This window comes from Octopus sinensis, linkage group LG2, assembly GCF_006345805.1.
Source record: "Octopus sinensis linkage group LG2, ASM634580v1, whole genome shotgun sequence".
In the NCBI taxonomy this organism is placed as follows: Eukaryota; Metazoa; Mollusca; class Cephalopoda; order Octopoda; family Octopodidae; genus Octopus; species Octopus sinensis.
In genome coordinates this window covers 141,350,228-141,422,316 of record NC_042998.1, presented here as the reverse complement: position 1 = coordinate 141,422,316, position 72,089 = coordinate 141,350,228, and the positions used below count along the sequence as shown (strand labels likewise).

Below are 72,089 nucleotides of genomic sequence, written 5' to 3'. Positions count from 1 at the left end.
ATTATTGGCACAAATTTTTAATGGTTTTTGACTGACATCTCTGTCAAATATGAAGCAGGAATGAGGGACTTGAAAAGCTCTGAAGTGTCATATTTACTAATTCATATCTTGCTCTCACAGCCACAATAGTGGTACCTATAATGTCATTTGAACACTTACCCTTTCAGTCAGTATTCTAGTATCATAAACTGTGAACCTCTGCTTTAACATATGGGGACACACACATACATATCAACCAACCCATTCTAGCATGGAAAACTGATGTTAAATGGTAATGGTATATACATATACATACACACATTTGCATGAGTTCCTGTAAAATTATGACAATGCATGTGTTTTAGGCACAGGCATAGTTTCATGGTTACAAAGTTTGCATTGGAACCACATGATTCTGGGTTTATTCCCACTGATGTCTTCTACAATAGCCATGGGTCAATCAATACCATGTGAGTGAAGTTGAAAAGTTGATACACAGAAACTGGAAGAGGCCCATGATACATGTGTGTATATGTATGTCTTGGTATGTATGTGCTGTTTATAAATCAAGGTTGCCATTCATTCAAACAGTGTTGTTTGTTTGCAATTTTCTAATGAGAGAAGTCATTAACCCTTTTGTTACCATATTGATGTACACTGCCTTTGTTTCAATTATTTTCAAAAACACTGAAGAATTTAATAAAACAACTGTTGTTATTATTAAGCTGGTATTTGGAACATAAATTCACATGAAATTCAGATGGAGGGTTTTAAATTAGATCACTTTAACCCTTTTGTTACCATATTTCTGTTGATACACACTGTCTTTGTTTCAATTAATTTTGAAAATATTGAAAAATTTAGTAAAATAACTGTTGTTATTACTAAGGTGGTATTTGGAACATAAATTCACATGAAATTTGGAGGGAGGGTTTTAATTTAAATCACTCTGAAACAGAAAGTTTGTATCATAGAACCAGAAACTGTCTTGTACAGGTTGGTATCAAGAGGTTTAAAAAAATCAGTCCCAAAACTGCTAATCTGAAATATAAAAAATAGATGCAAACCAAAACATTATACAGTAGTGTTTTTGTTTCAGTTCAGATAGAATTACATTATATACAAGATTGGTTGCCTCTCATGTCATTGCCTATGAAAATATTTTATTACATACTTCTATACTATAGTTCTGCTTATGTATGAGGTGATTAAGGTCATCAAACAAGATGAAGTAGACATTACTTATATAAATATTTCTTAATTTTAATTGGCTGTTGTTGTTTTTAGAGTGAGGAGCCTTAATTATTTTAGTCATAATTTTTTATATTCATGTACAATGATATTTAACATGTTTGTGTACACTTGAATGTGGAAAGACTTTTCACTATGAAAATAGTCTCGGGAGAATTTTCTCCTCATAGATAATGTGTAAAAACATATCGGGCTATGAATGATGTCATGAGATTGTGGGACGCATGCATTTCTGTGTTTTTGCACATCATCAGCTACAACTACCAAATTCATCCTTCGCAGTCCTATCAAAACAGTAGTTCTGATACATAAGAACAGCCAACAGTAAATTTTCTAGCATGTATAAAGCTTGGTCAAGCTGGAATTAATTGAACAGAGTTGTACAAAGGAATGTTGAATAAAATATATGCTTGTCCAATGATTAAGGTAATATGTATTTTTTTTTTATGACCTGTGTACTACCAACAGCAAGTAACTGGTATTAACCCAACAATATTAATCCTTTTTACTATAGGCACAAGGCCTGAAATTTGAGGGAGGGAAATAGTCAATTACATCAACCCCAGTGTTTCACTGGTACTTAAAATTTATCAACCCTGAAAGAATGAAAGGCAAAATCGACCTTGGCAGAATTTGAACTCAAAACATAGCGAGGGGTGAAATACTGCAAAGCATTACGCCTGGTGTGCTGACTGTTCTGCCAGTTTGCCGCCTTCATAATAATAATAATAATAATAATAATAAAAAAAAGGAGTGAGAAAAGAAATTTAAACCAGGTTTGTAAATAAATGGTGTGTATGCGTATTATTTGTTCATTCTACATCAATATTTTCTATGCTTGCTTTAGTTAAATATATTTGTGTGTGTGTGACAGTTTTTTTTTACATTTTTATTAACCAAGAAGCTTCAGTGACTCAAGTGCCTAAAGTCTGATGCTAATGCACTGAGCAAACTGTTTAGTAAGTTCAATACATATATTAGTCTGGAACTTTAGTCCCTTGAGTTAAATATAGTTCATTGGTTAATTATTTATGGATGTATGGATGGCTCAGTGGTTAGGGCTCACAATCATGAGGTTGTGTGTTGTGTGCTTGAGCAAAACATTTCATTTCACATTGCTCCAGCTCACTTAGCTGTAGAAATGAGTTGTGACATCACTGGTGCCAAACTGTATCAGCCTTTGCCTTTCTCTTGGATAACATTGGTGGTGTGGAGAGGGGAGGTTGGTATGCATGGGTGACTGCTGGTCTTCCATAAACAACCTTACCTAGACTTGTGCTTTGGAGGGGAACTTTCTAGGTGTCATCCCATGGTCATTCATGACTGAAGGGGGTCTTTATATATATATACACACACACACACACACACATATACATGTCACTTATTCAAAAGTTTAAAAGAAAATATCATTTAATGTTCTCCTCTTCCATACTGGCATGGGTTGGCAGGCTAGATGCCCTTCATAACTCCAACCACTTCACAGCATATATGAGTGCCTTTTTCCCCATACCAACATGCAGCTTGTAACATTACAAACTTCAAGAAAGGCAGCTTTAAGTATGGAAATGAGGGAAGGGGCTAGCCAGAGCAGAACAGGTTTCTCACTGTATAGAAACCATACAGTTACACATATTTTAGAAAAGAGGATGGAGGTGATCAGAGTAGAACAGGGAAAAGATAAAAATAATGGTGATAAAATGTTTGTATGGACCATTGTACATAATTTTTTTTTAAACTCTGCACATGCATAACCATTTGTACATCTCATTTCATGTCTTGTTGCAAAAGGTCAAATGGAATGAGAATTGCTTTCAGAATCTCAAGGGATAAAATCATGCGAAAGGATGCACTTCATATTTGTCTATATTATCTTTTTATCAGCCATTATGACAGAGGAGTGATCACTGTGTACTAAAGTTTACTTATACTAGTTTTCATGTTAGCCCATTATAGATTTTTGCCTATGGAAAGATTTGCAGAGAGCTTTCTTTGCAAGTTGATAACACACACTTTCAGATATCCAACACTTGTTTTAAAACAATAAGGAGTTGCATCTCCTCATATTTTGTATTTACAGCTATATACAATTATACTTAACCAATATCTTGCATCCATTGTGGCTCCATGGATACTTACCATTCCTTTATGACATTTCCATGAATGGAGAAGTGGTAAGTGTACCTGGGATCTTAGTACTTGCTTCTGGAACAGCCCAAGCACAGCAGAGTTGGTTAACTTGCAGTCTCTGCAATACTGTTTGATAATGACAGAAAAATTTAATTAAGTGAACTGAAAGGAGGTAGTTAGCCTTTAGAATATCAGATAGAATGCCTTCTAGCACTTGTTGTGACTCTCTGTGCTTTGAGTTCACACCCTATTGAGGTCAACTTTCTTTCATCATTACAAGGTCAATGAAAAATGTACCAAGCCTAGGCAGTGGATTAGCAGAGTTGGAAAATATAGCCTTTGTATGTGGTAAATGTGCTGGTACAATAAGTACTAAAAATGCACGGACAACAGATTCCCTCATATACTTCAGGAGATCAATAGAAGTAGTAGATAGCTTCTGTTACCTGGGAGACCAAGTTAGCAGTAGAGGAGGAAGTTCTGAAAGTTTAGTTGCTACAGTAAGAACAGGCCGGGCAAAGTTTAGAGAGCTTTTACCTTTCTTGGTAACTAAGGGCCTCTCCTTCAGAGTGAAAGGCAGAATGTATGATGCTTGTGTATGTACAGCTATGTTACATTATAGTGAAATATGGGCTTTGACTACAGAAGACTTGCAAAGGCTTGAAAGAAATGAAGCTAGCATGCTCTGCTGGATGGGTAATGTCAGTGTGCACACATGACAGAGTGTGAATGATTTAAGAGGAAAACTGGGTGTAAGCAGTATCAGATGTTGTGCACAAGAGAGAAGACTGCACTGGTTTGGTCATGTTATGTGTATGGATGGCAGCTGCATAAAGAAGTGCTGTGCTCTTATTGTGGAGTGTACCTATGGACAAGGTACACTTAGGAACAAAATGGTGAGAAAGGATCTTCAGTTGTTGGGCCTTACTGAGAAAATGACAAGAGACCAGGAGATGTGGCAACTTGCTGCACTTGATAAGACACATACATCATGCTAAGTAAAATCACTGTCTTCTACACATACAGGCTTATCCTTTCAGGTGTCGGTGCCACATAAAAAGCACCCATGCTGGTGCTGCATAAACCAGTGACACATAAAAATCACCCAGCACACTTTGTTAAGTGGTTGGCATTAGGAATGATATCCAGTCATAGAAACCATACAACAGACAATTGGAATTTGAACAGCTCTCAGCTGGCCAAAACCATCCAACCCATGCCATCATGGAGAGCAGATGCTAAACGAGGGATGTTAAGCAGCAGCAGCGGGGTGGGGTAATTGGGCAAGATGCCTTGTGATGTGTTCTGCCCCTTTGTGTTCTGGCAGCAATACCATCAATGGCCAAGCTTAATTAGTCTAAGTCAGCAGCCTTTCCCTCGGATAAACATCTGATGTGGTGAGCTAGAGAGGAAAACCTTGAATGCATCTGCAACAGCCATTCTTCTTCAAAACTCTTACCCTGGCCTGCACCAGTGTGTACAGTTGAAAGGCCTAAAAATTCCTTTATTCCACTGGTCTTAGCACATATTACTTCTGAGCATGATGTTAGTTTATGTGTTTATGAAGGCACTAATGTCACCATTTCTGACACAGGGGGAGAGACAGACAGACAGATAGATGTGCATGCACACACACATATATATATGTAGGTTTGGTAGTTCAAACAGGATAAGTACAACTCATAACATGAGTATATGTGTGTGTGTATATAATCAATGCATGAGATCCAGAGATTCTCAGTATAGAAAACACTTATTAGTGCTCAAATGATTCAAACAAGGGACCGATTTTGTGGGGTAAAGAGCAGCTATAAGAGAAATCTAGATGAGCAGATATGGAGGCAATTATTAAATTAAAATATAACAGCTTGGGTTTGATACACAAATTATATTGGGTCATCCCATAAATAATGTGATATTTTTCAATTGCATGACCTAAATGTCAGAGGAAACGAGATAAACTACCTGCATCAATTTACTATAAAAGGAGGTAGTAATTTTACTTTGGTTTTATTCTTGGTGCAAGTTTTGAAGAGTGCAGTTTGATTTTAACACTTATTTTTCAAAGCTATAATGGAAGTTACAAAGGAGCATAGTCAGCATATTTTGCGTTACGAGTTCAGTAAAGACAACAGCACAACAGAAAGTGTTAGGAATATTAATGCAGTATATGGGGATTGGACAATAAGCATAAGCTAGTGTCAATGGTGGTTCCAGAAATTCCAAGCCAAAAACTACAGCCTAGAAGACGAGCCTCATCCTGGAAGATCTATAGAGCTCAACAAGGATGTCCTACAAACCCTGGTGGAACAAAATCCCATCATAACTGTTGAGGAATTGGCAGAGAAGCTTGGATTTGGTCATTCAACAATTCACCGATACCTACGTGACATCAGAGAAGTCAGCCAACTGGGTCAATGCGTACTCTTCTTTGCTATCATGTCTCACAAATGAACCATTTGGGACTGAAGACAGTGGGTAGGGAAAAAAGGAACACTGGCACCCCAGGCTGAAGAAGGTCTTCACACACATAAGATGTTGTTATCTCTTTGGTGGAATATGAAAGGTTTAATCCACTTTCAACTTTTAAACCCAAACCAAATGATAAAGGAAATCTACTACAAGCAACTTGAGCAGCATAAGTCAGTGCTTAGAAGAAAAACGACCATCTTTGGTTTCAAGTTGAAAGGTGTTCTTCCATCAGGATAATGCTTGGCCACATACAGCATTCCAAAGGCTAGAGCAGTTTGAATGGGAAACCATTCCCCACCCACCATATTCGCCAGACATTGTACCCCATCTGATTATCATTTATTCCAGTGTTCAAAATCATTTGAACGGAAAACATGTGAATTCTGTACACAAGGCCAGAACAGTACCAGAGGAGTATTTTTTCGTCACAGACAAGTGGATTTTGGAAGAGGTGCCTTGCAAGAATACCAGATAGATGGAAGAACATTGTAGAAAATGAAGGAGGGTATATTTTAGATTTAAAAAAAAACTTTGTTTGTCGTAATTTTGAAAAATAAAAGAAGTATAAAAAACAGAAAGAAAGCAAAACCAAAGATTTTCAGACAAATATATAAATATAAATATATAGATATTTATATATTAATAGATGAAACATACACATAGTACAAACAACAGAGAAAATTAATAGGGAGGAGGAAAAGTGTTACAAGTCCAATAACTGTCCATCATAATATTGTTGATGTAGTTCACCAAAATATGCAACCAATAGTGGAAGCAAATAGACATTGAATAAATCAAGCTTCCGTTTGTACTCTGTTTCATCTATTAATATATAAATATCTATATATTTATGCTTACATATCCGTCTGAAAATCTTCAATCTTTGCTTTCTTTCTTTTTGCATGTATACATACAGGGGTTGGACAAAACAATGGAAACACCTAGCATCATAGCATCATAATTTTGAAATATCTATAAAACTGTCAGAAGCTTGTTTATTTTTGTCTTTGTTTTTATTTATTTTTAGTGTTGCTTAATATGTTTTGCTAAAATTGCTATTTCTTTTTAGATATCATCAGAAAAAGGTAATTTAAATTCATAAAAATGACAGATCTATTGGACTTTCAAAGAGGTCAAATTGTTGGTGCTCATATGGCAGGCGCTAGCATAATGAAAACAGCCAAAATGTTTGGTGTATCAAGAAGTACTCTCTTGAGAGCCTTGGAAAGAGAGGGGAAAACCTCATCGAAACAAAACTCTGGACAAAAACCAAAACTTTCAGATAGGGACCATCAGACTCGTAAGTGAATTGTTAGAAAGGATCACAAAAGTATAGGTCCCAAAATTTCTGCAGAGCTTAATGACCACCTTGAGAACCCAGTTTCCACAAAATCTGTTCGCCAGGAGCTGCACAAAGCCGGATTTCACGGGAGGGCTGCAATAAAAAAACAAACATTGCAAAACATTTACAGTGGAGTAAAAACCTACAGAATTGGTCCCTAGAGCAGTGGAAGAATGTTATATTCTCAGACGAGTCATCATTTACCTTATTTCCAACCACTGGCTGAGTATACGTGTGGAGACAGCCAAAAGAAGCATTTGACCCAGACTGCCTTTTTCCAACTGTAAATCATGGAGGAGGGTCTGTGATGATCGGGGGGTGGGTTATATCTTGGAAATCTGCCAGCCCAATGGTTTCCCTTCATGGCAGAATTAACAGTCAAGACTATTCAAGCATTTTATCTGATCAAATTCATCCTATGGTTGCGGAACTGTTTCCAGAGGGAAATGCAATCTTTCAGGATGATAATGCACCAATTCACAGAGCTAAATTTGTTATTGAATGGCATGAGGAACATTCTGGTGAAGTTGAACATCTTATCTGGCCTCCACGATCCCCAGAACATTTACGGTGCATTTTAGAAAAACAAGTAAGGAGTCGATATTCTCCACCATCATCACTACAAGAACTGGAGACTGTTTTAGCTGAAGAACGGACAAAAATTTCTTTGGAAACAATTCAAACTTGTAGAATTCAAGCTGTAATTACTGCCAAAGGTGGACCTACCCCATATTAAAATTAATTTGTTTGAAATTTTAAGGTGTTTCCATTTTGTCTAACCCCTGTATATATATATATATATATATATATATATATATATATATATATATATATATTATATATTATATATCAAACCCAAACTGTTACATTTAATTTGTTATCTACATAATTGCCTCTCTCTCTCTCTCCATATATATATATATAGATAGATATATATATATATCGGTGCCCCAGACTGAAGCAAGTAAAAGTATTATTTTTAATCAGTAAAGGTTATAACCTTTTCTGTAACCCAAGGTGCCATGCAATGGACTTGAGCTTGAAACCATAAGATTGCAGTGCAAACTTCTTAGCCACACTGCCATATCTGGACAGTTGTACATATCTGCATGTTTTTACCAAAACATTTGTGTAGATGCACACATACACAATTACATCAAGATTCCTGTCTCTACAGAAGAGCTGACATTAAGTCTAAGACTAACTTTGAAACCATGCCAATGGTTTTATAAATTTTGAATGCCACAGAATATTTTAATATAATCAACCACTTCCCTATCTCATTTCTTTGTATCTTTAATTATTATTTTTTTAATTAACATTGTTTTTAAGTGCAGGCATGGTTTTCTGGTAAGAATTTTGCTTTCTGCCCACATAGTTTCTGGTTCAATCCCACTGCTTCACACATTAGACTTAGTATCTTCTACTATAACCCCAGGTTAACCAAAGTAGGTAGATTTGGTAGGAGGAAACTGGAAGATGCGCATCATATATCTGTGTGTGTGTGTGTATTACTGCCTCTTACCTTGATGTTACTTGATAATTGAGAGGAAATATGTCTGGTCATAAGGAAAATATTATTTTGCTTAGAAACAGGTGTGTGTTGGGGTCAGGAATGGCCTCCGGCCATAGAGCATTTGTATCAAGCATGGAGAAGCGGACATTAAAACAGTGATGATTTACACATATTTAGTTGTATTGGAACTCAGTGGTGGTAGTCAGTAGCAAACCATTTTGGAATTCTCACTGTTAAGAGTAAAGCTTCTAAAATGAACGGGGGAAAATTCAAAGGGTTATTTTTGTGAAATGGTTAGTATGTTTGTCATGTTCCCAGAAATTGTGGCTTTCGGTTGCATTGACAGCCTTTGTTTCTTTTCCAATCCAATAGTTTTTTTTTGTTTTTTTTTACCCAATATTTTCATGCTATTATTTAGAGTTTTATCTACTTTCAGTGCCACCATTAAAAATAATTTGTAAATAAATGAGGGTTTTTTTGTGTGTGGCAATGTATTATGAAGAGAGATGTACTTTTATTGTTGTGCTTCTTCTGAAGGTCAATTAATTCTTCTAGAGTTCTTATGAATAAAGAGCAATGCAAATATGGTTGGTGCCTTGTTGATTTTTAGATTCTGTAAGTCTTGTTAATACTTAGCATATATGTGCATGCTTGTGTGTGCACACACACACACACACACACACACACACACACACACACACACACACTCACTCATATACACATATAAATTATCATCTTTTAAATCTCTTGATGCCAACCCGCCTGAGACCACCCTTACTTGTATAATACAAACTTTCTGTTTTAAAGATATCTAAATTAAAAAGACTTTCTAACAAAATTTTATGTAAATTTCTGTTGCAAACATCAGTTTAAGAAAAGGAAAATTATTTCATGAAATTCCTTGTTATTTCCAAAGTTGATTTAAACAAAGGCAGTTTTAGTTCAGCTGAAATATAGTAACAAAAGGGTTAATATTAACTCTTTCATGCCTGCGTGGGTCAGATGAGGCTACAAGTTGGAGTAGGAGTTTTTTATGGCCAGATATCATTCCTGAATCCAAACCTCACCTGTTTCTATTAGCTCTATTATGATAAAAAAAAAAAACAGCATGCAATATGTTGCAAGAAGCATATACATTCTGCCACTGTAGACTATAAGTCAGTGCTCCGCAACCATTTTTCAGTTGTGGTACATTTATATTCTTTTCAAAATACGGCAGCAAACCTGAACTAAAAATATAACTAAAAGTATAGCGAATAACATTATATTCGGGTTATACTGCAACACACCTAGCATTGTCTTGTAACACACCAGTGTGCCATGGCATGCCAGTTGCAGAGCACTGTTCTAAGCAAACATTACAGTCCCTATGAGCAGTGAAACTTTTTCTTACAGAGTGTACACACATGTGAAGACAAAAGGAAATATGAACTCACACACACACACACATGATGGGCTTCTTCAGTCTATGTTTACACTTTCACTCACAAGGTCTTAATCAGCCTTTGGCTATAATAAAGGACACCTACTGACAGTGGCTAAGAAGCTTGCTTCCTAGCCAAGTGGTTTTGGGTTCAATCCTACTGCATGGATTTCTTTTACTCTAGCCCCAGGCTGACCTCTAAGCCTACAAATAGATTTGGGTGGCAAAAACTGATAGAAGCCTTTCATATATGTGTGAGTGTCTTCTTGTCTTGACATCACAAGATAGTTTTTATGACCATTACTTCCATTACAGGTGGTATGTCTGTCCCATTTTCAGTCTTCTATAGAAAATCTGTTTCAACAAATTCTATCTGACTCATACAAGCAAGGAAAAGTGAACATTAAAATGATGGTAATAATGTAATAAAGACAGCAAACTGGCAGAATTGTTAGTACGCATGGGCAAAATGCGTAGCGGCATTATGTTCAAATTCCATCTTTGCCTTTCATTCTTTCAGGGTCAATAAAATTAGTATCAGTTGATTACTGGGGTTAATATAATCAACTTACCCCTTCCCCCGAAATTGCTGGCCTTGTGCCAAAATTTGAAACCAATAATGTAATAAAGAGATTTCATTCCAAGATTTTATCTAAATTTTAAAATTTCTCTACAGGTGGACATAAACAGGTTGCTGTTGAAAGGGTCAAGCTACACTATGATAGAAAAATAGATTTTAAAAAAAGGGTAGGAGTATCACTACTTCTTGAACTCCTCTGATTGTACAGGGTGTTCCTAAAGTCTGGACACAGGCAAAATCTTTTTTTTTTTTTCAAGAAATATTTTCAACAATTTATTTAATTGGAATATTAACAAAAAACATCTTCAATATGATTTTCACCATTTATGATGCAAAAGTCGATGTGCTTTGCAAGATTGACATGAACCTGATGCAATAACTCCACCCTGCTGTCAATTTGAGTTCATTCACTCTTTATGCATTCCATCAAGTGTTGCATCTGTGATTTTTGTCGAGTAAAAAATATATAGGTAAAATATAATATATAAAATATATATACAAAATATATATAAAATATAGTTAATGAAATTTCCTGTGTCCAGACTTTAGGGAAAACCCTGTAGAACAGCTTGATCAAGGCTGACTTGTGACTGAACAACAGCATGTATGTAGCAGCTAATGGCAACCTGCAAAACACCTGCATAAGACCTGCATGTAATCTTTTAGGTTTATTATTCTTGGCAGAAGTTCAACTTTAGTTTTGAATGTTTTTTTTTAAGAAAATTGGAGAGGGATGTGGGGCAACAAGAAGACAGCTTTACAACGATCAAAGAAGAAATAAAAATGGACAGTGTGTTCTGGTGTAGGCATGGGTATGTAGGTAAGGAGTTTGCTTCACAACCATGTGGTTTCAGGTGCAGTCTTACTGCATTTTAGCCTGGGCAAACATCTATTATGACCCCAATTCAACAAATGCCTTGTACGTGAAAATGGGTGCCAGAAACTGTGCCAGGCCCATTGTATTTATAGGTGCAGGCATGGCTGTGTGATAAGAAGTTTGTTTCTAACCACATGGTCCTGGGTTCAGTCCCACTGTGTGACACCTTGGGCAAGTGTCTCCTACTATAGCCTCGGGCTGACCTAAGCCTTGTGAGTGGATTTTGTAGACGGAAACTGAAAGAAGCCTGTCATATGTATATATATATATATGTGTGTGCATATATATCTGTTAAAAATAAGTACTGGGGTCGATTCATTCAACTAAAAATTCAAGGTGGTGACCCAGCATGGCTGCATTCTACTGACTGAAACAAGTAAAAGATACAAGCCTAAATACATGTGTTTGTGTGCACTTGTGTGTGTGTAATTTTCCTCTCGATTCTCCAACCATTGATTCAAATTAAATTAGCACACTTGTAAATTTTGTTCATGTTAATACATATTTTTTATTTAATTCATGAAATGTGTTTTTCCTGACTAGCATAGACTGGATGGGAGACTTAAGGCAAGATTTTGTGGCTGGATGCTCCTCCCATCACCAACACTTACCTGTTGCTCATGTCAGGTCTTTGAAAGCACAGAACAACCAATTGTAATGCCAGCAAGGAACGTAAACAACATATTACTGATGCACTCAGATGGTGACAGGCAAAGCCATGGAATGTCAACATCCACACATGTGCATGCATGCACCTATCAATGCAACATTTATGAGCAGTTAGGGCAAGCAATACCAATCAGTTGCCACCCCCTTGTTTATCATGTCCCCAAAAGAAGGATGGGAATAAAAATAAAGATAAGTTCATACGGCAAAACCTAGTTTCGATTGCGTTGTTGCTGCAGTTGTTTTTGTTTAGCCCTAGACCATATCTATCTCTGATTTACAAAGTTCCAGCCTTGGCCATCCCATCCCTGCAGGCTTAATGTATTAAAAGGTACATGATCTGATGTGTCCTTTCTTTCTTAACCCTTTCATAAGTTTTGAATTAAAATCTTCCACCAAACCTCAGTCACAGTTTATGTTCCTAACACTAGCTTAATGATAACTAAGTTATTTTACTAAATTCTTTATTATATTTAAAGTAATTGAAAGAAACACAGAGCATCTTAAAATAAATACAGTAACGAAAGGGTTAAGGCAGTCATGTACAAAGATTTGAAGTAAATTTAGCTGCTATTTTTAAGAAGGTTTATAATTTCCCAAATTTAAATTTATTTTGCTAAGCCAAAGCCTCATTGCCACTCACCCTCATTCCCCACACATATACAGAAATTCTAATTTAAAATGAAAGTAGAATGGATAGATTTCAGTGGAATGTTGTTGGGTTTTTTTTTTTGTGTGTGGGGGGCGGCATTTAAAACTGTTCAAGCAATGAGATGTTACAATGTCCTGTTGTAGAATTTCTACATGTAATGACTAGACATAAAGCACAAGAGCAACAACAGCAATAGCAGCAACTTCTTCAGGAATGTCATAAACCATGTTAGCTCAAAATAACTCTGGGATTATGTAGTCAACTTAGTACAGAGGTTCTCAAAAAGCCAGGGTATGCATACTCTCAGGGGTATACATATGTAAAGTTGGGCCTCCCATAAGCTTTAATGCACTAGAACAGTTTTTTTTTCCTGAATATGCACTGCTGAAATTTAGGTGTGTCTATAACCATACATCTTTTATACCAATGTTCTCAACTGGAGGTCCATATAAGATTTTATGGAGATACGCTAGTATTTTAAGAATCTATGAAATCAATTTTGCTTCAGATGTAATTATTGCAAGAAACAGATAGGTTTCTATCTCCAACATTTTACATTTTAACATGTTCTTTCAGAGAGTGGCTGTTGCAAACCTATACAAATTAATGTGTGAAAAACAAAATAGGAATTTTGAAAGAAATGTCTATAAATTTAGTTTTCAGCATTTAAACTGGCCATATCTGGCCTAGATGTTCTACCTGTTTTATGTTCAAATTGGCTATATCAGGCCTCTCACACCTAGCCCACATTGACATTCTAAAAATATGCAATCACATCGAAATCTTGAAGCTATGAGATAATGCATGATTAATTCAAAACAGTGTGAATAAATAAGCATTATTGCTGACAGAGAAATATGAATGCCAAATGGTTAACCCTTTAGCATTCAGGTTTGGAATAGAAGTACTACTCACTTTGAAATACAAGTATTACTAATTTTGAAATACAAGTACTACTCTCTTTTGCCAGTTGAGTGGACTGGATCAATGTGAAATTAAGTGTCTTGCTCAAGGACACAACACATTACCAGGAATTGAACTCATGACCTTACAATTGTGAGCTGAATACCCTAACCACTAAGCCATGCACCTTCACTGAAATATCAATAACTCTCCACTGAACAGGACACTGCTCTGTCACAGGGTTAACTTCCCAGCTATCGTTGGAACTCATTTCTGGCTGAGTGAACTGAAGCAGTGTGAAATGAAGTGTCATTTTGCTCAAGAACACAATGCTCTACCTGATCTGGGAATTGAGATTACGATCCACAGATCATGAGTGCAATGCCCTAATCACTAGGTTTCGCAGTTTCACTCTTTTTGCAGGTAGAGAAAAAGGAAAAATTTCTTAAAAGTTTGAATCAAAAAAATTCATATTAGAAACTGTAAAAAGATATGTAAATTCTTTACTTGATGGTGTTGATGGTGCTATAGTGTTACCATTAATAAAATTCTCAGAGAACTTCACTTTCTTTTCTTTTATTTATATGATTATTGTTGTTTTTTATACTAATAATAATACTATCAATAATAGCAGCAGCATTAAATTACTGTCATTGCAATAATTATTATTCACTCATTATTTCTATTATTATTATTATTATTTGTGATAATTTTAACTTACATAGAAATTGAGTTACATTTTATGAACATATTTGAAAGTTAAATGAAAATAAAAGAAATGGAAACCCAGATTTTTTTTCTTTCTTTCTTTCTTTTTTGATTTTTGTAAATTTTATTTCTGTGAAGAATCATTATTAATGCATAGAATCGGAGAAGCAATGGAAATCAACAATCATTTCCACCTGCTTGAACAACGACAACAGCAAAAAAAAAATATAGAAAAGAAAAAACATTGCTCTGTTTGTGGTTCTCATTTCTTTTCTCTTTAAAAGCTAAAAGAATGCAAGTTGGTTGGTTGGTGAGAGCAGGGGTTTAAAATTTTATTTTCTATTCTGAAGAGAAATGTTTGTGAACTTAGACTATTCTTGAAAATGCTCTTGCATTCTTTCACAATTTTTCAAGCTTCTTATCATTGTCATACGGGGTGCTGTGAGTTGTTGTTGTTATTATCATTATTATTACGTTGTGAACAGTGGAAAGTTTCAAAAAAGTTGTTTGTTCCATGGAGTTAGTATAAAGTAAAAAGTACTGAGCTGGTGTGTGCAATGTTATGGCCATTGGCAAATGGTCTTTTATTAGAACTGTATTTTGTCAGCATGTCAAGTTCAAAATACCTAATATTCTTATGTTTAATGCTAGAAGAGCATTGAATTTTAAAATGCAGCAAAATAAAAATAACTATTTGTTAAAACACAATTCATATTACAAATGTTCATAATTATCAAATAGATTTGGTAAACACACACTGACAGAAGCCCATCGTGTATGTGTGCCTCTGTCTTTACTCTGCACCACTTCTTGACAACCGGTATTGGTGTATTTATATCTCTGTAACTTAGCAGTTCAGTAAAAGAGACCACTAGAATAAGTACTGGGTTTGATTCATTTGACTAAATAAAATTCTTCAAGGCAGTGCCCCAGCATGGCCACAGTGTAATGACTGAAACAAGTAAAACAAAAAAATATCTGACCATAGTTTTGTCCTGGGGAAAAAGCATCAAATTACATTTTTGTGAGGCTGCGGCCTGAGAGTTTTGGGATTTGGAGGAATGTGGTATCATTACCACTCCTGAGGTTGTAGTACTTATCAAAACTTAATAGATGGTCCCATGACCTAAGTATGCAGGGTTGGGGTTGGGACTGGCCTCTGTCACACAGGTCCACTGATGTGTAGTCATACCCTGGTGTCATATGAAACAGTTAAATAGGCCCTATGCTTCAGTGGGAACTGGATGCTAGCAGAGTAAACTATAAACCACATGGAAGAAGGCAACAAGAAACTACTGCCATATCTTTCCTTTAAAAAATCATGAATCTTAAGCCTTTGGGCATGGTGGTCCAGGGTCTCCATCACCCCTGAGAATGGCACACAAAAAGAAAATGATTGAATGTAAATGAGTGGATGTAAAATTATATCTAAGATTATTTTGGAAAGGGGCATTTGACAATTATGCAGCTGCCTTCAATTTTATTATTGCCCATTTTCTGCCCTAATCCTCATGTCTTTATTACCACAAGATCTCATATTATGCTTGATCTTATTTCAGTTTTTAAAACCACAAGATTAAACAGGCTGTTGGTTTAACATAAGCATAGCCAGTGTGAGCCCACCACTTTTTCATCATCATCAACTTTCAGACATTATTGTCTCATGCACTAGGACCCATAGAGCCTATTACCCAATGCCCAAAATCACTACCTTCTCCCAAACACAATCCCAGTCCATTGTAGGGTTATTCATTTACAGATGAGTGGACTGGAGTATTGTGAAATGAAGTGTTTTGCTCAATAATGCAGTGCACTGTGTTATTGAGCAAAACCACAATCTTGGGATTTGTTAGTGCAACATCCTAGCCACTATGCTACATGTTTTCACCCAACACTTTAAGCTTAAGTAAAATTCATCAATAAACGATACTAACACTGTTTACAGAGAGGAACTGGAGAAGTATCTTTTCTTGGGCCACTTTAGTAATTGAAACCAAAACTTTTAACAAAATAGGCCATCACTCTAGTGATTCAAATCAGCTGTCAGTCTTATATCTTGTAACAACTTACCCATATTAGAATTACTTTTCTGTTGTTTCTTGCTAGTATTTAGGTTATGTGTTAATCTTCTGCACTTTGAGAAACTGTATGTTATATGAAAAACATTTATTGTCAGCAAATAAACTGGTTGGTATTAGAGAGAGCATCCAGCTGTTGAAACTACAAAAACTGAGGCATTGGAGTAAGATATTATTCTCCAACTCATTGGATCTTATTGAATTGTCCAACACCTGCAAATACAGAAAGCAGACCAAAAATGATGATGATACATACACACACCTGTATGTGCTTATGAGTAGGGGTGTGTATAAACATATATACATTTTATGCATGATAATCCTCTCTATTATAGGCACAAGGTCTGAAAGTTTTGGGGAGTAGACCAGTTAGTTACAACTCCAATACTCAACCGGTACTTATTTTATCTACCCCAAAAGGCAAAGTCTACCTTAGCAGAATTGAACCTAGAACATAAAGAGCTGGAAAAAATGCTGCTCAGCATCTTGTCCAGCATGCTAATGATTCTGCCAGCCTCCCCCACCCCAACATTATGTGCATAATAATAAATATAAAGGATTATAATGTGAGCATTCTTTGTGTAAAAGTCATTGAATCTAACTTCTGACTGAAGTTAAATATATCAAAAATATGTTTAAATTAACGTATTTAAATTTTAAAATAGCAGATGGTGAGGCAGGGTGATGCATTAGTAAATGATGACAAACGTTAAGTCTACCTGATGATATTTTATCCACTTGATCCAAGCATACAATGAGAGATAGAATGAAAGATACCAAAGTTATGACCACCTCTCACTTTTAAGTTGTGTCAAGTAGTCGTATCTTTGAACTGAAATTATTGTTTAAGTATAAAGTAAACTTAATGTATGATATTAATACACAACCTTTTAGCATTCAGATTATTCTGTCATGGTGTAATGCTTTTTCATTAATCATGCAATATCTCATAATGATGTGATTGTATATTTTATAATGATATTGAAAGGTAGATATGATAGGCTGGATCTCGCTGACTTGAACACAAAACAGATAACATATTTGGGCTGGACATGGCCATTATAACTGCTTTGGTCAGCCCGAGGCTATAGTAGAAGACACTTGCCCAAGGTACCATGCAGTGGGACTGAACCCGGAACCATGTGGCTGGTAAGCAAGCTACTTACCACACAGCCACAGTTTCAAACACTAGCTTAACCCATTTCATATCAACCGTCCCCAGTTATGGTACAAACTTCTTGTTTTTAAGTAATCTAAATTAAAACCTCCCATCAAAATTTCCTCTTCATTTATGTTCCAAACATCAGATTAATCAGGGTGAAATTATTTTACTAAATTTTTCATTACTTTCAAAATTAATTGAATCAAAAGTAGTGTATTTCAGCAGAAATACATTTTTAAAGAATGGGTTAATATTAATATACAAATTAATAGGAGTGAAGAATTAGGTATTTTACTAACCTTCTTCCTAAATTATTGATTATTTTCCAGGATTAAATGAAAGTTAGACCTGTGCACTTCATTAGAAATTTGGTCACAAAAGGGTTAATTAATAAAGTACAACAATGGTAGGTTGATTGTGTGTGTATATATGCACACAATTCATTACTGCTGAGTTTGTTAGCAATAAAAGTTCTTAATAAAAAACATGGTGTCTCAAGTATGGGAGATTGGAATTGTATTATCTTTCATCAGAAGATAACAGAATATAAGCTTAATTTGAGGCATTGTTTTACAGCCAGATGCCCTAGGGAAATACACTAAAAAAAGGGGTTAAAATAATTTTTCTTTTGCAAGGCAAAAGGGTGGGATGGGGCAGTTGTAAAACATAATTCAACAAAAAGGCATGCTGAGCAACCAGAATGTTTAGAATCACTGCTTTAGAATTACTAGAGAAGACATGCATTTAACTTTAAATCATTGAAATTGTTAGTGTTTACCTTACTAATAACATTTTATCCAGCTGATGTCCCTGAGAATTTTCTTCCCTCCCCACTGTTGTTCTGCTACATTACTTGAGTAACTGAGTTGTTATTTAACAATCTGCATTTATGTATTTTCTGAAGATCAGTCTTTGGTCATGGAGATTATGTCATTCACTTTATACAAAGGCACACAGCCTAATAGTTAGGGTATTTAATGTTTCAAACACTAGCTCAACTTTTTTCATACCAACTGCCCCCAGTTATCTTTGTCATGGGCATTATGTCATTCACTGTACACAAAGACACGTGGCCAGCTAAGGTGATTGTAGTCATGTGTTTGATTCCTGGACTAGGCACTGCATTGTGTTCTTGAGCAAAACACTCCATTTCACTTTACTCCAGTCTACTCGGCAGAAAATGAATGCTAGCTAACTATCCGTGCAACCCTCTCTCTTTCTAGTTATAACATCCTCGAGGGTGGTCATGGGTAGCAAGTCCAAGAAGGTGTTTATATCTGCTTATGATGACACAGACACCTAAAACAAGCAGCTAAGGCATGGTTTACAAGTTATGAAATCATACTTCACTCATGAGTAACAGCTTTGAAAGTTTATCCATTATCATCTTTGTATCTGTCAGTTTGGAGTCTTTGAGTCTCTATCAGTTGTGATTCTTCAACAATTCATGGAAATTTAAACTTAATAAAACTCAGTCTAAAGGAATTCTTTCCCAAAAGGGACTTTCGTTATTTACCTCTGGTTACTGTCTTCTTATAACCGTTTTTCTGTAGTAACCCTCCCTGCACAGATTAAATTTTTGCTGGTGATGTAACATGTTAATCATATGCAAATCAGTTCTAGCAACCTCTTTCTATTGGTCAGTAAAAATGAAATTTGTGTACTACATCATAGGAACGATGGAGAATTCTAGGAAGTACCCCAATGTCAAAAATGAGTCAACTCAGTTCTTGTGTCTCAAGTGCACATACACAAAGCTCAGTATACTCTGTTCCCACAAGGATGTCTTAATTTAATCAGGATTAAGACATCAGTAGAACTGTTGTAATTTATTGCAATATCTTAACTACTTCTTCATAGCACTGTTGTCTTTGTACTTGAAACAGTCTTTTAAAACCTAGCTCCTATTGCAGCTGTGATTATTCTATTGAATCTGAATTTATGTTCAATATTATTTTAATGATAATATATTAAATAACATTTATAGCAACGTTTATTGTTTGTTTATTTGCAGGCTATCCCGAATATGCCGATTCAGATAAAGGCAGAACCAAGAGATGAAAGTGACAGCAGTGCTGTTGTAGCCTGCAGTAATACCCCAAGTGGAGACAGTAGCAGCAACAACAACAGCAACAATAACAATAATAATAATAATGCAAGCAGCAGCAGTGGCGGTGGTAGCAGTGGTGGAAGTGTCAGTTCGCTATCAACGCAGTTACAGCAACCCTCACAGAACGCCAACAGTCGGTTAGCCGCACCAGTCAACCATCAACGATCATCCTCTAATGTGTTGTCTAGCCGGTCGCCGTCAAACACAAGCAGCTATGCCAACCCAGCTGCTGCTGTGGCTGCTAGCCACACACAGTCTCTGGCCAGCACCAAGTCTTCTGACAAACTCTCTGAAGAAGCCATGGAAGCCCTGGAGAAACGCATTGATATTTCCAGTATTAAGGGTGTCTTCGGTTGGACCACTATTGATGGTATTAACATTCCTTTCATATTTCGAGAGGATAAAAAATTTGTGAGTGTACGCATAGTGGAAGTGAAACTGTTCAGCCGGTACCCAAACTCGTTCCCAGATGAGCTGGGTAAGAGGGATCCTCTGACAAGTTACTTCATTACTGAACATGAGGCCAAACTTCTGAATGAAATAAACACAGTTCACTGTAGCTATGAGTATGGCAAACAGCTGTTTACTACACAAGATTTAATCGTTAATATGGCGGAGTTTGAGCAGTTCCACGACATCGTGAAAAAGTCTTTTCCTACTGAAGACCAGCAAGAGGATACCAGGGCACATGATATGTCGTTGCCACGCAAGTCCGACCGGCCTCAGTTTATGGACTACTGTGGCTGGCTGCAAATCAACAACACCATCACACCCTACGTTGAACGGTCTAATGGTGGAAAATATGTTCCTTTGTCTGTGATACGCTATGCTGCTGGCCTACTAGCTGATAATCAAATCACTGGTGAGCCTCCAACGAAAATAGAGTGTGACATGCTGAACGAAACATGCAAAGTAGCTGGTTTCAATTTCTCATTTTGCAAAAGTACCAAGCTGGTAAGCCTGAATACTATCAAGACATACCACAACCCTTTAATAATTGATCTGCCCCAGGACAAACCTCTCACACATGCTCGCTATATAGACTTCAGTGGTAACCCTACTAAAAACTCAAACTTTTCTTCTCCCCCTCCTCCGCACTTAAGTGCGTTCCCTTCCCACATTTCAGTTTCCTCAGCTCTGTCAAGTACACAAGCTATGCATCCATTTAATACTGCATTGCCCCCCTATCCCAGAAACCCCAGTCCACGAGGAAACCCAACTCGGTCACCCATGACAAACAATCTTATTAATCCAAATATAGTCATTCCAAGTGGACTGAACCCAAACTTCCTAAATTTTGCCAAACAACAACTACCTTTGAAAGTTCCCAGCAGTAATGAACAACAATCACTCCAACAACAACAACGAGCAAACTTTAGTACTTCCAATTCCCTACTGGGAAATAGCCGGCTGCAATCTGAGCAGGCCAATCCTAACCAGCATGGCTTGCCAAACCCTAGCCAACTGCCTACATCAAAGCAACATAACCCTCTTCATGTACTGAAAAGCTTTTTAACAAAAGGACATGTTGTTACCCAATCCTTGCCTTCAATTGTATCGCAGGCAACTGGTGGTCAGTCAGTTATCCACCAGAGATCTGCCCATCAAGCTAGTCAAAATATCCTTGTGAGCCAACTACCAAGGCTACCCTCGCCATCTATTTCTAATCCGGCCAATATGTATGCATCGAGTGGACCAATCCTTAGCGCCCTCAGTCAGCACCAATCCCAGGCATGGAACGCCGTTGTTAGTTCTTTACCTGGGAACTATGCCAACATAGCCCGCTACACTCAAGCCAACTCATCTGTACGTATGCCTGTATCATCTGCATCATATCCCCATCCCATCAGCAACATTCCTGTCACAACAGCACCATCATTGCCTCAAGGCCACCATCCACCAAGTATATACGAGCAGTTGCTCTCCATTCCAGACACTCAAAGCACTGCTGTGGCTGGACTGTGGACACGGCCCAATGAAGCCAGTTCTGCTAGCCAAGCCGTAGCAGCCCACTCTACTGTCCCCAGTCCTAACATGGTGGTGAGTAGTAGTGTCAACAAATCTCACTCTCGGACATTGGCATCTAACATCCAAAATATAGCATCAGCAGCAGCAGCAAGTGGTTCCGGATCTTCAAACCATAACAGTATCTCAGCCAACTCTATGGTGCTGCATGCGTCTAGTGTGCAACCCATCAACCTCACCTCATCGTCGCCCGTGCCGACAACCAATAAGGTCTCCCAACAGCCGTCATCTTCACAGCAACCCCAACAACAGCAATCATCTTCACAACAAGCTTCAGCAGCTGAACAGATTTCGTATTCTTTATCTTCAACTCCAACAGCGACAGGATCGGTTCAAGGAGATTCACAACCTCAACAGCCAGTATCAAAGCCCATGGATTCAGCCCTTGTGCAGCACATATCTAGCATTTTCTTGCGTGGCAAAAGTATATCATGCATTAACTCACCTAACCGCAGTGGTTCTTATGCATTGGTAGAAGCCGTCTGCAAGTTGTACTACCCACAGTGCAGCATGAATGAGTTTCTATTTGCTCTAGAGAATGTACTGAAGGTTCCTCTCACGACCTGTACTGATGAAGAGGAAAAGGCTTTTATTCAGTACTACAGTCTTCCAGTTTCTGTTCTCAAGTGCAATAAGATCATAAAGCTGGGTACCTTAGAAAGCCACTTCCCACAGTTGACTTACATGTTTTGCAAAGGACAGGACACAGCTTCTGTATCATCTAACTCTGCTAGTGATACAGTCCAACAAACTCCCACTGTTGACACTGAGAAGGTCCAAAGTGATTCTCTAAATTCCCTTCCTTCTAACCCTAACTCTCTTACTACCACCACCACCACAACTGCAACATCATCCACACCTCTCTCAGCTGCATCTGGTACCACTACATCATCGCCATCGTCTTCAACTCCTCTGCCAGTAATTGCGGAGAATGATGGTAACGATGTTGTTCTCGATTGCAGTACAAAGTCGTCTGTGGTGGTCATCACTGCAACTGATGGCTCTCCAGTGCCGGGATCAAGCAACGGACCGAAAGACAGCACTTTGTCGACTTCCCCAAAGACATCTTCTTCCTACTCACAGTCGTCAGTAGTGTCTTCAACAAGTCCTTCCACAGCAGCTGCTTCATCAACAGCAGCACTCTCCCCATCATCGTCATCATCAACAGCAGCAGCAGCATCTCCTCCCCGAGCACCTCCAACTCTCACACCAACACTTGTCACCACTGCTGCTACAGTGACCAATTCTTCTGCTGTGGCATCGGACAGAGCCAAAAGTGGAAATCCGGTCAACAACAGCGGTGACAGCAGCTATGTGACAGCTGTACCTTTAATAAGCTTGGCCGACGTTCAAAAACTGAGTGAACCACAGCTGAATTCTATTCTTTCACACCCATCTCTGAAACGACCTGGTAACCCCCTGGCATCTGGCCCGACTAAGTCACCTTGCAGGAGCCTAGAGGAGACTGTTCAACGGTTACATCAGACTCAAAGTTCCCCATTAGCTAACACTGCCAGTGTGCAGATTTGTCAAACAGACTCTGGTAAGTAACATTGGTACCAAAAACAAAACAAAAACAAACAAAAAACAACCCAAACCACTCTCTCCCCCCTTTCTTCTTCCTCTGACTCACAAGGAGATTATCAAAAAAAAATACCCACACAACCAAAAACTGCAACAAAAATGTTAAAAAAAATTTTCAAAAACAAAAAAAAATGAAAACCCTTTACCTCCAGTAGGAACAGCAACCAGATTCATATTTACAAACACAAAAAAACTAAAAACTATAGAATAAACTGTTATTGAGACGAGTTTAAAAGAGAAAAAAAAAATAAGTTAAAAGATTTAAAAAAAGACCAGAACAAAAACAAGAAAAATAAATAAAAAATACATCATATGCCAAAATACCAAAATTGGTATCAGTTCTTTTGTTTCCTCCGTCTGTTATTACAGTTGTTTTGTTTCAGTACTTCTTTGCATTATCATTGAGTATCCCTTGCAGAATGTGGTTTTCTCTCTCTCTCTCTCTCATTTTGTTTTGTTTTGTTTTGTTTTTCAGACAGAATTCTATGAATGCTTTTTAGTTGTTGCTTGGTTATTAAATCGACACAGGCATGGTTGTGTGATTGAGAAGTTAAATTCCCAAACACATGGTTTCAGATCAGTCTCACTGCATGTCATGTCTTATAATATAACCCCAAGCTAGCCAAAGCCTTTTGGATGGATTTGGTAAATGGAAACTAAAAGAAGCCAGTCATGTGTATATATATATGTATATTTTACATAAACACACAATATAGATTGTGTATGTATATGTGTGTTTGTATGCATGTGTGTCCTTGTCTTGACTTCATGTGAAAGTTGTAAATTAGTGTCACTGCCATATAAGCAGTGTCATTAATTTGTAGTATTCTGCAAGAAGTGAGTGAGTGGTTTGATGTGAAGGTAGGTTCTGATGTTTCTGTGGCTGTTTAATCTCTATATGGATGGTGTGGTGAGAGGTGAATGCTAGAATCTTTGGCAGGGAAGCTCAAATGGTGGCAGAAAATGGAGAGAAATGGCAGGTGAGTCAGTTGTTGTTTGCTGATGATACAGCACTGGTGATGGATTCAGAAGGGAAACAGAGGAGACTGGCGGTAGAGTTTAGAAGAGTGTGTAAGAAGAGGGAACTGAAAGTGAATGTAGCTAAGAGTAAGATGATGAGATGTTCGAGAGATGGAATGGCTGGTAGGATGAATGTGAGTATAAATTATGAGATGTTAGAGGAGGTGAGTGTTTTAAGTACTTGGGATCACATGTGATGGTGGAGGGTTGGCTAATGAAGTGGGATATAGAGTGAGAGAGGGGAGTAAGACACTTGGAGTTGTGAAAGGTATGCTGAGAGATAAAAGGTTGAGTATGAAAGCGAAAAGAGGTGTGTATGAGGGCATGATTGTGCCAACAATGTTCTATGATGCAGAGACTTGGGGTCTGAGAGAGGCAGAAAGTAGGTGACTAGATGTGTTTGAGATTAGATGTTTGAGGGCTATGGTTGGTGTGACACGGATGGACAGGATGAAGAATGAGGACATGCAAAGGTGAGTAGGAATGAGAGAAAATCTACCAGAATGGATAGAGGAATGTTGAGTTGGTTTGGCCACATGGAGAGGATGGTAAGGAGAGTGATGAAGGCAGCAGAACCAGAGGCAGACCCCAGTTTGTGTGGATGGATGGAGTGGGGAAAGCTTTGGTGGTTAGAGGTGTTAGAGTGAGAGAGGCAAGAGAGTTTATTAATGATAGGAAAGCTTGGAGAGTGTTTGTGGACGGATGAGTAAATTGATGTTGTTCAAAAAGGTACAGAACCATGATGCGGTGGGGGTAAACTAGCATATGCTGTTAGGCCCTACTGCTGATATTGGGGGTTGCTTTCTATGCCTTGACCCGAGCATAGGACAGGGCTCACCTCTTTGAGCTGGGAAATGAATGGAATGCCTGATGTGTGACTACCCCATCCTATGGGAAATAGGCCTTGGTAAAAAAAAAATTGTTCAAGAATATGTCTGGTCATGGTGAAATATTAGCTTGCTTGAGAACAGGTGAGGTTTGACAACAGGAAGAACAACTAGCTGTAGAAATTGTGATGATAAATTAAAATGGCTTTGTGATAAATTACTGCTTTCATTAATGAGGGCATTTAGTATTGATATATGTATGCATTGTAGGTCTGTACGTTGTGGATTTATGCAAATGTCTTTCTCATCATCACATCATTTTTAATGCCCATTTTTCATGCCTACATGGGTTGAACAGAGTCTATTGAAGCACATTGTCTCTAGCTGGTTGCCCTTTATGTTGCCAACCCTTTGCCTGTTCCAAACAAAGTAATATTTCCCCATGACCAGACTTATTTTCTCTCAGAATATTGGAAACAGATGATATTGCTTATATGACAGTTGCATACATTCACAACTATTATGTGATGTCCATACAAGAAGACACAAACACACACACAAACACATATATATACACACATGATGGGCTTTCAGTTTTCTTCTACCAACTCTTTTCACAAGGCTTTGGTTGGCCAGTGGGTATAGTAGAAGACATTTGCCTAAGGTATTATGCCATAGGACTGAACCTAAAACCACATCATTGGGAAGCAAAGTTCTTAACCGCAAAGCTATGCCTGCACCTATTTATGTATGTGCATTGATTGAACAGGAATTATAATTTCAGCTAAATGTGTCTGTATGTAAAAAAGGTAAAGGTAAGCCCTTGATCATCGCTGTCTCAAGTCCTAGAACTCCTATGTAACCTAGATTCTAACATTCTCCTTGAACAAGATACTAGTCCGAGTGGAATGGAGTAATGTGAAATGAATTGTTGTGCTGCCCAATCTGAAAATCAAGATGACAACCTAGTGATTGTGAGTGCATTACCTTAACCTAGGTTACAAACCTTCATGTGTGTGTGTGTATATATGCAAAATTAAAAGAGAGGATATTTTCATGTTTCATCATCATCATTTAACGTCTGTTGTCCATGCTAGCATAGTTTGGATGGTTTGACCAAATGGGGGTGGGGGATGCACTGGGCTCCTGTCTGATTTGATATGGTTTCTACAACTGGATGCCCTTCCTGATACCAACAACTCTATAGTGTGTAGCAGGTGTTTTTACAAGGCACCACCTCTAGTGCTTTATGCCACCAGCAGGATCGGTCTTGATACTTTTACTGCAGGGTACAGCTCTTCAGTACAACCAGGTGCCAGGTATCTCAGTCCTTTGTCATTTCACCTGAAAGGTTCAGTGTCTAATATATTTTCAGATATGTAAATGTGCATTCAAAAGCTCAGGTCAGCGTTTTTGAAATGCAAAAATATGTGGTTGCCTACTAAAATGAGATGTAAATGGCTTGTAACTATTCTAATTTACAAGATGTTAACATAAATTTGAAGGGGTCATAGCTCCCCACTCTGGATTATGATATATTGTATCTTATTGAGGCTTCTGAGTCATATACTGGTATAGATTTAATTAAATAACTTATAGAACATCAAGGGTGCAAGATTGGTAGAATTGTTAGAGTATTAGAAAAAACTGATTTATTCTATTTGTTCCACCTCGTCCCCACTAGGATCAACTTATCTTTCAGTGTTGATGTAATCAACTAGCCAACTTCTATGCCACAAAAATTATTGTTGGCCTTGTACCTAAATAAGAAACCATTATTAGCAGAATGGCAACCTAAATAGTGCTGGTGACACAAAAAATGCACCTAGTCCATGCTGTAAAGTGGTTGGAATTAGAAAGGACATCCAACCATAATACCCATGCCAAAGCAGAGTTTTGAGCTTGATGCTGTCCTTGCACACATCAGATCCTATCAAACTATCCAACCTATACCAGCATGGAATAAGAAATTTCAGGTGTGGAAGCAAGTTCTAGAATTGAAGGGTTAACCTAGCAAAAACCAAAGTCTTAGTTAATTGGTAAGCAGACAAATCACAAATCCCTTCAGGTAAACAGCCTTGCCTGATCTATAGGAAGGGTGTAGGTAGAAATTCCATAAGATGAACCTGCTACAAGCTATGGACACATAAGAGGTGTAGCAATGTCAGAGGAAGATTAACAGGGAAAACAGTTTTTTGTGTGTTGAAGGTGCACAGGTACAATAAACACTAAAATTGTACAGAAAATAGATTCCATCAAATGCCAGTAGAGTAAGCTAGAGGTAGTTAATAGCTTCCATTATCTTGGTAGCCAAGTCAGTAGTGGAGGTGGATGCTGTGAGAATAAGAATAAGCTGGGAAAAGTTCAGATAGCTCCTACCTTTGTTGGCAACAAAGGACCTCCCCTCAGAATGAAAGGTAGATTGTATGATGCCTATGTGCTAACAGCTATGCTACACAGCAGTGAAACATGGGCTGTGGCTGCCAAGAACATGTGTCGGCTTGTAAGAAATAAGGCTAGCATGCTTTGCTGGATGTGCAATGTCAGTGTGCATGTTTGACAGCATAAGCATCTTGAGAGAAAAGTTGGGCATAAGAGGCATCAGATATCCTGTGCAAGAGATACAACTGCACAAATGTGGTCATGTGATGCGTATGAATGAGGACAGTTGTGTTGAAGAAGTGCCAATTTCTAACTGTGGAGGGAACCTGTGGAAGAGGTGGACCCAGGAAGACATGGGACAAGATGGTAAAGCATGATCTTCAAATGTTGGGCCTCACTGAGGCAATGACTAGTGACTAAAACCTTTGGTGATATGCTGTACTTGAGAAGACCAATCAAGCCAAGTGAAATCATAGTCATGGCCAATGCTGAGGTCACATAAGTGGCATGTAAAAAGCACCTTTCAAGTGTTGGGCCTCACAGAGGCAATGTTGCTGATGCTGGTGTTGTATAACTAGCATCTGTGCCAGTGGCACATAAAAAGCACTTTTCGAGCATTGGGTTGCATGGAGGCAATGACAAACAACCAAGACCTTTGATAACATGCCATGCTTGAATAGAAAACCCATCATGCCAAGTGAAATCATAGTCGTGGCGGGTACTGGTGTCATCATGCATCTGGTACCCATACAGGTGGCACATAAAAAACATCCTTTACACTCTTGGAGTGGTTGGTGTTTGGAAGGGCATTCAGCCATAGAAACCATGCTAAATCAAACTAGAGTCTGGTGCAGCCTCTCAGCTTACCAGCCCAGGTCAAACCATCCAACCCATGCCAGCATAGACAACAGTGGTTAAATGATGATGATGATAAATGTAGCAAGCTGGCAGAATTGTTAACATGTCAGACAAAATGCTTTGTAGTTCTTATGACTCTTTACATTGTGTTCAAATCCCACTGAGGTAAACTTTGCCTTGCATCCTTTTGTGGTCAATAAGATAAGTTGAGCACTGAGGTTGATGTAATCAATTAGCCCCTTCCTCCAAAATTCAGGCCTTGTGCTCATAGACTTAGAAAGGATTATTGGTATTATTAAGGTGGCAAGCTGGCAGAATCGTTAGCGCATCAGGCAAACTGCTTAACAGCATCCAGTTCTTCACATAGCCAACTTTGCCTTTGATCCTTTCAGAGTCTATAAAATACCAGTCAGATACTGGGGATCAATGTAATTGACTTACTCCTCCTTCTAAAATTGCCTATCCTTGTGCCAAAATTTGAAACCATTATTAGTGGAATGCCTGAATTTGTAGAGCAACCGAGCTAAGTGACAGACTGTATTTAGTAATGTAATGCTCTCAGTTTGAATCCAGGTAAGTTCAAGTTTGGTTTTCACCAACAGCCAATGTTCTGCAATCAGTTATTGTTATTACTGCCCCCCCCCCCAAAAAAAAACTATTTAACTATCAACTGCCATTTTAGATTTTGTTCATATTATGCTAATTTTTTTAATGCTAGCATGTGTTAGTTGAGTACTTATTATCAAGACATTGTTTTTAACAGCTGGATACCCTTCCTGTCACTAATCTTTGCCTATTTCCCCAGGGACATTTTATTCTACACATATTAAAAAGTGCCAAGCCAGACAGATTTTTTTTTTTCTTTTTCTTTTCTTTTGGCAGGTAATATGAACAGGTGCAGCTGATTTTTAGTTTAGTGCTTTCACTTGGCATGAAAACCATCCACGCAAGCACATAGATACTTGCACTCATGGCATTACTTGAAGGTCTTCTTGAAATTATATCATTTACACATTGCAATGCTTCAAGGAAATTACAGTACTATAATATTGTATTACCTTACATTAGGTTGTTTAATGATCATATAATATTTTGGAAAAGAATCCCCTTTTCAAGTAGATAAAAGGAAATAATTAAAGAGTTCGGAGAAATGTATCATTACTGGCAAGCCATTTGAGTATTATTCCCTTTCTTCTGTTTGAAAAGAGGAATTTTTCCTGAAATATTATCGGACCATTAGACTCTTGTGTAAAGTTATACAATCTTTTCTCTTTGTTTTCATTTATTGACATCACCTTACATACTTTATATAACTCCTCACTTGCATTGCTCAGAGGTTTCTCACACATATCATGTTGTTATTCTAAGACTTCTCTACAGTAAGAAACTTCTTTCTTTTGTACTTTAACCCCTCTTCTCCTAACATAAACCTAGCAAGCTCACAAGTGCTGGTGGCATGAAGAAAGCATTGTAATGTGGTTGCCATTAAGAAGGACATACCAACATATAAAACCATGTCAAATTAGATGGCGTATGACACAATCCTCCTACCTCGTGGATCCTGTCAAACCCTACAACTGATGCTAGCATGGAACATGGAAATTAAATGATAATTTACAAATTATGTGAAGATTTTAAGATTTATTTGATAAAATATTTTAAAATTTGTGAACTATAACATGAAGTGGAAAATAACACATACAATTACTTTTCTATATGATGTAATGTTGTACAACAACCAAAAGATATTTAGGAAACATGCAATTTCCTAGGTCTTGCTTTATTTCATTCTGCCACAAATTTGGAAATGAAAAACCAAACATTCTCTTAAATTTCTTTTTCAGACAATTCCATAAGGATTCGACATTTTCCAACATTCAAGACATAGAAATCCAAAGACTTAAAAAAAAAAATGAATCATAAATAAAGTTAGTGTGGTGAAGGTGTGTGCATAATTTGTGTTTGAAGCATTTGTTTAATTTATGTCCATTTTTCTATGCTGACATGGGTTAGATAAAGACTTATTGAGGCAATATCTTACTCTTGGATGTCTTTCCTGTCACCAACCTGTGCCTGTTTATCAAATGAAGGATTGTTTTATTCTGTTGATCTCCACATGTGCAGAACTATCATGTCTACAGTGAATGTAAACATATCATCCCTCTACTTCATTTCATACCAGGACATATAGAATGTAAACAATTACCACATACACACATACAACAGGCTTCAGTACAGTTTCCATCCATCAGTTTCACTTACAAAACATTGCTCAGTTTGAAGCTATTGTAAAGGAGAAAAAAATACTTGCCTAAGGTGCTATGCAGTAGAATTGAACACAGAACTACATGGTGATGAAACAAACTGCATACCCATTCGGCCATTTCAATATACTTTAATTTTGGTAATTCATGAAGACCAAGTGAGCCCTTTTATGTTAAATTGTCCTTCAGATAATGGCATATAATAATAATAATCTCTTCTACTATGGGCACAAGGCCTATAATTTGTAGGGAGGGGGCTAGTCAATTATATTGACCCCAGTGCTCAACTGGTACTTATTGCATCAACTTCAAAAGGATGAAAGGCAAAGTCGACCTCGGTGGAATTTGAACTCAGAACATACAGACAGACAAAATGCTGCGAAGCATAATGTCCAACATGCTAACTGTTCTGTTCGTTCACCACTTCAATAATAATGGTTTCAAACTTTGGCAAGGCCAGCAGATTTGGGGATGGGGCTAAGTCAATTAAATCAAACCCTAGTGTTCAACTGGAACTTATTTCATCGACCCCAAAAGGATCAAAAGCAAAATCGACCTCAGTGGAATTTGAACTCAGTACATAAAGACAGACGAAATGCTGCAAAACATATTGTCCTGCTGACTAGCTATTCTGTCAGTTCACCAGCTTAATAATAATGATAGAAATAAATATTCTGCTGAGATCTTTAATTATTTGGTCACATGTTCTTGCTGTCCCTAAGACATTGATTTCCAATAATGGTTGTTATACTATTCTTAAGGCATTCTTGAGGTGCTGTATGGATCTATTGTTACCTCTGTGAAGTTTCCTGTATTATTATATTTCATAGTGGTTTGTGGGTAATGATACAGAGTTGGAAGAAATGCCCATGAGTTGTAGCGACTACAAGTAACAGAAAGAGTTTAAGGTATCAATGTTCTAATAGTTTCTCCGAATCATAAATTATTTTCCTCATTTTGACTGTGGTCTTTCCCATTTAATTGAAGTCTTCACCAACCATACTGATCATTCAAGACATCCATACTTTTCAATGTTACCAGAAGCACTGATTGTAATAACATCTTACTAGTTTTGTGTCTAATGAATTAGCATTTTGTTTCAGGGTATGTACAGGACATTAACATTTGCATTCTTTATATAACAATGCCTTGACATGTGCACATGCGAGGTTAGCAAACAAAGTCATTGAGGTCATACTGACATCAGGATGTGACACAGCTTAGTTTGCACTCAAAACCACGGAAGAATGAAATGCTAGAAAACTGTAAGAACGACTGAACTGGGAGGGGGGTTGGGAGTTCAGCATTGCTCCTAAACATGATACCTCAGTGATTGTCATGTTTCAAATTCAGTCCCAGTGCGTGATGCCATATGCAGGTGCCTTGTGGGTGGAACGGGTAGACAGAAACTGTATGGAAGCCCAGCACACATGCACACATACCATCATCATCATCTTCAACATCTGTTTTCTATGCTGGCATGGGTTGAATGGTTTGGCAGGAATTGTTAAGGCCAGGGGCTGCATTAGGTTCCATAATCTGTTTTGGCTTGGTTTCTACATTTGGATGCTCTTTCTAATGCCAATCACTTTACAGAGTGTACTAGGTGCTTTTTATGTGGCACCAGCACCCACACCAATGTTTTTTATGAGGCACCTTTGTTTTAGGATCTAAGTACTAGCCTAACATGTGTATCTACTTACAAATGGTGCTAGTGTGGCTGTGTGATTAAGAAGCTTGTTTTCCAACCACATAGTTCTAGGTTCAATCCTACTACATTGCACCTTGAGCAAGTGTCTTCTACTGTAGCTCCAGACTGACCAATAACTTATGAGTGGATTTGGTATGTAGAAACTCAAAGAAGCCCATTATGTATATGTGCGATAGAGAGAGAAAGAGTTAGTGTCTTCTTGTCTTGACATCCCATCATAGTTGTGGATGTCACCTTCATAGAAACAGTGTTCTTTTGTTTCCAATCTCCCATGAAAACATGTATAGTCATGGGGGAATATTATTAGTTGGCAACAGAAAGACCTTGTAGCCATAGAAAATCTGCCTCGGCAAAATCTGTCCAAACCATGTGATCATGGCTAAGTGGATGTTAAAACAATGGTGGTGGTGAAACAATTTTGATTTAAGGTAATCAAATGTTATGGAAATTCAGATGAGTGTAATTTTTTTATTTGTTTCAGCCAAAGAACTATAGGTATGTTAGGCCACAGTATCTTCCTATGGTTTAGTCGATTACATTAAACCAAATAGTTATTGCACACAGTGATGGTGATGGCAAAAATTGATCTTTCAATCAAAGAAAGCCATGTTGCCATTGATTTTTTTCAATTTGCTGATTATTATCTGTAATTTTTTAAAAAACTATATTGCAGTAGTAAGGGATTAGGATGATTATTGTGGCAACATATTTGTTTTGAGATAAATGTGATAGATTTTAAAGTATATTGTACATCTATTTTTGGACAACCTGCTTTTCATCATTATCATTGTTTTAACGTCCAATTTGGCCACCTAGGTAGCCTCTAAGAATCCCTATGGGCATTTGATGAAATCTATTTCCTGTGTATTCTTAGTGTTTATTGTTCCTGCACATCTATCATGCACTAAGACTACTTTCTGTTAAGCTTTCTGTGATTCTACTGCATCTCTTATGTGTCCATAGTTGTTTGTACTGGGTACACTGTATGGAATTTCTACCATACCTTTTGAACATATTGGCTCTTGTGCAGGTGGCACATAAAAAACACCATTTGAACGTGGCCATTGCCAGTACCACTTGACTGACCCTTGTGCCAGTGGCACGTAAAAGCACCCACTACACTCTCGGAGTAGTTGACGTTAAGAAGGGCATCCAGCTGTAGAAACTCAGCCAGATCAAGATTGGAGCCTGGTGCAGCCATCTGGTTTGCCAGTCCTCAGTCAAATCGTCCAACCCATGCTAGCATGGAAAGCGATGATGAGCAGGGCCATTTCCTTCAAAGGCTTAGTAATTTGTCTGGTTTTATGCTTACTAGTATTTTGTTCCTTCCTAATTTAACTCTAAAACCCTCCCATTCCAGTACCAGCTTCCACACCTGAAATTTCTTCTCTTATTCTACTAGAAATTCAGCTGTAAGAGCAAGATCATTAGTATAAAGAAGCTCCCATGGGCAATCAGCCTTAAATTCCTCTGTTAGGGCCAGGAAGTCTATGATAAACAAGAGGAGGCTGAAAACTCAGCCTTGGTGAACTACCTGCACACTAAATTCATTGCCATACCATTGCTGACTTCCACCTTATTGACACCATCCCTGTAAGTGGCTTGGACAACTCGTACCAAGCCACTCATAACTTTCATGACCTGGTCCTGCAATATAATGTCTCTGTAATTACTTCTACGTCATCATCTTCATCGTTGTAGCAGTTAGCAATAATGCTGCTACACCAACCACTGGGTATGACCCCTTCATGGACAATCTGATTTACTATACGGGTGACTAGGCCATATCTCACTCAGCCAGTTATTTTAAGCATCTCAGCCATAATTCTTGATGAGCCAAGAGTTTTCCCTGTCTTCATATCCTTAATTGCTTTATCTATTATACTGCTGTGAATTCAAATACCTGGTCCCTCAGTTGGGTCCACATTAGGAAAACTCTCCTCTCATGTATTCTCTACATTAAGCAGCCTTCCATCCATGAATCCTTTTTGGCAGAATCCTTAAGTGCAAGTGTACCATCACCCGTCCAAACACATTTCTCTCCTACAACATCATAATTTTCTGTGACACACTGTCTTACAGTGAATGCCTCAAGCCTCTGGTCTTCACATTGCAGAACATTGGCAAACTTCTTCCTTCCTGCTTCTTCCCTAATTAAATATACCTATTATCAAGCTTCTCTTTAGCTATCTGATATTGTTCTCTACTACCCCAGCTCTCAGGCCTTTGCGCTTATAGCTCAATCTACTACACTATTCAACAACCATATCACACTAGATTTGGTTGAGACTTTACACCAGCCACAAATTTGGTCTGTGACCCTCGTTGAGCTGTCCCATAGGAACTTCAAGTTGCCTTCTTTATTATATGTTTCTATTTCCTTCCCTCCTCCTCCATAAATGCTTCAGTTAAGACATCTCTAAATCTCTGATTATTCAAAGCTTCCACATCTTGCTTTTCCAGCCTGGTTTGCTAATGACTAACCTATGTTGATGAATACTTGAGAAGGTCTTTACATTTATGAACAACTACCCATCCTGCTTTCTGTGGATATATAGTCAATCTGGCTTGTGTGGCCACCAGATTGATGGGTGATCAGGTAACAGGCTGGTTTCCTTAAGTTAGTGTTGCAGATCATTAGATCATTTGCATTGCAAAACTCCAATAGCCGTTCCCTCCTCATTTCACGAACTAATTCCATAGTTGCCATGCACATATGAAAATGACACCTAAAAGGTTTCATATCATCAGTCATTTTGTTCATTTCACAGTCCCAATTAAGAAGCATAGTTGCTGTTGTACTTTGCAAGACTAGTATAAGCATAAGTATCCTATCACACACTCTGACTACCTCAATCACCTTAGCCACCCATTTCTCAGTTAAAAATATGCCCACACCCTACCCCATCATTACTGCTTTCCAAAGAGATTTTACACATACGTTCTTTGTGAACAACCTGGCTTAGGTTCCCCTCCACCTTACTTCCTGAGGGCAACACACATACGACTCAGTTGTAGCACCTCAACAATCTCACCAGACCTACATTGACTGTACAAACTCAAATGATGCAGATAGGGTGACAAAAGTAAACAGGAACATTGAGGTGATGGACAGCAATCAGCACCTGAAAAGGTTGGCATGGACGCTTGCCTGCAGGCATATCATATCAGTTTGTCCCCACATTTAATTTGCCATTATTCATTCGCTTCACACTTGCTGCATCTACCAGAGAAAGGGTGTAGTACACAACCATTGTTTATACAAAATGTAAATAAGTAATTAATTAGCTGGTAAGTATCCACAATTCACTTACATTTCTGACCAGTGGGTGTTAGCTAAGCCTTTTATACCACCGTCACTGACAGGGTGCTGATATAGGTGAGGTGTGGAGAATGGGTTGGCACATTTTGGGCAAGCAAGGCAGATAACTTATATGAGACGAAATATGCGAATTTATGAGAAAGACAAGATATTTCATCAAGCCAAACAACTTTCATTGGACGAGATATACAAATTATCATGAGAAAGGTGTGGCTGTGTGGTAAGAACGTAGTTCAGTCCTAATGTATTGCACCCTGAGCAAGTGTCTTTTGCTATAGCCCAGGCCTTGTGAGTAGATCTGGTAGACGGAAACTGAAAGAAGACCATGATTATATATATGTGTGTGTATGTATATGTGTTTGTGCTCCTGTCCCACTGCTTGATAACTGGTGCTGGTGTGTTTACGTTCCTGTAATTTAGTAGTTCAGCAAAAACAAAAAAACAATACAATAAGTATTAGGTCTTAAAAAATAAGTACTGGGGTCAATGCATTCGAGTAAAAATTCTTCAAGGCGGTGCCCCAACCTGGCTGCAGTCTAATGACTGAAACAAGTAAAAAATAAAAGATATATTTTCTGGACAAAGGCAGAGTAAAGAAGAAAGGGCGAAGCAAAGCAAGCGGGCAGGTCCATGTTATATTAAAGAGGCATAACAGAATTAACTTGAAATTAAATTAAACACGATGTAATGAGGTGAAATGCAAGTATGATTTAATAGAACAACATAAATAAGAAGCAAGGAAAAATAAATTTGAGCTTATCTGAACATCTATTTTCATTTAACACATGGGAGTAAGGTTGTAATAATAGCCAAGAGAACAGTAAATGAGAAATGAAGCTGACGTGTTGAAATATTTGTATGGGGCAACAACTGGAAGTTCGGAATTGGCCAGCAGAAGTGGTAGCCATCATCACAAATGAGTGAACCACATAACTTTCATGAGGTGAAATATACGAATTTATAAGAAATACGAGATATATGGATCTTCAAGAAGCCAAAAGCTTTCATTGAATGAAATATAAAATGATCATGAAAAGACGAGATATGCTTATTTTCAGGGCAGAGAGTAATGATGAAAGGGGGAAGCAAAGCAAACAGGCTAGCCCATATTATATTAAAGAAGAGACTTACAAGAGTTGATTTGAAATTATATATATTTTAAGAAAATATTTGTCAACTCAGGCAATGAACTCCAATAACTGAATGGTTGTGGTGGCTGCACCTACTGATCCCACTACTTCTAAATTAATTAAGGGGGGACCTGCTGTGAATAAGGTCAAACCAAAGAGCTATACTATTCATCTTGACAACTGCATACTCATACACACACCCCCATCTCCTTATAACTTGCCATTCCTTCTCTTTCCATCACCTTCTATTCCTCCCTACCAAATACACACAGAAATACCCATACACCTCAATCAACTTTGTCAGTAGTCAAAATTGATAAACAACTCTCAGTTAAACACCCATTAATACCATATCACCTGAAGAAATGAAATGTATGCATGAACATGATCTAGCCAATGACCATGGATTCTATGGACTGCACTGTAATCATCCAGGAATACGGACTATGACCTTAAGAAACATGTGATTTGTGGAAACATGCGTAGTGATAATTAAAATTTATAAATTCCATCAAAGGATTATTATTACTACATACATACGTATGTACATACATACATACATACGTGTGTGTGTAAGTTATTGATGAGTTTACTCAGTTGGTCCAATGATCGGTTGTTAAAAATTGAATGACCTAGAAAATTAATGCTATTCTCATCAGAGTCATTTTCGGTTATAACCAAGTTGAATACACACACAGAGGCTTATATCCTGCACCTGCTTTTGATTTCTAATAATTTCAGTACAAGGTCTCAAGAGGATGAAAGGTAAAGTTGATGGCAAAGGAATCAAAAATAAAATGCCAAAATTAGACACAAAGCCCTTACCTGACACTCCAACAAAGGCATGTCACCTTCTTTTGCCTTTTAGTAATGCTATTCATTTCAAAGTTTGGCACAAGGCCAGAAATTTAAAGAGGCACGAATAAATTGACTACATCGACCCCAGTGCTCAACTGGTACTTATTTATTGACTTCAGAAAGATGAAAGGCAAACTCAACCTTGACATAATTTGAACTCAGACTATAGAGAGCAAGAAAGAATATTGCAAAGCATATTGCCCAATGCAGTAACAATTCCACACGCTCATGGAATTATTTTATAATAATAATAATAATAATAATTAATAATAATGATAATGATAATAGAGGATTGAGGTTACTCCTCCAGAAGGTAAAGAAACAATAAGAAGAGTGAGACTATTATCGAATGAACAATATTTCAACACATCATGTAGCTTCCACAAGTACAAAATATTACCGAAATGAAGTAGATTGAAATGATTATTTTAAACTTGTGGAAGACACACGAAATGTCGAAATATTGTTCATTTGTTAACAGTCTTCTTATTGTTAATAATAATAATAATAATAATAATCTTTTCTGCTATATGCAAAATGCTTGAAATTTGTGGGGAGAGGACTAGTTGATTATATTAGTGTTTCATTGGTACTTAATTTATTGAAAGAATGAAAGGTCAAGTCAACATTGTTGTTGCTATTATTATTATTATCATTATTATTCAGGCCACTGCCTGGAATCGAACTTGGAATCTTGGGTTAGTAGCCTGTGCTGTTAATCACTAAGCCATATGCCCACAGACATATGGTGTAGTGGTTAAGAGCGCGGGCTACTAACCCCAAGATTCCGAGTTCGATTCCAGGCAGTGACTTGAATAATAATAATAATAATAATAATAACAACAACAACATCGAAAAATACCCCAGGAATGAGAACCCAGGTTCGAAATTTCCCCAAGACACCTGATGAAGGCTGGAGGGTCTATCAGCTGAAACGTGTTAACAACAAACAAGATGAGGACAAATATCCATCAATTGTAAATAATGTACATAATTCCCCATTTCTTAAATATAGAACTGAAGTATACATAGTATACAGCACAAGAAGAAGTGATAGTGATGGAGTCCTCTTGATACAGGAGGACCTCTGCGGATAACTGAGGAACCCCACCATCCGAGATCACACTGAATACCAAGGACGAGTGCCCTCTCCAAATCTCTTTCTTCTGACTCACAGGTCTACACTGAGAGTGGTACCGTCCACTCTTGCCATTTTCGCAACTTTCACCCACCTCTTCATAAATTCACTTGAGGACAGCGCCTCCCTCTCTACCCTCACTTTCCTTTTCAAGTGAAACTTGAAAGTGCTGATGAGGGGTTTACTAGAGAGGAATATTTCTGTCCTCATTCCTTTCAGCCTTGTCCACCAGACAACCTCTTTCACCGCAGCCACCAGACAAAGAAAAACTGCCTTGCCTGCCCGATCAAAGAAGGGTGGCGGGGCAATCATCATTATGGACACAACTGACAGACGGGTCCGTCCGACACGCGACAGCAGCTGTTCGAAATAACTCCACAAGTCAGCAATGCCCGGACACTACACGAGTGCATGCATAACGGTTTCGTCGCTCTGCGAGCACCTCCGATAAGACCGTCTATAGGCATATCCGTGCCTATAGAGTTTATCTCGGATCGGTAGCGTCCCCCGGTAGCACTGCCAGGCCAAAGACGTCTGGAAATTATCTATAACAATCCCTAACCGGAAAGTCCTCCGGAAGACTTGCCAGTTCATCTTCGTCGACACCCAGGGTCTTCCCGAGGACGTCGTCGCACTTCCCCGCTACTAATCTTCTGTATATAGCTCAAGTGGAGCCACCGATCTTATTACCCAACTTGTAGAAGAATGTGAGCACCTGACGACATTCTAAATGCCAGGCGCTCAGTCTCGGCCTATCCTTTACCCAGGACAGCAGCTCCGTCAGAGAGACGAGCTGCAGAAAGGCGTGTCTCACAAAAGGAGCCCACATACGCTCACCTTCTAGAAATCATTGCAGGTGGTGCAACCTGAATGCGTGTCTGCGCGTCAAAAGCTACGGCATGCTTAAGCCGCCACTCTGAAGGAGTTGGCAATAGACTGACCGCCTGACCATCGGAACGCGTCCCTTCCACAAGAAAATAAATAGGATACGTTCCAATGTAATCAAGCAGTAACTGGAGCAAGGCACGACGGTCAGACGATAAATAGACAGGTAGTATAGGCATTCGCCACCTCTGGCTGAACGTTCAGGGACAACTTCCTCTCTGTCCATTTTTGGGTAAGACAGGTCACCCTGTTCGTCGTCTCTTCCAAATTCTTATCCACCTGGAGGTCGGGACCGAACCAGATCCCGAGCAGTTTAACTGGTCCGTCAGTCCAGCGTCCGGCGGCATCGATCTGCCTCTCCAGGTGCCCAGTTGCAATCCCACCGACTTGTCGGCGTTGATTTTGGCCCCCGCACCTGACTCGTATTCCCTTACAATGGAGCCGGCCGTCTGCACTTTTGAGGTGTCCGACACCATGACGGTGATATCGTCCGTGTACGCCGACACTTCCCTCCTGAGTCTAATTTCGAAAGGGAGGCCTCTTAACTGTTCCATCTTCCACAGCAGTGGCTCGAGAGCCAACATATACAGAAGAGGTGACGGCGGGAAGCTCTCACGAACCAAACGTACGATACTAAACGGTTCCGATAGGTGGCCATTTACTTTGACCACCGAGCAGGTGCCGCTGTGCATTGCAACAATCCAGCCTCTGAGAATGGGTCCGAAACCGGTCGCTTTCAGGACGGCTTCCAAGTAGCGGTGTCGACCCTATGGAAAGCTTTCGACTGATCTAAATTGATCAGGGCCTCACCGAAGCCAGCTTTATCTCCCGCCCGCATAAGGTGGATGTTGTCTGGATAGACCTGCTCTAGATTGCGCACGTTTGTACCTCTCCGATCAGACTACCGACGACAAGCGCCAACCTTTTCGCTGACACCTTTCCCAGAATCTTAAACTCTGTGTTTAGCAGAGTTACGGGTCGAAAATTCTCTAGTACGTCCCCATTGTCGGCGTCCTTTCTCAGCAGCATTACTTGACCCCGCCTAACAGCACTAAGAACATAGAATACGTTGGGCAGACCATCCAAACCGGGCGATTTGCGACTTGTGCAATCGCTCATCGCCTCTCATTTCAGTGGCTGTATCGGCTTTGCGTAGAATCTCGTGTCCGTTACCGAGAGCCGTGATAGGGCCGTCCAGGTATGAAGTAAGGTCTACTACCGTCACCGACCCATCACCCATGTGATATGTGTAGCCGACCAATTTAAATTGTGAGACAACCTATGCTATCCCTATCCTCTGACCTTACAAATACTCTATCTATATATGATCTGGATGACTCAGTGTGGTTGCTCCATGTCCACACTGGCACATCAGGGAAATCCAGTCCGTACCTGTCAGAAAGCTGGAAAGTCCTGAGCAGGTTTTCGAGGCTTTTACAGTCACCTCTGCTATGTACTAAACCCACACAGTCCTTCCGTGCATCCAAAATACTACTCCATCCCCCCACTAGTTATAAAGTGCGAGACGTTCTCAAGAATGTTTCCAGACACATGAAAAAATCTGGCCTTCCAGCCCCAGTCGGGGCATAAATCGCCACCAGTCTAAACGCGCCACATTCGCTGCCATTCACATCCAGGACCACCACCCTACCATCCGGGTCCAGGAAAATAGCCTGTACCTGAAGATCTAAGGATTTCCAGAGTACCACTGCTACACCGCCACCCGCTCCCGATAAACCACAATATGAGAATACCTCGTAGTCCTCGAAAATGGAGCCAGAACGTGTTTTCCGAAGACCCTTATTTCACTAATGGCAGCCACATCTAAATCAAACGATCTGAGATCGTTGAGGAAGTGACATTGATTCCAAGCTGATCCTAGGTCACACACATTCACACACCCCATTCTTAACACAGTCAGCTAGTCGGAGAAGAAAAAGAAGAGGTTACTCACTTTGATTTTCGAGAATCCCGGAAGATGCAGGCCTCTCTAATGGCGAAAATTTTTTAAAAGCCCTTCCAACAGTCTTTTATCAACTGATTTTTTAAAAATCCTAACGCTACCTGGGAATTTTTCTCTTATGGTTTTATAAACGTCTGACGACGTTTTAATTAAAAGTCTGTCCTTGTGGGGTTTGAAGATGAAATCCTCAAAATTCCTTTTCCTCTGTCTCTATTTTGTTTTTGTTTTGACTTACAAAATCCATTAATTCACTGTTGCACTTGTTTACAACAGTGAAATTGTTGGATGCATTTCGTCTACAGTCTGATGAATATTCTTGCTTTTGAAGTTCCGTAATTGATTGATTTTGTGTTTCTGTGATTTCATGCTGTTGATGATGTTGCTGTTTTTGATGTTGTTGTTGTTGTTTTTGCTTTTGTTGTGAATTATGTTGCAGTTGTTGTTTCTGTATATCTTTTTGTTGAGGTCTTAGAGTAGGACTATGTACTCTCCTCTTCTTTCACCTACCCCCTTTTGTCACTGTGATTCATTTTTCGTTTAGTTCTTCTTTCCCCATGTCATTGCAGTTGATGTTGGTTTGGGAGGTAGAGCGATCAGGAGAAGTTTACTTTTCAGTGGCAATCGTGAGTAGACTCCACCTTTGTCTTAGTTTGGAAGTGGGTGTGGTTGTGGGTATGGATGCAGGTGTAGGAATCTTGAGCACTTCTTCATGATTTTGCGTTTGTAGTGTTTGTAGTGTTGGTAGATGTGGGAGCTTAGTTTTTCTTGTTTCAGGGCAATTTTCTGGTTTCAGTCACAGATCCACATATGTGATATATTGGCTTTCTACCTTCCTCTAACACTTACAGGTGAGTACCATCTGGCAGATCGATTAGATCGGGCAACTGGTCGATATGGTCTTGCTTATATTGTAAGATCAGTTCAGTACTTACACCTGACTAGTTTTGTTTAGATATTTTCTTGGTCTCCAAGATTGTCACTTCATCTTCTTCTAAACCTGCCATGCTATTTCTTTGCCATGACGGCCACCGCTAACTAGGTGATGGATATTTCTGGCGGCATATTCAACACACTAACTTTAGCAAGGCATTGGCAGCGATAGTTGGGGATTAAGAAGTTTTCATTCCTCCAAGTGGTCGCGGAATGGCACCTGGCTTCTTCTTCCGTCCCAAATCTTACCTTAATAGTTCCAAACTTCTCTCCTCAGAGATGTGGGTCTTCTATTCCCACACGCGCCCAAGACATTTTTGTATTTCACTCTCAAGAGCATTTTCTACTCGGCGTGATTTAACTCCAGTGCAGCGGTATGTGACAGTGCATCTCAAAATATTCTCTATCACGTCGGAGGGAGGCTTTAAAGTTACCTTTCTCCCATTCCTTTTAACAATTTTCCTTGCCATTTAAAAATCTTCGTTTATGCGGAAATCCTCCAAGTTTCCCACAGCAATCGCAAAAGAAATTACAGTGAGGGCGGTTTTGGTGGCGGTGGCAGTGGCGATATTCGGGTTTCTAAGCTTTACTTCTTCAGTATCGTTGTTGTGGTTGTTGTTGTTGTTGTTGTCACTGCAGCTGCTGTTGATGCTGTTGTTGTTGTCACCGAACGTTTTGACGTTGCTTAGAGACAAAACAATATTCGCCTCGGTGACGTAATTAAGTGTAGGCCATTCTACATCTTTGTTCTCGTTTTTCTCCGACAAGGAACGCGTCCCATTGTCGAGGGCTTCTTTATCAGCCATCTTTGAATAATTAAAGAAAATTGCAAAATATTTACATTTGCCGAAAGTGATAGATCAAACACATATGACAGTGGATGAACATTCCCCGTCAATGATATAATTGTGGTTCATTTTTTTTCTAGAAAGGGAGGAGATATCCAATTAAAAATCCAATTACGATAGGTATTCGTTAAGTAAATTCGTGAACGAATGAAGAAAATCAGTACTGTCTATTAGAAGAATCAAAACAGAGTGAATGGGTTGAAATGTTGGATAAATACTGAAAGGAAGAATGAGTATTGTACGCTATAGCGGGAGGAGACAGGTAGATAGATGCTGGGTGTTAGATATATATATATATATACTAACCAGTATAGCGAGGAGTACTCTTGTCCAGAAAGGTTAGTGACTGCGTGTGCAAAGACAAAAAAAATAAAGGATGAAGAAGAGATGTCTTTACACACGCATTCCCTAACATTTCTGGACAAGAGTGTCCCCGCCCCGCTATACTGATCCCATCGTGCAAGCAGTGTTCTTCGTTTCCAATATTCCACAGAAAATGGCTAGTCATGCAGAAATATTACCTTACTTGGAAGCAGGTGAAGGTTGGTAAGAGAACCAGCTATAGAAAGATCTGCTTAAAAAATTCCGTCCAACATAGGTGTAGGTGTGGCTGTGTGGTAAAAAGTTTGCTTCTCAACTACATGATCTCGGGTTCACTCCCATTGCGTGGCACCATAGGCAAGTGTCTTCTTCTATATCCTCGGGCTGACCAAAGTCTTGCGAGTGGTTTGGTAGACGGAAACTAAAAGAAGCCCTTCGTATATGTATGTGTGTATCTGTCTCCGGGTTTGTCCCCTACCACCGCTTGAGAACCGGTGTTAGTGTATTTACGTCCCGCGGTTCGGTGAAAGAAGCTGACAGAATAAGTAGCAGACTGTAAAAGAAAATAAGTATTGCGGTCAATTAGTTCGACAAAAACTTCTTCGAGGCGATGCTCCAGTATGGCCGCAGTCTAATGACTGAGACAAGATAAAAGGAAAAAAAGTAAACCCGTGCGAGCATGAGAGGGAGGGCGATAAAACGTTCACTTTTCCATGCTTGCATGGGTCAGAGGGAATCTGTTGAGGAAGATTTTTCTACAGTTACATGTCCTTCCTGTCACCACCCCTCGCTTATTTGCCAGCAAAGTAATATTTCCCCATGAGCAGACCACCGCTTTAATGGTAATGACATTTATCTACACCTATGGCTCAGTGGTTAGAGCGTCGAGCTTACGATCGTGAGGTTGTGAGCTCGAATCCCGGACCGGGCTGCGTGTTGTGTTCTTGAGCAAGACACTTTATTTCAAGTTGCTCCAGTTCACTTAGCTGTAGAAATGAGTTGCGACGTCACAGGTGTCAAGCTGTATCGGCCTTTACCTTTCCCTTGGATAACACTGGTGGCGTGGAGAGGGGAGGCCGGTATGCATGGACTTGTGCTTGGGAGGGTAACATTCTAGGTGCAATCCCATGGTCTGTGTCGTGACCGAAGGGGGTCTCTATATTATGCGATATCAAAACTGTTTGTGTGATACTTACATGATGAAGATGATGATGATAATGAATGAAATTAAGAAGGGAGCGAGTGATGGGGGAACAAAAATATCTTGAATATTTTGGTGGAGGGCATGACAGGAGAGGAGCTAGAATTTCTTATTTTGAGAACAACGGAAGAAGGGAGCGAGTGGTGAGGAAGAAAAGTTTCCTGAATATTTTGGGTGGTGGACATGGCAGGAGGTACGGGCATTTTTTTACTTTGAGTAACACGGAAGAAGGGAGTGGTGGGGAACAAAATTTTCTTGAATATTTTTGTGGAGGGTATGGCAGGAGAGGTGCAGGTATTTCTTACTTTGAGAAGGTAGTGAACCGTGTGGAATCAAAATTTCCTGAATATTTTTGGTAGAGGCCATGGTAAGAGAGGAGCTAGAATTTCTTAGTTTGAGAACAACGGAAGAAAGGAGTGAACCGTGAAGAACATAAAGGTGGGCATGACAAGAGAGGTGCGAGTAACACAGAAGAAGGGAGTGGAGGAGAACAAAATTTTCTTGAATATTTTTGTGGAGGGTATGGCAGGAGAGGTGCAGGTATTTCTTACTTTGAGAACCACGGGAGGAGGTAGTGAACCGTGAGGAATCAAAATTTCCTGAATATTTTTGGTGGAGGCCATGGTAAGAGAGGAGCTAGAATTTCTTAGTTTGAGAACAACGGAAGAAATGAGTGAACCGTGAAGAACAAAAAAGGTGGGCATGGCAAGAGAGGTGCTGGCATTTGTTACTTAAAAAAACCACTGCTCTAAAGTTTATGTTTTATGTTTACATTTTTATACCAGAATATTAAGTTCATCACGATAGCACGCTCTAATGACAACGATACATTACAACACAATACATTACAACAAACACCCGCCACTGGAGTTAACGATACTGTGATATATTTCAATATCATTAACGATGTCATGCTCGTTATATCACATACAACACATGCAACGACAAAAAAAGATAAAAATAACAAAAAAGAAAGCATCTCATGTTTCCTTGATGTAATGTTTAAGCCTTAAATACTTCAACTTGCCCCCCCCCTCTCTCTCTTCCCCACGCCGTTTACTTGAGAGTTCGCATTCTCAATATAATGAAAAGTACGTAAAGATTAAGCTTCATTTTCGAAAGTTAAACATTAATTTCGCCTTGAGCAGTTTCTTAATCCAACTAATCATAGCTTAGACATGCCTAGTGGCTATTAGTCAGGATAGCTCGTTCCACTTATGGTTGTTATTGATCCCATATATGGGAATGGTTATATTCATACGTACAGTTTCATGCACACACACACACACACACACATATGTACATATGTATATCTTTTACCTGTTTCAGTCATTAGACTGCAACCATGCTGGGGCAAACACACACACACACACCACACACACACACACACCACACACACACACACCACACACACACACACGCACACACATACATATTCTGTTGTGTCTGGGGAGAGTAATTTTCTATTTGTGCCTTATAATGTAACACACTCACCAGTATAAGTAGAAATTTTACCGGTGAGTGTGTTACATAAGGCACAAAAAGAAAACGACTCTCCCCAGACACAACAGAATATGCTTCAACACATGAACTCATAAAGAATCTTGCAAACCAAATCCAAAAACGAAATACATATACATACACACATATATATGAATATTTTTTAAATCTTAGGGAATAATACGTATTCCAGGTTATCAAGACATTTACTATTTTACATTTTACTAATGCAATGTAAACAGTATCATTTATAAATATTATTACAAATTTGGGATTTTACCAATAGAACCGCAACTCCTATTTCAGGATAACCTTATTGTATGGCATACACATACAAAATTATCTTTATATATATAAAACTGAGAATGTGTGTCTGTCTGTCTGTCTGTGTGTTTCCCTAAAACTTGAGAACTACACAACCAATTTCATTCAAATTTTACACATGCCTTACTTAGGGTCCGGGGAGTGTCATCGGCAATTTTGAACTTTTTGCCTAGGGCGAGCCCACAGCAATATCATATCTTCTCCACTACGATTCCCTAAAACTTGAGAACTACACAACCAATTCCATTCAAATTTTACACATGCCTTACTTAGGGTCCATGCAGTTTCAAGGGCAAAAAAATGTTCAACTTCTTGCCTAGGGCGAGCCCATAGCAATATCATATCTTCTCCACTATTTCAGTATTACGTGTTAAAAGTGAAACAAAAACGTTTCTCTATTTTATGTCAGATACTTTCACTTTAACAATAAAAATAAGAAGAATTGAATTATATGTAGTAAGTAATAATTAAAATCAAACTAAAGTAACATGACAAAAGTAAAAATAGCAATTGGTATAAAATTGCATCAATGATTTGAACTTGAATAAGTGGTTTCACATGAATGGGAATAAATTAAAAATAAAATTAGCGTACAGAAATGGAATAGTCCAGATGGATAATAAAAATTAAATTAAAGAAAAGACTATTGTCTATAAAGTATACAATGTAGAGAAAAAAGGTGGCGTTTTTTTTGCGCTCTGTAAAATTCGGTTAAAAAAGAAAAAAGAACAAAAAGTGAATTGTGGTTGCGGAATTGGAACGTCGGTTGGTGCGGTTTCGCGTCGCACTGGTTCTGTGCGTCGCACGTTTTCTGTTCGGGAGGCCGTTTTTCGGTCTGAGGCGACTATGAGCCGCCTCTACCAAACGGATGAGATGGAAGGGAGAAATTTCTCTGAAAATTCGTCGACATCTGAGGAGGAGTTGGCGGTGAAAAAAATGGAAAGCACCTACGCAGGTATAACGAAGAAGTCAACAGAAAAAGAGATAGACCTGGCTAAGTTGACGGACTTCCAGGAGTTCATGAAGGAGGAGGAGAACGGAGAGGTTGAGCTGTTGCCTCTAGCAGGGCGCGGAGACTGGTTCCATCGTAGAACCATTAAATATAAAGTATTTATGAATGGAGGTAGAAAAATGGAAGTGATTAACATGGAAGCAATTGAAGAGGCTTTCTTACAGACAGGAGAAGAAATTGTGTACATGACAAAAGGATTAGAATATGGAACCATAACGGTACAATTTAAAAGTGAGAAAGCAGCCAGGATTATAGCAGCCAAGGTGGTGAGTACAGAAAAGTTTTACTTGTTCCCCTCGTATTTGAATAGAAGGACCACCAGAATTAGGGTGGAAGGAATACCTCCACACCTAGAGGGCGAATTAATAACGGCTGCGGTTATCAAAGGAAATGAAGATAAAGTGGACATCCTCCACGCCATTATGAAATATGAAGGCGTGAGAGGTGCCACACTAGTAATGAACATACAGACGGAGGCGGAAGTTATAGAAAAGCTTACGGACAGTATAAAAACTGGAAATATTATTATGAGAGTGTGGGTGGAGGGTAGGGCGCCCAGGTGCTACAAGTGTGGCCTGAGGGGTCACATAAGAGCCTACTGCCCTCCCCCACCAAAGGAAAAAGAAAAGGAAATCGTCGCGGAAGCCCCAAAAGAGGAAGAAACCAAAGGGAAAAAGAAACGACAGAAGAAGAGGAGATGCAACAAGAGTGGGAAGAAGGAAGAAAAAAGAGAAAAAGAAAGAAAAAGAAAAACTGTGCGAAGCTCCAACCCACCCCAACACAACCCGCACCCTCTGAATCCCACCCTTCCCCTGCAGACAGTGAACCCACCCGCTCCCCTCCAACAAGAAAACAAAAGAAAAATAATAATACATACAGACAAGAGTTTGAAAACGAACCCAGGTCGAACATTTATATTGTGACTGAACAGAAAGAGGTGAAAGGGTAATGGAGGAGTATGAATGGTATGAAATGGATGGAATCAGATATGCAGTGCTGGAAAAGAAGAATATAGATGAGTTTGTGTTGAGGTGTGAAAGGGAGAATTGGGAGGTGAAAGATACAAGAATGAGCGATGAATTCGTGGAATATATGGAGGACAGTTTCGGAGTAAGAATGGATATGGATGGTCTTCGTATTGGGAATGAACATTCAGGTGACAGTGAAAACAAAAGGACAGGTAAGTGATGCTGGCGGAGGGGGCCGTTAGCATCGCTTTCATATTATCATTTTTTCATTTTCATTTGCTCATAAATTTAATCATATTGTTCTATGTCCCCCATGTTTTGTTATGTCCGCCATTCTTCGTAGCCCCTGGTGGGTAATAAAGAAATAACATGGAGGAAAGCACCTTCGAAAAGTGTCTTGGTGCAACTATGAAAGGTATCTAAACAGAGGCGATAAATTCGCCACAATAGAAGCAAGGTTCGAGTCAACGGAGCGTGCAAGGGAGTACTCGACTCGAACTTGCAAAGTGGAAATATTTTACTTTTACCTTTATATCTGGGACGTAGGACGTCCCGGAAAAATTTTAAAGCCCCCCCCCCCCCCCCGAAGTAGAGGTAGGCTGGATTGTAGCCACACTTCTATACAAGAGGGAGGACAAGATACAATTGATCGAAATTACAAAAGACGGGCTAACAATTCCTGTCTGTTATATATTTTGAGTATTGTTATCACTAACGATATCAAGATATAACTTTGTATTTTGTATTTTATGTGTAGATGTATATATATATATATAAATGTACATGTAATATGTACACATATATATACACATATATGCATGCACTAGCACTATGACCCAGCAACGACGGGTCTTTAATATCCAATAAAATAATATAAGCATTTAAAAAACCTACTATGAAAGACAATAAAATTATTTGAAAAAATATATCTAACTTACCTATTATTAGTCTGTGGGGAAAGAAGATACTTTTAATCAAGGCTACACGTGTTTCTACGCTGGTGGGGTGTTTATCAAGGCTATACCTAATACATAAATCCACCAGTGCGTCCTCGAGCTTTTTATATTGACTTTATATTATTGTTTCTGACTAAAAACGGGGTTTAAAATGTATATAAGATACGATAGATGGCAACTACTAAAATGTTAAATAAGAATATTGGTTTTTTTTATATATTACCCCTTATATGGTATTTTAAGATGTGCATATGCATACTTTTTTTTTTACCAGTAAATAAGGGAGAATCGAGGGCAATGTTTACTTAGTTATACAGGGTGGGAGTGATGAGTATCTAATCATACGAACGAAAGGAACTGAATACTAACAAAGTTACGCTTGTAAGCTTCAGTTCTGAATTTGAATTGACGAATGAAGGAATAAAATATAAATTAGTTAGAAAACGAAATTAATATAAAATGATCACAAAGAAAAAACTAAAGGTACTAATTTTAGATACTTATTATTCACTGATGATCTCCAAATGACATAATATAATAATGTGTATTACTTTTGTGGAAATACCTATTCTTCAATTGTATACCCGAAATATGGTCTTTTGCGACAGAAACAGCTGTCTGGTTAAATTAAATAACTAATCCATATTAGTGTAGCGTGGCAGTTTCAGCCATTTTGAAATATGACTATAGCGATTTCTAATATCTTCACTATTTGAAAGGCAAGGCAGAAATGATCTCGTTTGAGGTTACAGCCATCTTTGGCCAACTTGTTCCTGTTGTAAACACTAACCTGATTGGTTGACACGTGACGCGATTTGTCTCCACTTATTTTCGCGCCACTGTCCCGAAACAACCAATCACGACCTTTGGTTAAGATTCCATTTCTGAGGCCCGTTTGAGCCACCCAACCGGTATATAAAGGAGTATTTTCAGACACTTTTTGTCTTTGGTTCCAGTTCTTCTAAGAACTAAGTTTAGACCACAGCGCTACTCAACCAAGCGATATACGATTGTTCCTGCTACCACTAGCTACGACGCTAATGTACACTCACCACAGAAAGCCTTCTATCTCCGCCGCCGTCGTCACCATCATTGTACCAACATAGTTTCTTTTCAAACTAGGGCTCCTCGACCTCCAGCGCCATCTTGAATTTTTTTGTTGATCGGAGCGACTGTTTCTCTCAAGTTGCAAACTCTCTATTTTCTTCGTTAATACGTCGAATTGTTTTTCGTAACATTTTTTTAACTCTTGTGTTTCACTCGAAATAGATGGAATCGCACTAATAGTTTCTTTGGACGATAACTCCAAAATACCGTCTGCTAAATCTGCCAACTGTTGAATTGAATTCTGTTTTTTTACGGCCGAGAGCAAAGTTTGGGTTTTATACGGCAGCTTATTGAAAAATACCTCTTTGAGGTACGATTCCTCTATTTGCTGGTTCCCCAGAAGTTCGTTCATCCTTCGTAGAAGTTGTGTGGGTTTTTTACTACCCAGTTCTTCGTTGTTAAATAATTTTGCGAATTCTTTTTGCTTAGAACTTGACGTACGCTTCAATATTTCTTCTTTAATAGATGAATACGAAACTGGTTCCATAGGGTTCAGCATTAAATCCCTGACTTCATTGCTTAGAGGTGGAGGCAAATTACTAAGCATGATGTTGTACTTCTGTTCTTCATTTGTTATTCTGTTAGCTTTAAAGCTTGCCTCTAGTTGTGCCAACCAAATTACGGTGTCTCCAGTCCACGGAGGACAATTCAATACATTGACAGAAGCTTGTGTGTAACTTCTGTCGATGTATGATGCCTCGAATTCTGTTTTTCTGCTCCATTATATTTGTGAATATATATATTTTTTTTTTGTTTTTTCGTTTTTCTTAAAAGGTTTCTTCTTCAGCGTTCTCTTGTGTCAATAATTCCGTAACTTATGCTTATTACTGTCTGCGTAGTATATACGAATGGCTGCGTATTTGAAAACGTTCGGGTCACCAGTGTAAGCAATATGAACGCACGTGGTCGCTTGTGTAACGATGTGATGTTCTACCGAATGCGCACACGTAGTATTTAGAGCTAACTGTTTTGTGATTTTTGGATAATTTTTCAAAATCTTGTGGTATCTATTTCCTGAAGACGCTATGAAATATAGTGGACTAATTGTTGCCTTTCTGCATCTCATTCCCTGAATTTTTAATGACGTTTGTGTGTCTATTAATTTTTGTTTGTTAACATCTACCATTAAATGATAGTGCGCCAAAAAATCCGCTCCTAATATTGGATATGGCAAATCCGCTACTATGAAGATCCATTTGTAGTCTCTTCGTAAATTTATATTGAGCGTTAAGCTAATCTCTCCAAATGTTTGGATTTCAGACTATTCACTGCTTGAAGAGTCATATACACAGGTTTGGTTTTTTGTTTTAAAAGCCTTACAGGCCATATTGAACACGCTGTTCCTGTATCCACGAGAAATCTTTCTTTCGAGTTTAAGTCATAGACGAAAAACACGCGACTTTTTATAATATTATCCACAGATTTCGTCGCATCCAATCTATGGTTTAGAAGTTTTCCGAATTTCCCTTTTTTCTTAGCTAGGAAATCAAACGCACAGGGTTTAATGCGAATAAGGATATTCGTTCATGGGTAAAGTCATGTATGCAATGTCAGAAATCCAAAGTACAACGTCATATCAAAGAACCATTAGGTACATTTGCAAATCCGGATGCGAGATTCCAACATATCCACATCGATATAGTGGGACCCTTATCTCCATGCGAGGATAATATGTATTTGTTGACGTGTGTCGATCGTTTTTCGAGATGGCCCGAGGCTTATCCGATAAAAGATGTATCTGTAGTAACTATAGCAAAAACCTTGTTTACCAATTGGATGTCTAGATTTGGCATCCCAAATGCAGTGACAACAGATCGTGGTAGACAATTTGAGTCTAGCTTGTTCGCAGAATTCAATAAATTGTTGGGGATTAATAGAATTCGTACAACTTCATATCACCCACAATCTAACGGAATGGTAGAAAGATTCCATAGACAGTTGAAAGCTTCATTAAGAACTTATTCTTATTCTAACGATTGGCTGCAGGCTTTGCCAGTGGTATTGTTGGGAATTAGAAGTGCGGTTAAGGAAACTATACAGTATTCTCCGGCTGAACTATTGTACGGAACAACATTAACTCTACCTGCTCAAATGTTCGAGGAAACTAATATTTTCAATGGAGATGTTAATGATTATGTAACTCGTCTAAAAAGATTTCTTACGGATATTCCTTCTTGTACAAGAAAATTGCAAAATGTTAAAAGCTTTCTTCCTTCTGATATAAAATCTTGGACACATGTGTATGTCCGTAACGATGCAGCTCATAATTCACTGAGATATAAATACACCGGACCTTTTAAAGTCTTATCAGTTACAGACAAAACTATGACTTTGGAAATGAATGGAAAGAAAGAAAATGTCAGTGTCGACAGAGTAAAAAAAGCTTATTTCGACCAATATCCATGTCATGAAAACGCTGATATGAGCAACACACATCAACATAACGTGAAAACAAGTGACAGTCAAGGAAACAAATCCGATGTTGATGGAAAAACAAAATCAATTCTAAAGTTACCTACAAATAAAAAAAAAAACTAGAAGTGGTAGAACTGTCCATTTCCCAAGAAAACTTTCTCAGTTTGTTTGAGAATTTTATATAAAAAAAAAAAAAAATTTTTTTTATGATTTTATTCATGGATTATATAAAAAGAAAAAAGAAAAAAAACATTATTTTTTTTCAGCGAAAGGAGAGGAATAATGTACGAACATGATAAACGTAAGCCGTATTGGAAAGACTAAGTTCATATGTTTTAAACTTGTAAATGCATTTGTAAAAAAAAAATAAAAGAAAATATATATGTATAACGAATTTCCTTCGCAAAATTGTAACAATTTTTCTGGCGAGAGGCTGATGTAGCGTGGCAGTTTCAGCCATTTTGAAATATGACTATAGCGATTTCTAATATCTTCACTATTTGAAAGGCAAGGCAGAAATGATCTCGTTTGAGGTTACAGCCATCTTTGGCCAACTTGTTCCTGTTGTAAACACTAACCTGATTGGTTGACACGTGACGCGATTTGTCTCCACTTATTTTCGCGCCACTGTCCCGAAACAACCAATCACGACCTTTGGTTAAGATTCCATTTCTGAGGCCCGTTTGAGCCACCCAACCGGTATATAAATGAGTATTTTCAGACACATTTTGTCTTTGGTTCCAGTTCTTCTAATAACTAAGTTTAGACCACAGCGCTACTCAACCAAGCGATATACGATTGTTCCTGCTACCACTAGCTACGACGCTAATGTACACTCACCACAGAAAGCCTACTATCTTCGCCGTCTCTTCCATCATGTATCAACTTCAAGTCGTTTTCAACATCCTGATATTGAACTCTTACACTTCGTGTACCTCCTGAACAGTAAATCAATTTCCATCATTAACCCTATGCTCTGTACTTTTCTATGCCACACGCATTCACCCTGATTGTATCTGTCACACACACGAACACACAGACACAAACACGTGTTGCATGCACACATGCACACACGCACTTGCTAGCACTCACAACCTTCTAACCTTAACACCAATTGTAAATAAAATAAAATCTTCTCTCAAACAGTGGAACGGCTTTGTCGTCAATTCATCTATATTCTGTCGTTACTGCATGTATTTATGGCTTGTAATAATTCGTTAAGAATATGACCACGTGCGATCGTATTCCCTACACAATGCGACCACGTGTGTTCATATTCCTTACATTAGCATCAAAACCTGTTCCATTTATTTGATGACATTTATTGAACTCTCTCTAATGAAATGATTTTTCTAATGATTTTTATTTATATATATTCATACGGAAATGAAAGGAATCCCTTAAATAAAGTATGATTTTTAAAAAAACCTTGGAAACCTAGGGAATAATGCCCTAAACGGAAGAAGTATTTTCATCCGGAAAAATATAATACATACGTACATGTATTGTCAATAGTTTATATTATGTTTTTCATAATTTGTATTCTTATCTTATATGTATTGAATTATAAGGTGTATGTATGCTATTAAGGTTCTCATTTTGTTAAATGAATAAATAATTCAACATTCTAATATCCGAAAGTTGATGAACAAGCTAAATTGTTTCTCCATTTTCGTATTTGTATTATATGTTGTAACAACAATATATATATATATATATATAATATATATATATATATATTTAAAGGTCACAATACATGTATTAAAGCGCTACTAATAGTTTCATATGTTGAGAACGCTCACACATATTCTTCAGGTGCAAACCACCTATCATAACGAACTGAAGAAATTTGAGTAATAAAAGAAACGCGAAAAATCTGAGAAAGCAGCATATAGAAAATGCCGACAGTAAACAACGGAAAACGAAAAACGGAAAACGAAAACCGAAAAACAGAAACTAAAATGTCAAAATTAAAAAGTAAAATGGTATAAGAGCCATCAGACCTTAAATGGTAAAGATGGAAAGATATCGAGTCAGTCAGGAATAGGCGGAATTTTCCAATTCTTCAAAATATATTTATACGTATGCATGCAACCACTGAAAATTTCTGACCTGGAGTTCAATAGAGCGTTAGGAATCTGAACAGGATCTACTCTCTTTCGCCAAACAAAGTCTACATTTATTCGATCCAATCACATAAGGTGTAGATTTCTCAGTTACTTTCCATTTAATCCCTGCGGTATTTCGTTATCCATCAAAGTCCATACGTAGCTAGCTTTACTTTTGTCCCTATGTCGGAAGGAGGGTAGATGATTGGCATAGCGATTTTTAAACTCACCTACACGGATCACTGCATGATATATATATATATAGATTGATAGATAGATAGGGATATATATATATATATATATATATATCTATATATATATAGATAGATAGATAGATAGATAGGTAGATAGATAGATAGATAGATAAAACTTGGAAGTGGATGCGTGGCGTTCGATCATATGATAACAAAATAATATATAAACATATGCATAGGCGCAGGAGTGGCTGTGTGGTAAGTAGCTTGTTTACCAACCACATGGTTCCGGGTTCAGTCCCACTGCGTGTCACCTTGGGCAAGTGTCTTCTACTATAGCCTCGGGCCGACCAAAGCCTTGTGAGTGGATTAGGTAGACGGAAACTGAAGAATCCCGCCGTATATATGTAATATATCTATATATATATATATATATATATATATATATATATATATATGCGTGTGTGTGTTTGTGTGTCTGTGTTTGTCCCCCTAGCATTGCTTGACAACTGATGCTGGTGTGTTTATGTCCCCGTTACTTAGCGGTTCGGCAAAAGAGACCGATAGAATAAGTACTGGGCTTACAAAAGAATAAGTCCCGGGGTCGAGTTGCTCGATTAAAGGCGGTGCTCCAGCATGACCGCAGTCAAATGACTGAAACAAGTAAAAGAGTAAAAGAGTATATATACATACATATATCTACATACCTACATCTATATGTATATATACATGCATACATGGGTACAGGATACCAAAAAGACGTTGAACACAATGAGAAACGAAAACATAAAAGCAAAAAGATGAAAACGGACTTTTTTTCAAACAACGAAAGAACAGAGTACAAGACATACAACACAAGGAATATTCCCCTTCTTCAGCTGTCCCTGTTTCGGCTACTCCGCGTTTTGAAGGTAAGGACAAGATGCGACTTCGTTGAAACAGTCATTCCCGCAAAGCAAATCAAATAAAATTTGGGATTTTTTGCAGAGGGGTAAAAGTGGTAACAAGAACAAGACAGTAAAAACAAAACAAGACAGTAAAACCAATGCAAATAAAAACAGTAAAAGACAGGACAAGGAGAATAACACAGTAAAAACAAACGATGGGGGCTATTATGCCGAGATGATGGAAAAATTATTTTGAACGCATTGGTAACTATATGCATAGTATCATATAAACATATACATACATACGTAAAAACATTATTCTACTTCTTTTGCCAATAGTGTATATTTCAGTAAGCTTATTGTCCCATTAAGAATTTTTTTACATTTGTGCCACTTTTACCTGTGCCATTAATACCACTCACTATGAATGAGTGATAAAGGAAACCGCTTTGCAGGCACGTGGTTTTTACGTTTAATCCCTCTGCATAGCAACTTTGGCAGGTGTCTCCTACCTAGTGAATGAATTTAGTTGGCTGAAACTGTGTGGAAACTCGTTGTAGAACCTTGAGCAAATACTTTTTGCAACTGCTCCGGGCAAACCAAATCCCTGTGAATGATTTTGTTGGATGGAAACTGAAAGAAACCCATCATGTATGTCTATCTATCTATCTATCTATCTATCTATCTATCTATCTATCTATATATATATATATATTATTATTATATATATATATATATATATATATATATAATATATATATATATATATATATATTGTGTGTCTGTGTTGTCCCCCTAGCATTGCTTGACAACCGATGCTGGTGTGTTTATGTCCCCGTTACTTAGCGGTTCGGTAAAAGAGACCGATAGGATAAGTACTGGGCTTACAAAAGAATAAGTCCCGGGGTCGAGTTGCTCGATTAAAGGCGGTGCTCCAGCATGGCCGCAGTCAAATGACTGAAACAAGTAAAAGAGCAAAAGAGTATATATACATACATATATCTACATACCTACATCTATATGTATATATACATGTATATATGGGTACAGGACACCAAAAAGACGTTGAACATAATGAGAAACGAAAACATAAAAACAAAAACATGAAAACGGACTTTTTTTCAAACAACGAAAGAACAGAGTACAAGACATATATATATATATATATATATATATATATATATATATATATATATATATATATATATATATAATATATATATATATAAATAATTAATAAGGGTGAGAGAATTAGATACTAATTTAATAGTATATCTATTCAACACCAAGTGGCCTAGTGCTCCGAGAAACCTGGATTATTATAATATTTTATAATATATATAATATTTTTACAAAATAAATATAAAGAGTGGTCACTATATGGCTCACTCTAGCACCAGTTAATCCAAAAGGTTTCAACACAAAAATACATGTTTCCCATGAAAGTCAGTACGATTGTTAGCTTACACGGACTGTTAGTTGGGGCATTTGAATTATAACGTCGGATGTAATCAATTGACCACACGCGTAGTTATCGTTATGGTAAAATCTGGCGTGTGATTGAGTGGATTTCATCCAGATAGTTTTGGCTACGAGCTACAAGTGGATTTTTTTGTAAGAAAATTACATTTAATCATTAATAGCGAAACAATTGTCCCAAAATAATCTGTATTTTTGTTATTTTTTATTTGCCCTGTCCGGTGAGCTAACAATCGTACTGACTTTCATGGGAAACATGTATTTTTGTGGTTGAAACCTTTTGGATTAACTGGTGCAGAGTGAGCCATATAGTGACCACTCTCTTATATTTATTTTGAAATATTATAATATATTATAAAATATTATAATAATCCAGTTTCTCGGAGCACTAGGCCACTTGGTGTTGAAAGATTTACTATTAAATTAGTATCTAATTCTCTCACCCTTATTAATTAATTATAATTATGCTGCATTTATTTCTAAATGCTGTATTTGTTTTCCGTGAAAGTTTTGGCGCGCTGTTAGTTGGGGCATGCATTTGAATATAACGTCGGATGTAATCAATTGAACCACACGCGTAGTTATCGTTATGGTAAAATCTGGCGTGTGATTGAGTGGATTTCATCCAGATAGTTTTGGCTGACGAGCTACAAGTGGATTTTTTTTGTAAGTAATTACATTTAATTCATTAATAGCGAAACAATTGTCCCAAAATAATCTGTAGTTTTGTTATTTTATTTGCCCTGTCCGTGTGAGCTAACAATCGTACTGACTTTCATGGGAAACATGTATTTTTGTGGTTGAAACCTTTTGGATTAACTGGTGCTAGAGTGAGCCATATAGTGACCACTCTCTTATATTTATTTTATATTATATATATATATATATATATATTATATATATATCACTGCACATTCTTTATTTTCTCTCCTTGTTTCTTTCTGTGTTCCTTTCTGTGGAAGAGCGTAGGCTCGAAACATTAAAGACATTTTCACTTCCCGAGCGTTAAACTAATTCATCTGTTTGTTGTCTACACCACCTGTCTTCGTCTTATGTTTTTTTGTGAATTCTCCCAATATATATCATATATATATATATATATATAGTATATATATAGATATATATATATATAATTATATATATATATATATGAATGTGTGTGTGTTATTTTTTGCATTATGTCGTAGTAGTAGTAAATGAGAACCACTATCACGCAAGCGCTGTCCTTTGCTTCAAATCTTCCGTAGGAATATGCCACCTGTTCATGGAGGCATATTACCTTTTCGGAATCAGTTGAGGATTAGCGACAAGGATATCTAGTTGCAGAAATTCTGCCTCAAGAAATTCCGTCTGACCCATGCAAACGCTAAATGATGATGATGATGATGATGATGATGATGATGATGATGATGATGATGATGATGATGATGACGACGACGACGATGTCGAGGATGAGTTTAGATATTACCCTGACAGCCTATTCTGCAATTCCTGGCATTATTTAATTTACCAGAAGAAGGTTATATAATAACTAAGTTGTCATCCTATTATGAAGAATTGGTACCTTTCTGCTTGGTTATTAAATCGTGTGGCGTTTGATTCAGTCCAATCCAATGTTTATCGACCGTTCCAGTACTGCCGTTGTTGTTATCATTTCACTAATCGATAACAGACCATTAACATTTGAACATTTTCAATATTCAATGCAAAAAGTATTCACAACTGACTAATCGAGGAAGAAGGGCCACCAGCAACGATACCAACAATAAAGAAGACTTTGTGTGTGTGTGTGTGTGTGTGTGTGTGTGTGTGTGTTTTATGTGTGTGCGTGTGTGTGCGCGTGTGCGCGTGTGCGCGTGTGCGCGTGTGCGCGTGTGCGCGTGTGCGCGTGCGAGCATGAGCATGGATACGTACGTGTGTTTGTGTACGTATTATATATATATATATATATGTATGTATATATTATATATAGGTATTATATATATATGTGTATTATATATAGGTATTATATATATGTATATAGAGATAAATAAATATATATATCCATATGGTATAAAAGGTATTGGTATCTAGAAGACCCAAGGAGTGGCTGGTAACACTAAGTAAGTGCTATGGACAGACTGAAGTTAAACTCTTGGTTTGATAGTGATACGAGTGAAGAGTTTAATGTGGGTCGTGTAGTAGCATATTTTTCAGGACAATTATAAGGAAAAAGATATAGATATAGTCTTGCAGCTGTTTCTGGGATATTATGGATATCCCTTCATCAAAGACGATGTGAGATGGTTAAATAGAGGTAAATATTTGAATTCGAAATAAGGAATTATGGAAAGGGAGGTAATAGGGAATATAGAGAGAAATAAGAGAATGAAGGTAGAAATACAATATAAAATAAATATAGATATTGTAGTTGCAGTTCCATTATTCGAGGAAAATGGTGTATAGAAGTGGTAAATAAGTTTCCTGTAGATGGATGTAAGTTCCAGTAGTAGTTCATGTTCAGTCATTTTAAAATATGGAGCCGTGGATTCTGAGTTGCTCATTTGAAAGTGCCTTGTGGTGTGAATAAAAATTTGAGAATGTATTGGTAGTATTTGTGGGTAGATGGGAGTAGAGAGATGCGTATGATTAGAATGAGGAGATGGGTTAAAATGAAAACAGGAAGAAAAATGAGAGGAAGGAAGAGAGAGAAAAAAGAGAAAAATGAAGAGTGAAAAAGTGAAGAAAGGGTGAAAGAAGAGAGAAAAGGAGTGTTAGTTGGTGGTCAAGATAATGTGAGGGAAGGGTGGGAGAGGAGTGGGGAAGAGATAGGAAGAGATGAGAAGGTAAGGAGTGAATAAATGTGAGATATATGAGTAAGGGTGATTTGATAGAGCTGCATTAAAAGGAAGTTTTTCCAGAAATCCTGTCCTTTACCTATTGTTTCTAGCATGTCCGAAGTGACATTTGCACACCCACCTTATTTTTTTCCTAAAATTCTTCTGATTCCTATGTTTTCGACACAGGAGGTTAGGATTTAGCCCCCAAAACACGTTCTCAACATTTCATTTTCTCCCTCCCCACTCCAATTGCTTCATTGTTTACTTTTTTCCAAATTTGTTTGGTAATCTACGTAGAAAAAGACAGTGATTATGAATCTTTAAGAATTTTTTTCTTCCTTTTTTTCTTAAAGAAACACTAAAATCTCTTTCCCAAACATCCAACCATCACTTCACTACTTTGAAAAAGCCACAAACTTCCAGTGTTTTACTTTTAGCATTTTGGAAAGCGAGGAAGTTTCTTCAAAAATTATGTCGTTTACCTGTTGTTTCTTGCAAATCAAGTTTTCTGGTGGTGGTCTGGTATTTTTTACGTCAACTATTACATATGCGTGAAACATCAAACGAAAGTGAGATATTAGGAAGCTTTAGCTTTTTGAAAGCGGGTAGGTGATGGGAGGAAAAATCAAACTAAGAAAAAAATTTCCAAATTCGTAATCTCTCTATTCTACGTCGATAAAAAAAATTCGGAAAAAGTTACAAATTAAGAAATTGCAGCGGGGTTGGGGATATATTAAAATTTTGAAAACGTGATTTCTGGGCAAAATCGCATTAACCCCCCTATTATACGATGAAACAATACATAGTTTGTGATCCTTCTGAAGAACAGAAAGCAGTTTCATGCAAGCCAATGCAAATAGTACCCCCTACCCCCCCACTCGCCTTCACTTTTAAACGAACAATAACCTCCATTACGCCAATAATCCAGTTTACTATATATCAGCTGTATCGATTCTGCCCATAAGAAAGGAACAAATAATACAATGTGGCTGTAGGTCACAACAACCGAACAAGTGTGTGTGTGTGTGTGAGACGTCCTGTACCTATATATGCATATATATATATACACACAGGCACACTCATATATAATATCATTTATATTATTATTTAATTGAACACTACACATCCATTTCCAAGTAAGTTTATTAACCTTTTTGATGCGACTCCACTCTATACTGTTTTCTTCCACCATCCTTCTCTAATTCCCTTTTCTCCCCTTCACCCGCCTCTCTCCTCTTTTTCTCTTTTACTTTCTCTCATTGCTCACACGTGACCATTGTCCATCTTTCTTTTCTTCACATGACCATCTTTCTTTTCCCTGCACGGACGTTTAAAAGACTAGACGTATTTTCTCTCTCTCTCTCTTCTATCTTTTCTCTTATCAAAAAAAAAATTTCTCCCAGCGTTCACTATTTTCCTCTCGTTCTGGTCTAAAGACCCCCCCCCCATGTTTGTTTTCGTTCGGCTTTCTTATATATCTCCACTGTCCTGTTTTTGTTCCCAACTTTGACCCTCCATAAATCCAAAATTAACCACACAACCATGTTGTAATAAATATAATTTTTTAGGATAATTTTATCATTTACTTGTTTTAGTTAATAGGCTGCGGCCATGCTGGGGCACCGCCTCGAAGAATTTTAGTCGAACGAATCGACCTCAGTACTTACAATTTTTTAGTAAAGCCTTGTACTTATTCTATCAGTTTCTTTTGCCGAGCCGCTAAGTTACGGGGACATAAACACCAAAACCGGTTGTCAAGCGGTGGTGGGGGACAAACACGTACACAAACATGTACACAAAGACAGAGATAAACACGTACACAAAGGCGCACACACACACGCACATGCACGCACGCGAGCACACACATGCACACGCACACATACACGCACACACACACATTTACACAGCTGACGTCTTTCAGTTTCCATCTACCAAATCCACTCATAAGGCTTTGGACGGCCGGGGGCTATAGTAGAAGATACCTGCCGAAGATGCCACGCAGTGGGACTGAACCCGGAGCCATGTGGTTGGGAAGCAAGTTTCTTACCATACAGCCACGCCTGCGCCTAGTACACTACTATCAGCCATCATGCATGAGACAGTAACATATACCATACTTTTACTAATACTTTCAGGTGACCGTGTAGTCGCCAGCAGACATAGACATAATCTGAGGTTCGTCACTCTTGACTCGGTGGAACATCGAAGATGACAGGCAGAGGAAGAGAGAGGCTTGCACCTGGTTGGTATTCGTTGCAGTTGACAAGACTAAAGTAACATGAAATTAAGTGCCGAGTTCAAGAACACGATGTATCACATGGTCCAGGAATTGAACATATCTCGTTATGATCATGAGCGACATTCCTTATCCGCTTGGCTATGTACTTCCACAGAATTGTTGAAGCGATTTAACAATTCAAAGATGCCATATGCATTAAAATTAAAAAATTTTTTAAATGTATTAAATATGCATTAAAATAAAAAGAAAAAAAAGTTAAGTAAATTTTAATATTTTATGTAGGAGAATTAAAAAGTTAATTTGAAAGGAAAAACAGAAAATCAGTATTAGTCGCATTATTCTCCTTTTCCACCAACCCTTTCCCATTACATATATTGCTAACAGCAGTCCTTCCTAACGATACCCCTGTCAGCCTCCCAGCATTTCCATCCTTACGTCCATCACATTTCGTCCTCAGCACTGTGCACCTCACGCCACAAACTCTTGCACCTCGCGCCACAAACTTCTTCACATCATTTCTGCTGCCACCTATTACTTCCTTTGATCCACATCTACTTTCTCCACCTTCTCTCGCTGACATTCACATTTGACCTTCGTCACTCACTCTACCTCCCTACCTCTCTCTCTATCTGCACTCATCTCTCGTACTCCTACAAACGTACTCACCCATACCACTTCTTTTTTATGCACTTTTGGGTAACTTAACGGTATGGCCTCACACATCTTCACCAACATCTTCGTTTTCCAGTCAGAGTAGCCATGTATCTCCTCTACAGCAAGACACCTGTTTCTGTCCCTTTATCATACTCTAACCTCTCATCATCTGGCATAAAACCACCTCCCTCAACACTACTCTACACCTTACTTGAGGGCTCTTGTCTTGTGAGTTACCTGTTGTCCTTACTAGAGCTGGTGCCACGTAAGAAGCACCCAATACACCCAGAAAAGTGGTTGGTATTAGGAAAAGCTCTAGAAACAATGGTATAGCAGGCATCGAAACCTGATGTAGTCCCCAAGCTCGCCAGTTCCTGTCGAACCGCCCAACATTTACCAGCATAGAAAACGGACTTTGAATGATAATTATCTCAAGGGAGACAACTTGAAACATGTTTGAGTATTATTCTGACCTCATCTAATATAGATCATGCCTAACAGATCACTTGATAGATTATTATACTACTACAGAAGCACATATTAGTGGCAATGGAATATGAAAAACAAAATAAAAAGACAAAGCCTGCTATAAACATTCATAGAAACATGAATTACTTGACAACGAATTGCTTTAGAAAGGTAGATCATTTGTTTTTGTTTGGTTGTAAGAGACAAAGAGAGAGGGGGGGGAGGGAGAGAGATGTGAGAAAGAAAGAGAGAGATGGAGAGGGAGGAAAGGGGAGAGAGGAATGTTAAAATGTGAAAACTCTTCATTTATCTGTAATAAAAACTTCAATTAAATAGGAAACGTTTTGTTTACCTTACCAAGAAAACATTACCAGATATAAGCGAAATGCAAAACACCTGTTATATATATATATATATATTATATACATATATTATATATATTATTTATGATATATATATATATATATATATATTATATATTACATATATTATATATTATATATTACATATTATATATAATGTTATATATATATATGTGTGCGTATATATATATATATATACACACACACAATTATATATAGACACATACACCGCATACATTACATATACATATATATATATATATATATCTATATATTATATATATATATATATATACACACGCGCGCGCGCACATATAAACTTCAGCATGTGTAACATGGGTTGATTTTTATTTCATCTTGTATATATAACTCTATAATGTTTGGTTGTGGTAATGGTGTTTGACTTTCTGTTACAACAACAAACAACAAACGAAAAAAAAAAAAAAAAAATCCAAAATCCCTGACTTCATACATATTGATGGACTCCGGTTTGCAAGAGCCAGCCATGCTTCCTGTCCCATTTCCCGCTTCATTGAATGTTACATTCCAATTCCCAGCAGTGATTTGTTGGCTTTTATCTAACACTAATATATTATTGGAAATAAAACGTGTCAACATCAGTGAAAACCCATGCACATTACGTGAGTGCATACACACGCAGATACTTTCATGCACACATGCGCTTACACAACAACAACACAAGACAAATCATTTGCACACGTTAAACGTATGTCTATATATGCATAGGTATATCTACATGTATTCACACATGCACACACACACATATATATATATATATATAATATATATATATATATATATATATATACACATATATAAATTCACACACACATACATTCATACATACATACATACATACATACTACATATATAATTGTGTGTGTGTATGTGTGTGTGTGTGTGGTGTGTGTGTGTGTGTGTGTGTGTGTGTGTGTGTGTGTGTGTGTGTGTGTGTGTGTGTGTACGTTGTGTACGTTTGATAATAAACAATATATAGAACTGTAAAGGTAAGTATATATATTAGTAACTTTTAACTTCCGCTGATTAAAAAATAATAATTAATCTATCTACGCACACACACACACACACACACACACACACATGTACTCACACACATTTACACATAAATATACGCATATATATATGTGTATGTATATATATGATATATATATGATATATATATATATATATAGAGAGAGAGAGAGAGAGAAGGAGAAAGAAGGAAAGAGAGCATAGTTACATTTATTGTCGCTTATATTATTAACGCCTTTCATGTATTTTTTGGTTGCAGCTTTCGTTAGAAGCATTTGATGTAGTAATACATGCGTATGTTGTCTTAAGGGATAATTTTTTCTGACTGGTTTTGTTCATACAGCCTTAACAACATGCTAAACCAAAGTTCTCTTGCTATATCCATAAGTCATAAAAAAATCTCCAACGATCGAAACGTTTTTTCTTTATTTTTGTATTCGTTTTTGTTTTAAATTCATTAATAATATTTCGCTAACCAAATATGTCTACGTTATTACGAATCTTAACAAGCAGACGTTCAACGTACCACTCAACCTGAACTGTGATGAAAATGTATTTTAGAAACTAGGGCGAACTCTTACGAACCTAAGGTTGAGGATAAGATAAGAGAGATGGGGGGTCAGACGCGAATACCTCTCTCGTTAACGGAAGTGAAGGAGAACGATGTTTCCTAGCTTGCGTACCTCCCTCGTTTCCATCAACGACGCTGAATATTTAGAGGCTCCAATCAGTGAGCCACGGTTCTAACGGACAGCTAAACCTAAATAACCATGTGTACTAGTCTAGTTTTGTGTTTGTATACACACACACACACACACACACACACACACATATATATATATATATATATATATATATATAATAAAAGGCTTCCAAATAAGGAAGCGTAGTGCTAGAAACACAAAAAGGGATAAATTCATGAAAGGAATGAAAATTAAAAACATTTACCATCTCAGCTATATCCCAGACCGAACGGTTTCTACCTCTTTTTTAGCAAACACACAGAATATATTTGCCAGGCCAGGTTCTTCAGTTCTTCAACATATTTTATTATGTTTTAATATTGCTTGATAAATTTGTTCGTAAATCTCTTACCGGCATCCTCTCTGTTCGCCGGGTATGGTTTGCGTCTGCGCAGAGGTTTGAAATGTTAAGGTATACAAACCGTTAGATCTACATGTGCTTCTAACAGTCTGTGCGTCTAGGATTACGAAGGCTTCCCACTGAAGAACCTGGCCTGGCAAATATATTCTGTGTGTTTGCTTAAAAAGAGGTAGAAACCGTTCGGTCTGGGATATAGCTGAGATGGTAAATGTTTTTAATTTTCATTCCTTTCATGAATTTATCCCTTTTTGTGTTTCTAGCACTACACTTCCTTATTTGGAAGCCTTTTATTATATTTCTATACGAAAAATATATAGTCTAACGACTAACTCGTCTTTTGTGCTAGGCCAGTGGTAATAATAATTTATTTTATTACCCTATGATATATATATATATATATATATAATATATATATATATATATATATATATATATATATACATACATACATGCATATATTCACATACACACGCACACGCAAAAACACTCTTATTTGTGGACTAATAACTTAACAATGCTACCAATGGTTTCATGCTTGCAGTTTGCAATTTTTCAAACGTTCCACTTGGTAATATGAGTCCATATTGACTGAGAATATGGTTAGTCACCAAATGCGGTATTGAGCACTCATTCTCACTATTCGATACTAATGTGTGTATACGCGTGTGTTTAGAGAGAGAGGCGGAGAAATAAAGAGAGGGAGAGAGAGAAAGAGAGAGGGAGAGAGTGACGTGGCTAAGGCACAGGTGTGGTTATGTGACGTTAGGCAACTTGCTTATACTGCTGAATTTCCCTCGATCTGGCAGTCTAATAATGCGATTTAACTCTTCCCAGAGTTACCTCGCTTCGGTATTTCCCATTGATAAAGATTAAAGAGCTAGAAACGTTGCATCTGGAGATCCGACAGATGGCAACATTGAGCAGATATGGCGTTTTTACACCTTTTACCGTAAGAGAATTTTTTCTCTATGGGAATTTACCTTGAGAAGTAGAAATATGTTACAAGCATATTTTAATTAACTTCAAGTTTGCTTATACCTAAACACTGCTTTAAACATACACATATATATTTAATGAAGGATATGGATTTATCTAATCCAGTGATAATCACGAAATAGCTCCTTGAGTGGATCCAATTACAAACCACATAGTAAACCAACACGTGGGTGTGTAATGTCGAGTCCCATGCAGCTGAAATCCAGCAAATTCAGTCAGTGAAAGTTATTTCATGAAGAGTATATAGAATAGAAAGAAAGTCAGGTGTGAGATGTATATATTTATTTCACCAGCTGATATCCATAGGATAACGGCCGTTTCGCAGCCCAAAAGGCGTCACCCTATGGATATCAACTGGTGAAATAAATATATTCATCTCATACCTCCTGACTTTTTTATATTAATCCCTCTTTCTCTTTCTTTCTCTCTGACTCTCTCTCTCTCTCTCTCTCTCTCTATATATATATAATATATATATATATATATATATATATATATATATATAACATATATATATATATATATATATATCGATCTGATCGAATATAGCCATCTTCTATGAATTAACAGCTTTATGTTACTAGAAGAAATTATTGGAAGTTTAAAGGTGTGTCTTTCAATTTTGTTTGTTTTTGTTTTTCCTGTTCAGGTTAACGTAGTTGCTGACGAATAAGAACAGTTGTGTAGAGATTCATAAGAAACAAGTTTTTTTTTTCTTTTTTATAAATTATTTTGTCAGTAGGGCCACCAAGACTGGTGAGAAGGATGAAGGAAATTATTCTTGAAACTGCAAGCTTGACCTGAATGTTCGGATCATCTATAAAGCCTAACCAGCCACTGGGGGTCAATGTTATCAATTTGCTCACTCTTCCTAACATTGCTGGCCTTGTACCGAAATGTGAAAGAATTATTAGTCAATTAGTTAATCAATCAATTGTTCAAATAAATCAATCAGTTGGTTTGATTTGGTTTGGTTTGGTTTGGTATGATTTGCTTGCTAGAGTCCTTTCGTTGTTATTCGCAATCTCATTAATGACATGCCTTCGTTACTCCAGATCTGCGTTGTTGTTTGGAAGGGCACAGAATTTCAGCTTACCCGTGTCACCACTAACCCTAGAGCCGGCCCTGCACACCACATACTCCCACATACGCATAAACACAAAGAGAAAGAGAAAGTAACATATCTTTATGCGTAACACATTTTTCCCAATAAGCTTAAACAAATGCTCTTCTACTTTAGTTCTCTTTTCCTCATATCTATCTGCCTCTACCTCCCACCTCGCACTTTTGGGCACTCGATGTGAATTGCGTATGTACCTATTAAATCTTATTCCTATCCCTTACGTCAATCTATGCACTACAATTCCTCTCCTACAAAAAACTATAAATTTCGTTTCCTTTCTGTTTCACTAACCTCCTATCAACACTATTTCCGTTCAGTTACACCCTCTCTTCTTATCGTTCTCCTAAATCCTCAGCAAATATATCTTTGAGAGAAATCGCACAGAATCGCACAGGACAAAGAATAAAGCTAGCGTTAACATAATTAAAGTAGAGTGTTTAAAAGAAAATGGCTTACGAATTTTCTAGATATAACTAGCAGTATCGCCCGGCGTTGCTCGGGTTTGTAAGGGAAATAACTATATAAGCATTTTTAGAGAGTTACTTCCCTTATAGATGCCAATTCGGGCTTTCTTAGCCATTTCTGTTTTGGTGTCTTCAAGCCATGAAGTCGTTGTTCTAAAAGAACGCTGGTCTCCTTGACAACGCATTACGACGTTGATTTGCTTACACTCCCTTCCCCACAGCTTCACGAGGGAGGGAAGAAGGGGGAGAAGCAAACAGGTGCAGGTGTTTGAGCGTGGACGCCAACACCGCCGCCATCGACACACGAAAAATTATGCATTAAAATGGAATAAAAAATGATGTTAAATTATTTTTAAAATCGTAGACTTATCGTAGACGCGCGCTAATAGCCAGACGGGCTCGATATTAATCACGACTATAAGATACCCGAATTTGGTTAAACTGCACCGCAAAATGTGGGAGGAGTTAGGAATCTAAATCGAAGGGGACAGACACTCACACAACTACAGTTTTATATATATAGATATGATGGAGAAAGAGGTAGCAAACTGCACCGATTGAAAGTGAGAAACAAACAAATAAACGTTAAATAATCGATGGTAAGAAGCAAGCTCCCCAACCACATGGTTCCGGGTTCAGTCACACGGCGTGGAACCATGGGCACGTGTCTTCTACTATAGCCTCGGGCTGTCCAAAGCCTTGTTAGCAGATCTGGTAGACGGAAACTGAAAGAAGTCTGTTCTATATATCTGTGTGTGTATGTGTGTGTGTGTGTCTTTGTGTCGATGTTTGTCCCCGAGCACCACTTGACAACCGGTGTTGGTTTGTTACGTCCCCGTAACTTAGCGGTTCGGCGGAAGAAACCGATAGAAAAAGTATTGGGATCGATTTATTCGACTAAAAGTTCTTCAAGGTGGTGCCCCAGCTTGGCTGCAGTCTAATGACTGAAACAAGATAAAAGAATAAAAGAATAAAATAAAAGAATAATCGATAAGAAAAGACACCAACTGGAAAATGTGATTAATTTATTTTAATGTAATATGTTTCATATGATTAAACCGAATGATTTTTTTTTACAACAGAAGATAGGAACAGAAAAGATAATTACTGAACCGAGTGTGGTATAGAAAATGAACACACACACACACACACACACAACACACACCACACACAAAACACCTACACACACGCGCGCGCGTACATGCACGTACGCTCGCACATATATGTCTCCAGTGAGGAAAGTTCTCCATGAAATACAGTGAACGGCTTCGAATATGCCCAAGCATATTTCAACTGGTAACAATTTTGTATTTACACACACACACACACACACACACACACACACACACACACACACACACACACACATACACACATACACTCACACACACAAACACACGCGCACGCGCATGCATCATATATACATACATACATACATACATACATACATACAAAAGCATGTCTAGATATACAAGTATATGTATGAGAAGACATACATAAAACAAAGCATACAAATCTGCACGTATACATATATACACCCAGGGCTATACACACTGCACATCGGGTACACATACAGACTCGATGCCAGTTTGTTTCTTCCCAGCTCTTTCAGTCGATGTAGTCCATTTCTCTTTGTCCGCCGTATTATATATATAAACTTCGAAAGAACCCCTATAATGTTACCACGAACTAATTATGCGGTGCGGAAAAGGCAATAAAAGTGAATGATTAGTATTGGTTTCTGATTTAGGCACAAGGTAAATTTTGAGGGGAGGGGCTTAATCGACACCATCGACCTCAGAGATATATAATGTAAAGTTGACTTCGGCAACATTTGAACTCAAAACGTAAAAACCACCCAAAAGACGTCGCAAGATATTTCTTTCCGATGCTCTAACGATTAACGATTCTTTTCTACTCTAGACATAAGGCCCGAAATTTGGGGGAGGAGACAGTCGATTAGCTCAACCTCAGTACGTAACTGGTACTTAATTTATCGACGCCGAAACTCTGAAAGGCAAAGTAGACCTCGGCGGAATTTGAACTCTGAACGTAAAGACAAACGAAATACCGCTAAGATTTCACTCGGCGTGCTAACGTTTCTGCCGGCTCGCCGTCTTATAACGATTAACTATCGCCAGTACTACCTTAAACCACCAGAAAATATATGCGCATGCGCATACAGACTCTAATTCCATTCGTCTTATCTATTCATTATCCTTCTTCTTTGACTCACACAATATATTTTCCCACTTTCCGCTTGTCTTAACGTGGGCGTATACTTCATTTTAAAGGCTCTGAGGAAGTCATAACCTGATGCGCAAGCGCTCAGCTCTTAGTGCACTGCTTCTTATAGCTGAAATATCTGTAAGCCAATGAATTTGATTATGTAATTCCTGTTCCCTTGTCATTCAATTTATTTACACATGCACACGCGTGTGAGCAACCACACACACATGCACACACACATACACACACACACACACACACACAAATAGACAAAAACAGATAGCTAGCTAACTGGCTAGATAGACAGATAGATAGATAGATAGATAGATAGATAGATAGATAGATAGATAGATAGATAGATAGATAGATAGATAGATAGATAGATAGATAGATAGATGTGTATACACAGACACAGACACACACACATACATACATATACACACATAGTGCACTCATCTATAGGTTTGGTGATGTAAACAGGAAAATACCCAAAGCATGAGTATATTCATTTTTAT

At 37.9% G+C, this 72,089-nt stretch overlaps 2 protein-coding genes and 1 long non-coding RNA gene across 6 annotated transcripts in view; 2 read left to right on the top strand and 1 right to left on the bottom strand.

Annotated features, from left to right (window-relative positions):
• LOC115224044 (mucin-5AC) overlaps positions 1-23,717 on the top strand; it is a 426,655-nt gene extending 402,938 nt beyond the window's left edge. For all 4 annotated transcript variants that reach the window (XM_036499918.1, XM_036499910.1, XM_029794846.2 and 1 more), the window contains one exon: positions 19,751-23,717. In XM_036499918.1, coding sequence (XP_036355811.1) covers positions 19,763-23,422 — 3,660 coding nt within the window. In that variant the 5' untranslated portion in view covers positions 19,751-19,762 and the 3' untranslated portion in view covers positions 23,423-23,717. The remainder of the gene's footprint in view (positions 1-19,750) is intronic.
• Positions 23,718-38,129: 14,412 nt separating this feature from the next.
• LOC118762329 lies at positions 38,130-48,820 on the top strand. The gene is made up of 3 exons (XR_004998078.1): positions 38,130-38,213; positions 44,134-44,137; positions 48,809-48,820. It is a non-coding gene; the product is annotated as an uncharacterized LOC118762329 (long non-coding RNA).
• A 2,101-nt stretch (positions 48,821-50,921) lies between these two features.
• LOC118762210 lies at positions 50,922-51,527 on the bottom strand. Its single transcript, XM_036500750.1, has one exon. It carries the CDS (start codon positions 51,525-51,527, stop codon positions 50,922-50,924), a length of 606 nt encoding a protein of 201 aa, XP_036356643.1.
• Between the last annotated feature and the right edge of the window lie 20,562 nt (positions 51,528-72,089).

Coding starts and splice junctions, on each gene's coding strand:
- LOC118762210 (XM_036500750.1), bottom strand. CDS start 51,527: ATGCTTAGTAATTTGCCTCCACCTCTAAGCAATGAAGTCAGGGATTTA.